At 43.0% G+C, this 71,691-nt stretch overlaps 2 protein-coding genes across 4 annotated transcripts in view; both read left to right on the top strand.

Annotated features, from left to right (window-relative positions):
- The first annotated feature begins 11,152 nt into the window (after positions 1-11,152).
- LOC106896760 (myosin-3) lies at positions 11,153-40,061 on the top strand. 3 transcript variants are annotated; one of them, XM_014956979.1, is made up of 39 exons: positions 11,153-11,923; positions 14,320-14,555; positions 14,646-14,789; positions 14,885-15,041; positions 15,224-15,251; positions 15,350-15,467; positions 15,544-15,636; positions 15,750-15,813; positions 15,896-15,994; positions 16,114-16,217; positions 16,299-16,437; positions 17,422-17,540; positions 17,639-17,788; positions 18,383-18,553; positions 19,219-19,528; positions 20,060-20,133; positions 20,436-20,523; positions 20,610-20,727; positions 21,549-21,672; positions 21,758-21,894; positions 22,610-22,865; positions 23,242-23,484; positions 23,580-23,756; positions 23,842-23,987; positions 24,075-24,165; positions 24,254-24,643; positions 25,274-25,400; positions 26,313-26,431; positions 26,872-27,068; positions 27,366-27,549; positions 27,636-27,801; positions 27,964-28,088; positions 28,279-28,587; positions 28,680-28,883; positions 29,804-29,929; positions 30,025-30,195; positions 30,282-30,386; positions 30,665-30,760; positions 31,418-32,314. In XM_014956979.1, exons 2-39 carry the CDS (start codon positions 14,352-14,354, stop codon positions 31,568-31,570), a joined length of 5,826 nt encoding a protein of 1,941 aa, XP_014812465.1. In that variant the 5' UTR covers positions 11,153-11,923; positions 14,320-14,351; the 3' UTR covers positions 31,571-32,314. The 3 variants fall into 3 exon arrangements, with proteins under 3 accessions (XP_014812465.1, XP_014812464.1, XP_014812466.1); XM_014956978.1 differs by lacking the exon at positions 11,153-11,923 and adding an exon at positions 39,735-40,061 and having other exon boundaries at positions 14,352-14,555; positions 31,418-32,101; XM_014956980.1 differs by lacking the exons at positions 11,153-11,923; positions 30,665-30,760; positions 31,418-32,314 and adding exons at positions 32,577-32,672; positions 33,330-33,628 and having other exon boundaries at positions 14,352-14,555.
- A 22,304-nt stretch (positions 40,062-62,365) lies between these two features.
- The window catches only part of LOC106896754 (myosin-3-like), a 37,045-nt gene continuing 27,719 nt past the window's right edge, over positions 62,366-71,691 (top strand). The window contains exons 1-14 of the mRNA XM_014956970.1: positions 62,366-62,569; positions 62,664-62,807; positions 62,903-63,059; positions 63,632-63,659; positions 63,750-63,858; positions 66,660-66,752; positions 66,849-66,912; positions 67,002-67,100; positions 67,197-67,300; positions 67,518-67,656; positions 68,079-68,197; positions 68,292-68,441; positions 68,521-68,691; positions 70,599-70,908. Coding sequence (XP_014812456.1) covers positions 62,366-62,569; positions 62,664-62,807; positions 62,903-63,059; positions 63,632-63,659; positions 63,750-63,858; positions 66,660-66,752; positions 66,849-66,912; positions 67,002-67,100; positions 67,197-67,300; positions 67,518-67,656; positions 68,079-68,197; positions 68,292-68,441; positions 68,521-68,691; positions 70,599-70,908 — 1,891 coding nt within the window. The remainder of the gene's footprint in view (positions 62,570-62,663; positions 62,808-62,902; positions 63,060-63,631; positions 63,660-63,749; positions 63,859-66,659; positions 66,753-66,848; positions 66,913-67,001; positions 67,101-67,196; positions 67,301-67,517; positions 67,657-68,078; positions 68,198-68,291; positions 68,442-68,520; positions 68,692-70,598; positions 70,909-71,691) is intronic.

Here is a 71,691-nt window from a genome sequence, read left to right as displayed (position 1 = left end):
AAAGGAAAGGAAAGGAAAGGAAAGGAAAGGAAAGGAAAGGAAAGGAAAGGAAAGGAAAGGAAAGGAAAGGAAAGGAAAGGAAAGGAAAGGAAAGGAAAGGAAAGGAAAGGAAAGGAAAGGAAAGGAAAGGAAAGGAAAGGAAAGGAAAGGAAAGGAAAGGAAAGGAAAGGAAAGGAAAGGAAAGGAAAGGAAAGGAAAGGAAAGGAAAGGAAAGGAAAGGAAAGGAAAGGAAAGGAAAGGAAAGGAAAGGAAAGGAAAGGAAAGGAAAGGAAAGGAAAGGAAAGGAAAGGAAAGGAAAGGAAAGGAAAGGAAAGGAAATTCCTGCAGCATTTAAAAAATATATATATTTACTCTTTTTATTAATTGAAAAATGTTGCTTATTTTATTAGGCCTACAGGTGTGAAAAACTCAAATTTCTGCTTTGATTCAGGAGACTGAAGTTCACTCCAAGTGTTGACAAGCAGTCAAACCAATGTGGTGAGATAGTGACATGAAGACTTATCCTCACTCTCTTTCTCTGAAGTTATTTTGTTTTATACATAGCACAAAATGGTAGCAAGTTCACAGATGGGGTCAGTGACAAGTATCCACAGTTAAAGAATCCACAATTAAAATACTACTGAAGATAGAATAGCTAAGGCTGCAGACATCTGAGTATAGGTAAACCCAAATATTTTATGGAGAACTGAAAGATAATTGAACATATATTATTATTAAGACACATAATTACAATATAGCTTAAAGAAGTAATATCATGGATAAAAAAAAAAAGTTTAAGTGAAAATCACTTTCAAGAATAACAGTTTCTACTTGAGGTATTAGTATGCCAGGTAACAGGAAAGTGTGATCCACTTACCAGAGATTGGAGTTGAATATGGATTAGTATTTCTATAGCGTAAAAAAAGATAAATAATTCTGAAAATTCTGTTCCCATGTTGACTTCCCTCATACAGAGTGAAGATCAAACATGACTGTGGGGTTTTGTATTTCTCCAGGAAGCTGTTCGTGAAACAAGAAGTAACAATCTAGCATTGATTTTGCCAACAGTAACAGTAATAACAGTAATAACAGTATTCAAAGCAAATATTTAAGTGCAAGATAATCATCTCATATTGATAATGGGTTGATTCAGTTTAAAAGAAAGTCTGCTTAAATTATCATTTTAGACAGTAAGGAAAATTTTTTACATAAAATTGATGAACATAAACATTTAGAATGGAAGAGATGCAGCAACTATCAACAGAGGATAGAGATCTTTCACTTCTGTTATGTACTTATATTTAAAAACTGCCTTCTATAGAAATCAAAAATTGTTTCATAATGCAATACATGTTCTGGGTGAGATTCGCTTGTCATATTCTGAAAGAAAGTAGAGACGTATCAAGGAGCTTATCTCATCTCACAGCTTCATTTCACTCTTCCTGGCACTCATGCTTGCTGTAGGGAGACCTGCAAAAGAGTCTCTGTGAAAAGCAAACACAATCTTCAGGGTTTTTTATATTCTCTGCATTCTGACATGCAGAGACAATTTGTCTGCACTTGGACATCAAGAGGGATGAAAGACTCTCTGCCTCTCCTGGAGGAGAAAGACTAAGAGAAGAAGTCCTGTGTTAGGAGTCCCTGAAGAAATATGCCTTATGGAAATGAGAGGAAGATAGCACAGGTCTTCCCTGGCAGGTCAATCCCAGTCAGCTAGTGTTGCATGCAACATGCTTGGGAGAAGATAGACTCTTAGGTACAGAATACCACTTTCCTGATCTGGCAGTAAAGGAGAGAAATCAGTCACATACCCACACTAATCTTTACAGGTCTAAACCTTGGAAATAGCCCTATGGTCAAGAACACTGCAACGTCCTCAATTACATTGACAATCCACAAATACACAACACAAGGGAGTGGAATGAAGTTGCATAGGGGAAGTTCAGATTGGACACAGGAAAAGGTTCTTCACTGAGAGGGTGGTCGGTCTCAATACAGGCTCCCCACGGTCATGGCACCAAGCCTGCCAGAGTTCAAAGAGGGTCTCCTAGTCATATGATTAATTTTAGGTAGTCCTGCAAGGATCAGGGATTTGGACTCAGTGATCCTAATGGGTCCCTTCCAACTTGGGATATTCTATGACTGACGATGTTGTGCACCCTTGTGGTTGAGGAATTGCACTGACCATTTTCAGAAACCTCACTGACCCAAAACCTGATGGTAATGACAGGGCAAAGACAGCCCAGTTGAGGTACTGAAGGATATGATAAGGGAGAAGTAAGCTGGAAGATGACCAGAGGTAGTACTGGCAGATTTCTGCAGAAAACATTATAAGGTGGCAAAAAAAAATCACTCCTCCTAGCTAAGAATCATAGAATCATAGAATCGTCTAGGTTGGAAAGGATCTTAAGATCATCTAGTCCAACCATCAACCTAACTCTGACAAAAAAATAAATAAGAAATAAGCAATAAAAAAATCATTAAACCATATTCTTGAGGACCATGTCAACCCATCTTTTGAACACCTCCAGGGATGGTGCCTCAACCACCTCCCTGGGCAGCCTATTCCAATGCTGGATAACCCTTTCCGTGAAGAAATTTTTCCTAATATCCAATCTAAACCTCCCCATTTGCAACTTGAGGCCATTTCCCCTTGTCCTATCTCCTGTGACTTGGGAGATGAGACCAACCCCCACCTCTCTACACCCCCCCTTCAGGTAGTTGTAGAGAGCGAGAAGGTCTCCCCTCAGCCTCCTCTTCTTCAGGCTGAACAACCCCAGCTCCCTCAGCCGCTCCTCATAAGACTTACTCTCCAGACCCCTCACCAGCTTTGTTGCCCTTCTCTGGACCCGCTCCAGCACCTCAATGTCTTTTTTGTGGTGAGGGGCCCAAAACTGGACACAGTACTCGAGGCGAGGCCTCACCAGTGCCAAGTACAGGGGGATGATCACCTCTCAGGTCCCACTCACCACACTGCTCCTGATACAGACCCGGATTCCATTGGCCTTCTTGGCCACCTGGGCACACTGCTGGCTCCTGTTCAGCCGACAGTTGACCAACACCCCCAGGTCCTTTTCTGCCAGGCAGCTCTCCAGCCATTCTTCCTCAAGCCTGTAGTGCTGCATGGGGGTGTTGTGACGCAAGTGTAGGACCCGGCACTTGTCCTTATTGAAACTCATCCTGTTGGTCTCAGCCCATCGATCCAGCCTGTCCAGATCCCTCTGCAAAGCCTCTCTACCCTCCAGCAGGTCAACACTGCCACCCAGCTTGGTGTCATCTGTGAACTTACTGAGGGTGCACTCGATCCCCTCGTCCAGATCATGGATAAAGATATTAAAGTCTGGAGAAGAGAAAGCTGAGGGGACACCTTATTAATGCCTACAAGTATCTCAAGGGCGGGCTGAGGGAGGAGGGAACCAGACTCTTTTCAGTAGTTGCCAGTGAGAGGACAAGGGGCAACGGGCACAAGTTGGAACATAAAGGGTTCCACTTGAATATGAGGAAGAACTTTTTCACAGTGAGGGTGACGGAGCCCTGGAACAGGCTGCCCAGGGAGGTTGTGGAGTCCCCTTCTTTGGAGATTTTCAAGACCCACCTGGATGCTCCTGAGTAACATGCTCTGACAAGCTCTGGGTGGTCCTGCTTTAGCAGGGGAGTTGGACTAGATGATCTCTATGGTCCCTTCCAACTCTGAAAATTCAGTGAAATTCAGTAAAGAGAACGGGTCCCAGTACCCAGCCCTGTGGGACACCACTCATGACCGGCCACCAACTGGATTTGACTCCATTCACCACCACTCTCTGGGCATGGCCCTCCAGCCAGTTTTTAACCCAGTGGTGAGTATACCCATCTAAGCCATGAGCAGCCAGTTTCTCCAGGAGGATGCTGTGGGACACTGTATCGAAGGCATTGCTAAAGTCCAGGTAAACAACATCCTCAGCCTTTCCTTCATCCAGCAAGTGGGTCACTTTGTCATAGAAGGAGATCAGGTTTGTCAAGCAGGACCTGCCCCTGGTGAACCCGTGCTGGCTGGGCCTGATCACCTGGGCGTCCTTCATGCACTGCATAATGGCACTCAGGATGATCTGTTCCATGGCCTTCCCAGGCACCGAGGTCAGACTGACAGGTCTGTAGTTCCCTGGATCATCCTTCCCACCCTTCTCAGGGATGGGCATCACATTTGCTAGACGCCAGTTGGCTGGGACCTCCCCCAGTTTGCCAGGACTGCTGGTAAATGATGGAGAGTGGCTCCGCAAGCACTTCCACCAGCTCCCTCAGTACCCTTGGGTGAACCCCATCTGGATCCATAGACTTGTTTGTGTCTAGGTGCTGGACCAGGTCCCTCACTGCTTCCCTTTGGATTACAGGGGCTTCATTCTGCTCCCTGCCCTTATCTGCTGGTTCAGGGATCTGGGTACTCACGGGACACCCTACTCCACTACTAAAGACTGAGGCAAAAAAGGCATTCAGTACCTCAGCCTTCTCCTCATCCTTTGTCACTACATTGCCTCCCATATCCAACTGTGGATGGAGGCTGTCCCGAGTCCTCCTCTTGCTACTAATATATTTATAGAATTTCTTTTTGTTGTTTTTAACATCCAAGGCCAGGTTCAGTTCAAGCTGGGCTTTGGCCTTTCTAATCTTTTCCTTGCATAACTTTGCTACACCTTTATAGCCTTCCTGAGTGGCCTGCTCTTTTTTCCAAAGGCCATAGAATAAGAACACATCCTTGCCTCTCTTTTCCTATATCCATGCCCTTCTGTTCCATCACCAATTCTCAACACAGGCCAAGTCACAGCCAACTTCATATATACTCCTTAACGATTCCAGCCAAAGTTCAAGAAATCTCTTGAAAGGCTTAAGAAAAACAATCTATTCTTCAGGCTGTTACATCAGAATAATGTTCTCTAATGTTGGGCAATAAACTTGGACAGAAGCACAGCTGGATAGTCAGCCTACTGGGACAACAGAGTGAGGGCTATTGAGTATACACAGTACATATCTCACATGTAGAAATGTACATGCATCACCAAAGCAGGGAAAAGGTGTTCAGTGGAGAACCGTCTTGTGCTGTTCAATTGTGCAATCACCATGGCTTGTCATCCAATAATCATAAAGCAAATCAGACAATCATCACACCGATATGTTCTGGCAGACAGCAATGCTGCCTTAGAAGGATGTGTCAGAGGAGAAAAATATCAAGGGGGATTCCTGGAAGCACATCTTTTCTCTGAATTGTCCCTACAAACAGAAAAGCCTCTTTAAAGGAACAGTCTCCTAAAAGTCTCCTGCTCTCACAGACCAGTGTCTTTGCTCTGAAATATCCTGTGTTCTCCAGAATGTAAGGGAATAGATGACACTGGATTCTCTGAAGGAGAATATGAGACACTGTGACCTTGACTGGAGTCTCCTTCTGCCAAGGACTCTCTGGGAACGCAGTAGAGCCAGGACAGATATAGGAGTGATACTTGCCACAGCCTCTGGTTTCAGATCCTGTTCACTACAGGAAAGATTCATTGGGTAAATAAGGGGCAGAAACCACAGAGTGATTTTTCTCAAGCCCTTCATTTGTTTTCCACACTGCATTCCCTTTTATTTCACAAGCTCCTTAGAGAACAGAAGGGTGTCCAAGAGTTGGTAGGCATTTGATTTAGCCATCACCGTATATTTAATCTATTTATAATTTGAGTGTAGTTCTCCCTTACCTTTTTAGGAGTCTTTAGTCTCTCTCTCTATCCGGGGAAAGTCTATTGCAGAGCCATCCAAGAACAGGCCTAGGAAACAGTGGTCATACCAGTGTCTAAACGCATAGCAAAGGCAGAGCTGCCTCCTCAAAGAAGTGTAGTTGCATGGCAGTGACTGTTGCTGTTGATCATTCGCTTCTAGATGAATATGCCAGCCAAGCAAGCTGGTCCTGTCTGTCATCTGCAGTGCCATTGCCTTATTACACATGTCCACCACTATCTTCCTGCTTACACAACAAGGTCCAGAGAAGAGAAACCTCTAATCTGGGCAGTTGCTTAAAAAAATTAATTATTTTCCCTGCATGATTAAGGCAAAGCCTTAACATCAGATGCAAGGAGTCTATGCTCTTTACAACTTGACAACTAAAGCCAGCACTGTGGCCAGACGTGCCACACTTTGACAAATGTTAGGCTTTCAGTCATCCACAAGAAATTAGGTGATGTGAAGGGGTTGATGCATTCATGTACCCTCATAGAAGGCAAAGGAAGCTGCTGCACTATGCCAAGATCCTCTATGAGCAAAATGACCTTTACTCAACCTACAGACCCACTTCAAGCCTTGAGACTAGTGGCTCTGTCTGTTCTACTCAGGTCCACTAACTTTCTTGTCTTCTCTCTCCTCTCCTCACCCCTTCTGCTTACCTTCCTCTGTCCACAAGCTAACTCTCTTGCCTATTTATTGTCACTTCAACATACTGGCCTGTTCGTTTTTCTAAGAACATATTATGATCCCACAACATAATATTTTGCATTAAGCTAAACTAGAAATTCAACATTTACATGTTGATTGCAAGTGTAACATAACATGAACTATGGCATTGATTGTGTAAGAGGTCTAACTATTGATCAAACTTTACAGGTAAGTAAGTAAATTCAATGGTTTGGGAGTACAGTTGATGTGTCTAAAGGCTACAGTAAGTTAGAAGTGAAGGTGTAAAGGGACTCCCAACTACTGCTAAATAAATTTGGTATTGCCAAACCACAGAGAAAGAATGTGAGATTGACTTGGTTGGTATTTTTGGCATATGTGACAAGCTTAACAGCTACCTCAAACTTGGTGTTTATTTAAAGCAAGTGCTAAACTTCTTTGGCCGTCCTGCCAGAATTCTCAATCCCTAGTTGACCTTCACGTGTCATTTTTGGATATCTTTTATAATCCTCCAGCCAGCCTTCAAGGGCTAAGGGTTCTTAATAAAACATTTGGGCAGCAGAAGACAGGTGGAGTTAGGAAGGGACACTAACGGGGCCATTTTAGAAATGGCACTTTAGGATTCACTGTAGCTGAGTATCTCTGGTGCTTTTAGTGCTTTAACCCTTTGGGTTATTTTGGTACCCTTTGTATGAGCAGCACTTGTTTTCAGTGTGACGCTGGTAACGCTAAATACAACCCTACTGCAGTGAGAAGACACATCACCTATTGCAGGATTTGTACTATGCCCTGCTATTCTAAGGATTCATCAGTGACCTCCAATAATACATCACAATTTTTAGTACCAGCCACATTTCAGAAAGGGTGGCAGAAGTTGAATGGGCTGTTCTGGTAATGCACTTACTTGTTTGGCTGTGCACCAGGAGAGGGATCGTTTTTACTTCTCCCTGTAGCTGCTCACCTATGTTCAACTCCCCTACCACAAAAGCAGGACACTGGGAGGAGAGCAGTGGGATGCAGGCAGCTGGTGGCCAAACACAGCAGGAGAAATGGGACGACTCCATCAGTCCCCCACATCGCCCTCTCTTGTGGGGCAATAGCCACCACCCTGGTTGGCTCTTGAGGACAAGAGCCCTGCCAGGGCAAGTGTGGAGGGAGGTAGGCCAGTGAATGCAGCTACAAGTTGGTTTTAAAACCTCCTTCTTTCAGTGGTTTATTCAGCTCTCTGGGTTTTTCAATAGTTCACTTTTTCTATTCACTATTTTTTCAGCCTTGGTCACCCTGAGCTCTGCCCCTGATGCCTCACACCCAGTACCTGCCCGAGCTCTGGCTTTGTCTCCTCAGCCATGGCACAGTCTCCTGCAGGCCTGGGTAGGCTGAAGGCCCCACTGGCCAGCTCAGGGCCTGCAGTGTCCTTGTGGCAGTGCTGCACGGCAGCATGGACACTGGTTGCACTGCTGGAGCCCCACATACTGTCCACAATTCAGCCACTGCCTCTGGGGTCTTCTGTTTAGACATGATGCCCCATCCAGGTTGGCTGCAAACTCTGCACCGGGGCAGCAGAATGAGGGAGGAGAGCATGGGATGAGCCTGTCAGAGGTAAAAGATGAAGAAAAATACTATGACAAAATGTTTATGTAGTCCTTTCTTCTGCCAGTCAGAAATGACATAGCCTATGTAGTTCTGGTGATGGTCAACAGAAAAGTATCAGTGACATCAATAGACATCCAGACAACTTCTGGAGTATGCTTAAAATGGAAACTAATTTATTTTTCTATATGCCTTTATCTTTTTTTCTGGAATGTATCATTTATAAGCTAGTCCTTATGCTCTTTCAATTTGCAGTAGTTTCATTAGTGAACATTCAACAGCTATCAGTTGCAATTGCTCTCTGGCTGACATAAGGGTTCAAATTTATCATTGTTGCCTTCTTGGAAAGTCACATTATTAGCCTAAACTGAACATGGTATAAAGGTAAAGTATGAACTAGTTGCAATACAAAGGAGGATTTATTATTAGATAGTTTTTGCCATTATACTCAATAAGCAAAACTTGTTCTTCATAAATGCCTCAAACATTTTCCTTTTGAGGAGACTACCACCTTTCAACAGGTCTGAGAGCTGGCTGAAGAGGCGGCTCAGGGTTCCCATTTCACTGCTGCCTCTCTAGAAGGATCTATAGGTTATTCTGTGCTCAGACAACTGCTGCATCCCCTTTCTCAAGCAACAGTGCAGCAATTTTAGCTTCAGTAACTGTTGCCAGTGTGGACACCATCAGAATGAAGAAAGGGGCAACATGTGCAGGAATTGGCCACAATGAGAAAGGAATTTCAGTGATGGAGAGATGTGAAGTACTATGTTTGAGTTTGTTACATGTGTGGGTGAGATTCAATTCCAAACTCAAATACCTACATTTAGTCATCTTCATGCCAAAATGAGTATGTAGGTGAGTGAGCAGAATGTCTAAACTCCTGTAGAAGACGCAACTTGTTTGAGTCAAGCAAATGCTTCAGTTCACTCTAAGGTAGACAACCACATTAGGACGACTGTATCATTTTCCAGACTCTGTTAGCTGAAGCTCCATCAATGATACCGGGAGCTCAGACACCTAGCTCACCAGTATGAGAGCATGTCTGCATACAGTTTGTTAAGGGTTGCTGTTGATGGAGATTTAAGAAAATGGGGAGTGTGTGTATACAGCAGGGGGCTATACCTCTGCAAGTATTAGGGAGGGGGTTGCAGTGGATTTGGTAGAGAAGGGGAGGCCCTGAGAGAATATTATAGCTGGCAAAAAAAAAAAAGCTAAAATGTCTTATGTGAAAGGCTTACTTCTTGTTGTTCTCATTCTGCTTGATTGAAACAAAACCATTGTATTAAAGCAAAATATTTCCTGACATTCTGGAGGATGAAAAAAAAATTGTATTTATTTATGAGCTGCCACAATATTTTTTTAAATTTTACTTTTTCCTTTTACTACCAAAACTAGCAAAATAAATTACATACAAGGCTTAATCCCCCATACACACATAAACATGCATTTTTTTTCTTGACCTCCAGCTTTTACTTATCTGTATTTTTTCCAAGTTTTCCCAAGAACGAAAGTGAGTTTCAGTTCTATTTGACACCTACAGTTTTTCAAAATTAAGAAACTTTGTTCTTAAAATGACAAAAAAAAGAAAAAGCAAAAGCAAGAATAGATACAGTTAGAAAACCAACAGTCACATTGCATTATGTTATATTTACTAGCAACATAAATGTAAACAAAAGCAAGGGAAAAAAATAAGTGAAACCAGACCAAGCAAACTATTACGTGTTGTAGAAATTTTCAATTTCAATGTAATTTTGAAAAATACTTTGAAAAATTACTTCTCATAAGTCCTTTTGAGTCTTCAAAAACTTATGGATTGTTCTTTTTCTATTTGAAAGAATCTTGCAAATAAAGGCTTTTAGACAGCTGTCAGCTTTATGCCAATATTTCATATGACTGGGAAAACCATGAGTTTTTCTTTTTTTTTGTAGCCAGTCTTAATCCAGGTCAAGACTGCACGCACCAGCAAAATGAGACAACATACAGAGTCACTGAAATACCTGGAACTCACAGTGAATTCCAGTTCTCAGACAATGTAATTGCATTAGAGACATGAAAGAAGTGCTGTTTTATACTCAGGTGAGGATCTAGCTTTTAGAGCTAAACCATAGGCTTCAGTCTTATTCCTCAGTATGATTTTGCTCCAAATGTGAAGCTGACTTCTGCCAATTTCCTCCCCTCCCCCCTCCCTGCCCCCAAGGATTACAGTGCTATCACAGAGACACAGTCAGCTGAGAGAAGAGGAGGAGGGAATTTTCTCACTTTCTTATCCAGAACTCTGAGTAGGTGATGCTAAGAGGGACTGGAGCACAACAGGTGCTGTAAGTGGGGAGACAGCAGACTCTGGCATCAGGAGAAGCTGCTGAGATGTGATTTGGTTCAGATTGCCTTGTTTGTCATAGGAACTGTAATTTGGAAAGTTTAAGACCAACACATAGGAAAAAACCCCATCAACAAATCAAGATTTGTTGCATAAAATGGTTTCTCAATAAAGTGAAGGACTTCACCTTCCTCTTCACCAGTCTCCTCCTTGTGTTGTTGCAGAACATGTGTAGCCCCCACCTTAATCTGGGTGGGGAACATCCCAGGGATCAGCACAGTAGATTGGTTTTTTTCATGTACTGGCATGGGGTTCAGATCCTGCTAACAATAACTGCCTCTCTTCCAAACTACACAGGACATGACTGTTTCTCTTCTAGAGAATGTAAATTTATTAATCCTTCCTTCCATCTAGCACACTTATCCTGCAACAGTACTGCTGAATCACTCCCCTGTGTTGAGACAGCCCCCATTTCTCCTGCTTCCAGTGGAATACATGTCTTAAGTTCAGTACAGTAGTTCCATAGTCCTGATCATGTGATCTTTGAAGCCCTTCAGACCCAGAAACAAGATTCAGATTTCTATGCTTTTCCTCTGGGATCTAACTTAGTCACTTCAGTCTTAGAGGCTTCTGTCTTCAACTCTAGACTTATCTTGTTTTCCCTTTATGGGTCCTTCTGTCCATGGCGACTTGATGTTATCCCCTTGGAATCACACCCCTGTTGACTTCCTCTTCCTTAATCCCATATCCTTCGTTATCATTGCCTTCAGACTCATCCTTCCCCCCTTCTCTTGCCTTCGCTTTCGTCCATTTTACTACTTGGTCATTCATATCATTCCTTGATTCTCTTTCCTGCAACTTCTGTTCCTATTCAGATTTTTCCTCTTGCATTGGGATTTTCTTCCTCTAACAATGACCCTGCATGCCAGTAGGACTCCTCCTGTTTTTCCACACTGCAGACTCAGAACATCTGCAGCAGGCAGGAGCCTGCACCTTCACCTCTCCATCCCTTTATGTTTCCTATTATGATACACTGGCTCTTACTTTTCACTTTCTCTGCTTTGGTCAGCATCCAATGGATTACAGTACCAATGTAACCCCTTGCATCTCCTTTAGCACACCCTCCTGCTTTCTCTACTTCTCGGGCTCTCTTGTCAAATTATTTATAGGAGTTGGATTCATAGACCTGTTATGTCTAATTATATCTGTTCACTTCTAATATGAATGGCAATTCTGCTAGGAGTTAAGATTGCCAAAAATGTTCTGACCTAAGAAAGAGGAGGTGGTGGCTACATATGCAGATCAGAACCTATAAAAGTTCTCTGTGATCAGTGTGTCTTGTCCTTCCTCAGATATCTCCAAGGTAAGAGCGTCAGGGACTTTGGACTGGGGAGGTGGGGGATGAAGGGAAACTGGCCCCTCATTCCACAAGCACCAGTGCATTCCTACAGACACTCACATTCATTCAATGGGGGACTGTCAGTGTCAGCTGGGATTTTCAGTCTGTTTTCAAGGCTCCCATATGTTTTCTGTCTATAAATTTTCTCTGGAATTCTGTGCAGCAGTAAGAAGGAAGTTGCTAATTCTGTTTTACAGTACTGACCAGCTTCTAGTCTGCAAGCAATTAATCTTGTCTCACAAAAGGTAAGATCTTGATTTGTCCACTCTTTAGGGACATAAACAGATGCTCTAAGGTAGAACTTCTATGCATGTATGCGGGCAATCCCTGTGTTCCTTATATTTACGTCCATTGTATAAATACAGTATGAGAATTGGAATGGATTGCTGATATCTTTGTCACAAGAGTCTTAAAGACAGTGGTCTTGAAAGTACTGATCACTGCTCCGTTGCCTATATTCTCCACAGGATTATTCTATAGAGAGTGGTTTACATTAGATTACATTACATTAGATTACATTACACTACATTTACATTCACATTAGATCCTAGGCTCAGGAGAAACTGTCTTAAGAAAAAAAACAAACAAGCAAACATCAGGAAGTAGTTTCCTATTACTTGTCCATAAATTAAATATGTTCTTGAAGTAAACAATTATCTTCTTTTGGTTTTGTTTTTTTTTTTCTTTTTCATTTACCTCAGCCCTTAAGAGTCACTGACACTAGCTGGGAAGAAATCAGAAAAGACATACTCATTTAAATAATGTTAATATTTTCTTTTTTCACAGGGAGGCTTGAGCAACTGGGTTAGAATGTTGTGTATCAAAATATCAAAGTTCTAAAAGAAAACCCTTCAGTCTGAGCTGTCTTTTAAGCTTTCTTGTGCCTATGAAAGTATTGCACAATTGTGATATAATTATATAAGCAAATATTAATAATCACAGGAAAATTAAGACTGAATGACACCTATTTAGATAAGTAGAAAAAGAAACATGGAACAGCAACTAAATTCAAAGTTTTAAATATTTGCATCAGGAAAATTAACTCTTCATATTCACTTTTTACAATAATTTATATTAATTTTGTCAAATATTGTCACTGGAATATATTCCTCAAAATTATAGAATGTCAACAAGATATCATGTGTGAAAAATATAACTAGCATGCTTTGAATAAGTATATTATATGTAGTATATAATAATATATACTATATATATAGTATATTAGTATATACTAACATGATACATGGTTATATATATAATATGCTAGTATTATTCCTGTTAGGAATATTGTAAGAAAATGTGAGATGTTATAGGAAATAATAAAACTGCTGGTGAAAGACTGGGTCCATTTTACAATCTCATGTAATTATTTTGTGAAATGGTCTCTTGTTATTAATAACACTATAATGAAGTGAAAAATCACATAGTTAGAAACAAAACTATCAGTCAGGAGATTGTACTCATGCATTTGAGTTGACAACACTAAGTTGTGTCCAAAAGTATGCCTTTGCTGGCTAAGAAGGCAAAGCAATTTTTTTTCAAATGTACGCAGCGGAATACTGAGTGGAATAAGTTTTATAATGTACAAAAATACTGTGACAATTATTAAAATATTACTTCTATTACACTGGCAATACTGCAATAATGAGGTTGCTAAATAGTAAAGGGTTCAGAAAAGAGTTTGAAAAATGTTCTATGTTCAGAATATCTTTCCTGTAATTGAAATGAAACTGTTTCTCAAGGAAAAGTTAACTGATCAGTTAACTCAAGTTAACTGATTATTTGATTTTCACCTAGAGGTCTGCCATGGCTGAAAGTAATGATAGACATAAAAACTGCTGAATTTATTCAGAAAAGCTACTAAAAATCCAAATTGTAGGTGATCAACCTAGATAAAATTAGGCTAAAAAAAAAAAAAGGACACATCTGCAACAGTATAAATTTTGGAACAATATATGTGAATTCCAGCTTCACAATTGCATAACACTTTTCAGTCAATTGTTTGGCAATAATAAACAGGGTTAATGATACATTTTGTTAAAATAGTAGCACATGAATGCATGATTACTCAGTTTCTGTTATGAAAAGGATCGAAGTGGAGAATGTCGGCTTTATTAACAGGTCTGGATAATAATAGAAATATTTGACAACTTGGGCTATTTTATCCCAAGGGAATGTCTTTAATGAGAAGTACTAATAATATTAGCTCTCTACATATCCAGAGTGCCTCTTCCAGTCTTTTATTGTAGACAGATCTCATAGTCTGAAAGGTACTAAACAAAAGCGACACGAGGGATTTCACAATTCCAAAACTGGGAATATCTAGTGAGTGCAGTCTTTGGAACCTCGGAAAGGATCTGTGATACTGCTAATTCAACAAAGAAGGAAAAAAAAAATAACACCCCTCCAAAAAAAAAAACCATTCCTGTGTAACTGTGGTCATCCAGTAAGCCTAAAGACCTGACTACATAAAACAGAAATTAAGGAAAGAAAATTATAGAACAGAGTTCTGAATTAACAGAATGAAAGAAAGAGTCAGTTTAACCAGTCGATACATACAGCAGAGCACCATCTAATCCACTGTGCTGTAGGAGTGTTTCTTCTATCATACGCTGTTCTATTGTATTTTATACCCTCACAGGTACTTAGCATTACTGCTAAAAAACTGCAGCCATGTCAACAGACTCCGAGATGGCCATCTTTGGGGAGGCTGCTCCTTACCTCCGAAAGTCAGAAAAGGAGAGAATCGAGGCCCAGAACAAGCCTTTTGATGCCAAGTCATCCGTCTTTGTGGCACATCCTAAGGAATCCTATGTGAAAAGCACAATCCAGAGCAAGGAATCGGGGAAGGTCACTGTCAAGACAGAAGGTGGAGAAGTGAGTGAAAAAAAATTCAAGGCTTGAGAATAAAATTTAATCCTGCTGTAGAATTATAGATGGCAAATACGTAATTATTATCTTTGGCAGACTCTTACTGTGAAGGATGATCAAATCTTCTCCATGAACCCTCCCAAGTATGATAAAATCGAGGACATGGCCATGATGACACATCTCCATGAACCCGCTGTGCTGTACAACCTCAAAGAGCGTTATGCAGCCTGGATGATCTACGTAAGTACCAGCAGCACTCTTCCCTTGGCTACCTGGGAGGAACTGCTCTGGAAGTGGCTAAGTGGAAGCCAACGTGCTGTCTGCCTTCCTCACAGACCTACTCGGGTCTCTTCTGCGTCACTGTCAACCCCTACAAGTGGCTGCCGGTGTACAACCCGGAGGTGGTGTTGGCCTACCGAGGCAAGAAGCGCCAGGAGGCCCCTCCACACATCTTCTCCATCTCTGACAACGCCTATCAGTTCATGCTGACTGGTGAGTCCTTGACCTCCCTCACAGAAATCTAAACCAAAAAGCCCAATGGATCTCACTGGAGCATGGGACAAGCCAACTAAAAACTCCAGAGAGCTGAGAATTTGATGAATTTCACGTGAAACTTAGGGGAAACTACTCAGGGAAACTACTAACACTATCTTTCATTCTGCCTCTTCTCACAGATCGCGAGAACCAGTCGATCCTGATCACGTATGTACACCCCCTGCTCGGGTCTCTGTGGGGCTGCCCGGTGCCAGGGGACCTCCTGCCTGACCACACGCTCTCTGCTTCTCTCTTTGGTTGGACAGCGGAGAATCCGGTGCCGGGAAGACTGTGAACACAAAGCGTGTCATCCAGTACTTTGCAACAATTGCAGCCAGTGGGGATAAGAAGAAGGAAGAGCAGCAGCCAACAGGCAAAATGCAGGTGAGGTCCCAGGGGTAGGAACCTGCAATTGACAGGTTTATTGAGCTATATCATGACAATAAGATTTCTGTTTTAGGGGACACTTGAGGATCAAATCATCAGCGCCAACCCACTGCTGGAGGCCTTTGGGAATGCCAAGACCGTGAGGAACGACAACTCCTCACGCTTTGTAAGTTGCTGCCTAGGGCAAAATTACTTTTTTCTGATCAACACACTGCCTCGAATATTCTTGCTGTCAGAATTGGTAAACTAGATCTATGCTGACTTTTCTGCTTCTTCCAGGGCAAATTCATCAGAATCCATTTCGGTGCCACAGGCAAACTGGCTTCTGCTGACATTGAAACATGTAAGTGACTCTTCTGGCCTGACCCCTTTCCTTCCAGCCTGCCCCAGCTCTTGCACTAACTCTGTCTTACTGCCCTTGGCAGATCTGTTGGAGAAGTCCAGAGTCACTTTCCAGCTCAAGGCAGAAAGAAGCTACCACATATTTTATCAGATCATGTCCAACAAGAAGCCAGAGCTAATTGGTAGGAAAGATCACTAACTTCTCCAGACAAAGGTCAAAGAGTTTGAATTAAACAAAGCGTTTAATTCCTTGATGTGCCATTTGCATTTGATCTGTGTGTTGTTTTGTCCTTCTTTTCAGAGATGTTGCTGATCACCACCAACCCGTATGACTATCTGTACGTGAGTCAAGGTGAGATCACAGTTCCCAGCATTAATGACCAGGAAGAGCTGATGGCCACCGACGTAAGTAATGCACAGAAGTTTTCTTAGGCGGACTCTCACCTTTAGCAGGCACGGTACTCATTCTAATGATTCTTTTGTTAGAGTGCCATTGACATCCTGGGCTTCACTCCTGATGAGAAAACAGCCATTTACAAGCTGACGGGGGCTGTCATGCACTATGGCAACCTGAAGTTTAAGCAGAAGCAACGTGAGGAGCAGGCAGAGCCAGACGGCACAGAAGGTACTGGCATGACATACACCAGAGCACAGTATACACCAGAACACTCACTAATACAGGCAGTAACTCGGGGCCACAATCATTGACTTGGCCTGTGCGTTTCCCCAGATGCTAGTGTTGTAGAACATAAGCATGTCCTAAGCAGAGGACTTTGCTGGAAGAACACAGCTCGGTGGAAGATGCAGATTAGTTTGAACTAATAAGTATAGGGCAGCTATAATTTCGTTCTTGCTTCTTCCCTTACTCTTTCAAGTGATAAATGTACATTAATTATATAGTTGTAAATAATATAAAATAGAAATGCTCAAAATTAGTGTCTGTATATACATATATTCTATAATGAGGTTTGGCCTTCTCACATTAAAGGACACTGTAAATAATACTGGTTCTTGATATTATCTTTGCTGTGAGAAAAGACAGGCAGCAAAATGGAAAGTGATGACAGAGTATATCCAGTGCTCAAGTTCCTGTATTTAATAGTCTAGATTCAGAGAAAATGAGAATTTAAAAGACCTATGTGTGTGATATTTATCCTTAGGGAGAATGTGTTCCCATTATGAAAGTTAGGTATCCTATTCATACTTTTGGCACAATACTTTACTAATTTATTTCTCTCTCTAATGACAGTAGAGTTTCATTGACTAAAATTTTCAGTACAGTGCATTTCATTATCAACCAGTTTCCTTTTCCAGTTTATTCAGAAACTGTGACTTGTTTGACCTGCTATTTTCATGGCCCTTTGCCCTTTTGTCTGTCTAGTCAATTGTTTCAAAATTCTCATGTTCACTGTAAATATATTTGGAAGAATATTTGCATCTACAAATCATCTAAATTAAATGGGGAAATCAGTATATCAAGAAAAATTACAATATTTTAAAGTATGTGACTTAAAGCATACATGGTTTCTGCAGAAATTATTTTGAATTACTGCAAGATATACTTACTGGAGAGCTAATACTCAATCCTGCTGTACACCTGTTTCCTTAGTTGCTGATAAGGCTGCCTACTTGATGGGTCTGAACTCAGCAGATCTGCTTAAGGCCCTCTGCTACCCACGTGTCAAGGTTGGGAATGAATATGTGACCAAGGGTCAAACTGTGCAGCAGGTAAGAAACAAGTGATGACAGAAAACAAATGACATTAATTTAAAAGTTTGAACTTCCTCTTTTGCCCTGGATGGCAACTTTTCTTTTACTTTCTTTAGGTATACAATTCAGTGGGTGCTCTGGCAAAATCTGTCTTTGAGAAGATGTTCTTGTGGATGGTTGTTCGTATCAACCAACAACTGGATACAAAGCAGCCCAGACAGTACTTCATTGGTGTCCTGGACATTGCTGGCTTTGAGATCTTTGACGTAAGAGGAGGATCTTCATACAAGTTTCCTGGAAGAGGCATTAAGAAACTGGAATAATTTTGGGTTTTTTTTTTTTGTTTTGAATTATGGATTTTTTTAATTTATTGTATAGTCCTGACAATCCTGTAGGAATAGTACTCTTTTGGTGCTCATAGTATGTATTATGCCATAAGGTTTGAAGGTTTTTATAGATGTCTCTTGTCTCATGCAGAAATGAAAATTGAAAATTTATATGAAAATTTTGAACAACTGATAGATAATAGCAGAGAGAGATTTTGAGGAAGTTAAATTATGCTGTCATGAAGGAAAATTTTGTTACTGCTGAAGCCAAAATCCCTCTGAATGCTTGGGAATAGACTGGCAGTGTAGAAAAATTCAAGCTGAGGAAAAGCTGGACTTGGACTAAGCTCTGCAATTTTTTTGAGAGCTCAGAAATATGTTGAGACAGTGCCAGGGCCTGACCAGTCCCATGACTAGAAACTCAGGATACCAACCATGGAGAGCTTAATGGATTGAAAATAAAACCTATTGGAAGATGGAAAGTGTTCCTGGAACTGAGCTTTACAAGTAAGTAAATCTCTTTGCATTCTGCAGTTCAACAGCCTGGAGCAGCTGTGCATCAACTTCACCAATGAGAAACTGCAACAGTTCTTCAACCACCACATGTTCGTGCTGGAGCAGGAGGAGTACAAGAAGGAAGGAATTGAATGGGAGTTCATTGACTTTGGAATGGACCTGGCTGCCTGCATTGAGCTCATTGAGAAGGTTCTTGGGCCCTATACACTAAATAGTTTTCCAAATGTAAAACAGAAAATGAATCTTTTATGCTCAAATTAGACCACTCATGCTTAATGCAGCAAATAGCATATTTTTTTCTGGGTTCCAAACATTTCATGTACACTTTTGTTTGTTGGTTACGTCAATGACTATGGAAGTCTGTTGCATAGTGTATATGATTCATATGGGGGGAAAATTTTAGTCCCAATCAGTGTTCTGGAGTTCGTACCAAATGCGTGTATTTTTTTAATGCGTGCTGAGTGAGTAAATACACTGAGCAATTACGATTTTAATATGTTTAAAGAAATTTTCTTGTACCTAAGAAAAAACATTTAGGAAGTGTAAACTCTTCCTTACATCTGAATGCTACTAGTTTAATTCATTTTGGTTCTATCTTTAACTAACACTCACATAGTGAATTTCTATGTGCTAGATCTTTATTACATCCCAACTCTGAAACTTAAGGGTGAGCTTGTTATCATGTAAATGATGGCATACCCACTAACAAAATGCCTTCTCTGGGAAAACATAAGATTACACATTCTGAAGAGGGTTGTTTTGTATAGTTTTTATCATCCAGTCCTCTCTCATATACATTCTCTTTGCTTCTTGCTTCTACACTTTCTTTCTTCACAAGCTGCTATTTCTTGCAGCCCATGGGTATCTTCTCCATCCTGGAAGAGGAGTGCATGTTCCCCAAGGCAACTGACACCTCTTTCAAGAACAAGCTCTATGATCAGCATCTGGGCAAGTCCAACAACTTCCAGAAGCCCAAACCTGGCAAAGGCAAGGTTGAGGCCCACTTCTCCCTGGTGCACTATGCTGGCACGGTGGACTACAACATCACCGGCTGGCTGGAGAAGAACAAGGACCCCCTGAACGAAACTGTTGTGGGGCTGTACCAGAAATCATCACTGAAGACACTGGCCTTACTCTTTGCCTCTGTTGGTGGGGCAGAAGCAGGTGATTTCTTTGAAATCAGTTCTACTATAATTTACAGGGGAAAAAAAATCTTGCAATAATATTTTACAATTATATTTACATTTCAGAAACTGAAAACCCAAAACCCCATCTACTTTTTGGAACTGAGTCATTGAAAATAGTAAAGGATATTACATTTCCCTGAAGACCTTAATATGTCTGCAGGTTTTAAGACCAGACAGCAGTACTACAACATTAATGCAGGCTAGCTGACAAAAGAGTTTTCTGCAATATGGGGCAGTTTATTTAATTCCTTGAATATCTTACTATGCAAAATGTTACGTTTTATTTGCTGCTTCATTTTCTTAATTTCAGCTTGAAGTCATTGGATTTCATTCAGCTATCACCTGAAAAACTCAACTCTTACCATTGTAACTTTAAACACTATACTTTTACAAATTTTGATCATATTATTACATTTGCTATTTTCTTAAGATGAACCCACAAAGTTCTTCAGATTCTAATGGTCTGCTTTTGTTGTTCATTTCTTTTTTAAAAAATATTGTTGTTTAGAGAGTGGTGGCGGTGGCAAGAAGGGCGCGAAGAAGAAGGGTTCTTCTTTCCAGACTGTCTCGGCTCTCTTCCGGGTACTGTAGAATAATAATTATAAATATTACTGAATTATGAAAAAAGTACATAAAATTCACTTCAGAAAAGTTTGAGTTTGGTCTACTATACAAAATCATTATGTTCAGAAAGGCCAAAAGCACGTGCTTCCTAATAAAGAAGGATTCTAATTGAATCCTTGGAAGGAATCTTTCAGAACTGCCTGAAAGTTCTGTTAAAAAAAACAACTGATCAGGGTTTTATTACAGTGGTTTTACTCCGTCTAATACTGAGATTGTATAAATGATGTTTTTAAACCCAAGTCTTTGTTCTTGCTCTTAAGGAAAATTTAAACAAACTGATGAGCAATCTGAGAAGCACACATCCCCATTTTGTGCGATGCTTAATTCCAAATGAAACAAAAACACCTGGTAAGTTGTTAAAGTTCAAAGATGTGATGAATGTCTCTTGCTCTGTGCAGTACAATGAAGTACCAATTCATTATTTTATTTATTAGGTGCCATGGAACATGAGCTGGTGTTGCATCAGCTGCGGTGTAATGGCGTGCTGGAAGGGATTAGGATTTGCAGGAAAGGATTTCCCAGCAGAATACTCTATGCAGACTTTAAACAGAGGTCAGATACCATGTCATCCAGCCTCTACCGTATCCACCAATGTTGAATAATTTGTATTTCCTAATTGCTTTATCTACTGTGGAAGTTATGGGAGCGGTTCATTGTACCTACCTTTAGGCATAGAAAAGTCAATTGTCCAAGTCAGTCATCCCGTTTCTTTCTACAGCTGACTAGAAGAACAGGCATTTTCAAAGGGTAATTATTTATTCCAGGCCTTGATTCACATTCTGCTATGGGATAAAGCATTTTTTCACTTATCTAGAAATGTTGACTGGCTTAGACTTAGTTAACTAGTTAACTTAGTTAACTTCAGGATAGCAAAGTAAGATGACTTGCAGCCATCAACATAGAAATGTGAATAAAGAAACTGAAAGATATTCTAGACTAACTTGTTGGAAAATCAAATAAAATTAAAAGATCTTACTGCTTGTTCTATACCAGATGGAAAAACCTCAGATAGTATGTGCTGCCACTATTGTAGTTGAAGAATTGCTTCTCATCTCCACTTTGCTCTTACACATAAAATTCTCATTTGGAGATAAGGGCATGTGAAATACAACAGCTGACTTTCATACCCATGGAAGTCAGTACCCATTACCCATTATGTATAAAGAAGGACTAAGGAAAGTCCAAGGTTTTTCCTAAAAACATATTTATCCATGAAAATGTGATTTCTAAACAATGGAAAAGAGTTCAGACATGCTCACCTCTCTCCCACTCTTGATTCCCCTTTAAAAAGTCTTAACAATGGTGTCAGTTGGTAAAGGTTTGATTGAGCTTTCATGAATCTGACCTTCTTTGTATTCTACTTGCTCCCACAGGTACAAGGTGCTTAATGCCAGTGCCATCCCAGAAGGACAGTTCATTGACAGCAAGAAGGCTTCTGAGAAGCTCCTTGGATCCATCGATGTGGACCACACCCAGTACAAATTTGGTCACACCAAGGTAAAAACCTTCCATGACTCACTCACTCAGTGCCTGTGCTTTGCTCTACCTGACAGTGATGTGCTGCAACATTCCCTTTCTCAAGGTGTTCTTCAAAGCTGGGCTGCTGGGACTCCTGGAGGAGATGAGAGATGAGAAGCTGGCACAGCTCATCACCCGCACACAGGCCATGTGCAGGGGCTTCCTGATGAGAGTGGAGTTCAAGAAAATGATGGAGAGGAGGTAGATGCTTATTTTGCTTTATGGACCAATCCTCATCAGATATCAATGACAAGAGGAATGCTGAAAATAAGCTGCTTCTAGCCAAAGCTCATTTATTTCTCTTTATTTCAGTTCACCAATATGAATGTATTTGCAAGTATATCCTGGCAGTAGATGAAGCAGAATAATAACCTGATTTAGGAAAAAGATTATAATTTTTAACTTATATCACCCTTTGTACTAATTTTTGTTAAATTCTCTAAATGGCTACATTATATGTACGTCCAGAAACCAGATATCTAGTCTAAGCTAATTTTAAGTCACCATTACAACCATAAGGTGAGAAACACATACTTCTAGCACAAAAGAAATATCCTCTTCCCTTGGATAAGTTTCATTAAAGGGACCAAGTCAGTTTCTGGAGGCATATTTTTCTTTGGCCATGAAGGAAGTCCAAACATCTGGACCTTAGACACAGGTTGACAGTCATCTTCAAACTAGGGAGTTTTCTTCAGAGATACAGATATATTTCTAAATATATTCAATATACTGAAGATTATTAATAAAAATAAATTATTAAATACATAATAAATATGTAATATACACAAAGACATATAGAACTAAAACCATCAAGAATTATATTTAGAACTACATATTACACATATCAATATATACAATTAAATATGCATTATAAATCTAAAAATAATTAATATAATATGTTTTTATTACCTTTCAGGGAGTCCATCTTCTGTATCCAGTACAATGTTCGGTCCTTCATGAATGTCAAGCACTGGCCTTGGATGAAGCTGTTCTTCAAGATCAAGCCCTTGCTGAAGAGCGCCGAATCTGAGAAGGAGATGGCCAACATGAAGGGGGAGTTTGAGAAAACCAAGGAAGAGCTTGCAAAGTCTGAGGCAAAGAGGAGGGAGCTGTGTGAGAAAACCGTTTCTTTACTGCAGGAGAAAAATGATTTGCAGCTCCAAGTGCAGGCTGTGAGTATTGCTAATATTTTTGGCTTATAATGTCCTGTGTAAAATGAACCCAAATGTATCAGAACCAGACACAATATCCCAAAACCAGTATTTATTTTAAAAATATACACATTATTTATAAAATAGGAAGGAAAACCACATAGAAAAGCCAAGCTAAAATCTAAAAATACTAATACATTTGCAATTAATTATTGCAGCTGGTTCCTTATACTGTCAAATCAAGAGAGAAACAAACACTTTCCAATCAGTAAATAATACAATTTACAGTAAGACATTTTAAATCATACATAACAACATACATCAGTAATTACCATGTCTTTATACAACTTTGTATACTATATAATTATGGTATGTTATCATCATGAATAATGTGTAGGAAGCTGATGGTCTGGCTGACGCTGAAGAAAGGTGTGACCAGCTCATTAAAGCCAAAATCCAGCTGGAAGCTAAAATTAAGGAGCTAACAGAGAGAGCAGAAGAGGAAGAAGAGATGAATGCTGAGCTGACAGCCAAGAAGAGGAAACTGGAGGATGAATGTTCAGAGCTGAAGAAGGACATTGACGATCTTGAGTTAACACTGGCCAAGGTAGAGAAGGAAAAACATGCCACAGAAAACAAGGTATGAGACAGAACCTGTTAATTGTGGTCTGGAAAATGGAACTGTGCTGTTACAGAATGTCTGTATTATTTACAATTTCTCCCTTCTTCTCAAAGGTGAAAAACCTCACAGAGGAGATGGCAGCCCTGGATGAGACCATCGCTAAGCTGACAAAAGAGAAGAAAGCCCTCCAAGAGGCCCATCAGCAGACACTGGATGACCTGCAGGCAGAAGAGGACAAAGTCAATACGCTGACCAAAGCTAAGACCAAGCTGGAGCAGCAAGTGGACGATGTAAGCACACAGCCATACAGCAAGAACAGGACCGGTACGGACTTAGACCTGGCTGGTAGAGCACTGATGGCCTTGTTCTCTTTAGCTGGAAGGGTCCCTGGAGCAGGAGAAGAAGCTGCGCATGGACCTTGAGAGAGCTAAGAGGAAACTCGAAGGAGACCTGAAGATGCACCAGGATTGCATAATGGATTTGGAAAATGATAAGCAGCAGCTGGATGAGAAACTGAAGAAGTGAGTGTGGCTGTGGGGCACCTGAGTGCTGGGCTGGTGGACTTGTCTGTGTTCTTTGAGCTCTAACATGGTTTGCTTTGCCCAAAGGAAAGACTTTGAAATCAGCCAGATCCAGAGCAAGATCGAGGATGAGCAAGCCCTGGGCATGCAGCTACAGAAGAAGATCAAGGAGCTGCAGGCAAGTCTCTGTTCCTTCCCCTCTTTCATCCAGTCTTGGGTCAGGAAGGAGAAGGGCATGGGTGTGAGGGGTGCCTAATGTTCCCCAGGCGCGTATTGAGGAACTGGAGGAGGAAATTGAGGCAGAGCGAACCTCTCGGGCAAAAGCAGAGAAGCATCGTGCCGACCTCTCGAGGGAGCTGGAGGAGATCAGCGAGCGCCTGGAAGAAGCAGGAGGAGCTACTGCAGCTCAGATGGAGATGAACAAGAAGCGTGAGGCAGAATTTCAGAAGATGCGTCGCGACCTCGAAGAGGCCACGCTGCAGCACGAAGCCACGGCTGCCGCCCTGCGGAAGAAGCACGCGGACAGCACGGCCGAGCTCGGGGAGCAGATCGACAACCTGCAGCGAGTGAAGCAGAAGCTGGAGAAGGAGAAGAGTGAGCTGAAGATGGAGATCGATGACTTGGCCAGTAACATGGAGTCTGTCTCCAAAGCCAAGGTACTGAAATGTTTCTTTGTAATAATTCAAACATAATGAAGTGTTTATGTTTTCACATAGAAATATAAGTTGGTGATACTTCAAGATAAATATTTGCACTTTACAACTTGTACTTTAATTTATATATTTCAGTATCAGTATATTAATATATTATGTCATTTGGGTACTTCACCTGAAGCACGTACCCTAAAGAAGTAGGATCTTACTGCTTGGTTCAGAATACTATGACAGTGAAACGAAAGACCCTGAACTTATCTATTTTTTAGTCCTTCTGAAATAGAAATTACTCCTACCCTGCCCTTTCCTGTTTATTCCTATTTTTCTTTACCTTCCTTAAATAATTCCATGACATAATCACTAAGACTCAAACAGGAATTTAAAATAATTCGTCATGTTATGGTGTTCCATCATCCTTTTTATCTACTGAAAAATTGAGTGAACATTAATAAATTATACAAGTGTTTGAATTAAGGATGAAAGTTTCATAGGACTATATATCAGTTAACTGAGACATTTCGACTTTCCTTCTAAATCATTGGCTTTTATTTCTGTCCTTCATAAGACTTCAGATTCTCAGTAACTATATGTTGAACAACCAATCATCTTTCATTCTGTTCTTCATGCAAATAGGCAAATCTGGAGAAGATGTGTCGCTCCCTAGAAGATCAGCTCAGTGAGATTAAGACTAAGGAGGAGGAACAACAGCGCGTAATCAATGACATTAGTGCTCAGAGAGCTCGGCTACAGACAGAATCTGGTAAGACATTTGTGTTTTTTAGGAGAACACTGTATGTAACCTGGGGCCTAAAAAAGGGGACAAAAAGACCTCGAAGTCTTGGTGGAAACATGAGCCAGAAATGTGCTCTTGTGGCAAAGCCAGCCACATCTTTGGATTGCAGGATTCAGTAATCCTGACCTGCTGTAGGTGAAGTGTTGCCAGCAGGCTAGCGGAGGGTGATCCTTCCCCCTGCTCAGCATAGGTGAGGCCACACATGGAGTGCTGTGCCAACTGCTAGGCTCCCCAGTACCATAGAGATTCATCCTGGAGCAGGACCAATCACATGATTAAGGGACTGTAACAATCTGTCACTGGAACAAACTTCCCAGAAGTGTGATAGAGTCCCCATCATTGAAGGTTTTTAAGACATGTCTGGACAGGCTGCTAGATGATCTCATCTAGGGTCCCTTTCCCAGGAAATGTTGGACCAGATAACCTTTCAAGGACCCTTCCAACCTGGACTTTTCTATGGTTTTCTGACTGGAATTTCAAAGAAGAATTCATCTATCCCATAGCCTAGACTTCATTCTTCCTGGATATGTTCCTGCTTCCCAGGACATATCCAGGAAAGGGCAGTAGTATACCTGAGCACATACACCATATAGTGCTCTTTCTGTAAGCTCAAGCCTTGAAGTGACCACTGGAGTTAGTGCAAATATACAGGAAGACTAGTCAGATATGGGACAAAGAAGCATGACGTATCTCATTTTTTGCCTCTAAGAGAAAGACTTTGGAATACTCACAGATATGGAGAGATGTCAGTGATTAGGATTCCACGAAAGAAATAAAATCTTTCTAAATTCAAAATACTAATATATGCATTTAATTATAAATTTTTAACCTTTTAAAGTAGTCATAAAAATGTTCTTTTACTGATCTGAAATTTCCCAGGTGAATATTCGCGCCAGGTGGAGGAGAAAGATGTCCTAATTTCTCAGCTGTCAAGAGGCAAGCAGGCATTTACACAGCAGATAGAGGAACTCAAGAGGCACTTAGAGGAAGAGATAAAGGTGAGCAGACTTTCAAATTTTGCCTTATCCATTAGATTTAGATTCCTCCTCTCTAAGAGCTGCTTAAGACAGGTAACTCAAATCATGATGCCACAGGAAACCAAACTGCTTAGGTCATCCAGTCCAAGTCTTCTCATCTTAGCTATTCCAGAGCTAAAGAGCTAAAGGTGATGAATTTTCCTAGAGCTGGCCACTGAAAGCACTCTTAACTCCCCACCGCCTTGTGGGGGCAGGGTCTGTTTAGCACAGGCCATACTGGGAGAAGAGTTTCATTTCTGTGGGGAGTGCAATTAGTGGATTGTTTCCTCCAGGCTTGCCCCTGTCCTTCATTGCAAACACCCACACCCTCCCAGAAGCTATGCTTCCCGTGTTAAATTAATTAGTTGGAAGAGGTTTCCCAGGATATTACCATTGGTGTCCCAATCCCACTTTCTACCCAGGCCAAGAACGCCCTGGCCCACGCCTTGCAATCTGCTCGCCACGACTGTGACTTGCTCCGGGAACAATATGAGGAGGAGCAGGAGGCCAAGGGGGAGCTGCAGCGTGCCCTGTCCAAGGCCAACAGCGAAGTGGCCCAGTGGAGAACCAAATACGAGACGGACGCTATTCAGCGCACGGAGGAGCTGGAGGAGGCCAAGTACGTGGGAAGTGGGAAGTCAAATGGCTGTAGAAGACTGAGACTGTCAAGGGAAACTGGAGCCTCTGAGAGTGGGCTAGGACAGGGGTGGGATGAAGGCAGGGACATACAGTCTTTGTGGTAAAGGGGAGAGAGAGGGAGAAGAAAAGAATGTTCTGGGAAAAGTGAAGATTGGAAGGACAAACGTAGCCTTTAGGGCTAGAAAGCGTAAGACAGGCCAAATGCTCAGTAGGCGCTGAGACACAAATGCCATTGACCGTTTAGCTCTAACCTGGAGCTGTGCTTATCTCCTCCCAGGAAGAAGCTGGCACAGCGCCTGCAGGATGCAGAGGAACACGTTGAAGCTGTCAATGCCAAATGTGCCTCCCTGGAAAAGACAAAGCAGAGGCTGCAGAATGAAGTGGAGGACCTGATGATTGACGTGGAGCGATCAAATGCTGCCTGCGCAGCTCTGGATAAGAAGCAGAAGAACTTTGACAAGGTGCTTTGGGCTCCAGGCCTGGGGCTCCTGGGCAGAGCTTCCCCTCCTCATTGCCACATGCATACTCACACCCCGTTTCTCTTCAGATCCTGGCAGAGTGGAAGCAGAAGTATGAGGAAACGCAGGCTGAGCTGGAAGCCTCCCAGAAGGAGTCTCGCTCTCTCAGCACGGAGCTCTTTAAGATGAAGAATGCCTATGAGGAGTCCTTGGACCACCTGGAAACGCTGAAGCGTGAGAACAAGAACTTGCAGCGTAAGTCCCTGGCCCTCTGCTCCTGGCAGGGCTTTCTCCAGGTCCACCATTCCCTATGGGTCTGTGCCCGCAGGTCACCCAAGAGGCTTGTCACCTTGGTGTGACGGGGCCCTTCCCATTCTGCTCTGTGCCTGACCATGCCATTGGTCTTTGTTCCCACAGAGGAGATTTCCGACCTCACGGAGCAGATTGCCGAGGGAGGAAAGGCGATTCATGAGCTGGAGAAAGTCAAGAAGCAGATTGAGCAGGAGAAATCTGAACTCCAAGCCTCCCTAGAGGAAGCTGAGGTACACAGCATTATTTATTGCTTTTACACACCTTGGTTCTTTATCTCATTGTAAGTGCTGTGAAGTCATTCCCAGGCACAAGAGAAAAAGAGGGTTTGCAGAAAAGTGTAGTGATATTAAAACATGGCAGTCCAGAGGTTTAGGTTCAAGATTTGTCACATATGAAGTATTCTGATTTGTTCCTTTCTAGGCCTCCCTAGAACATGAAGAGGGGAAGATCCTGCGCCTCCAGCTTGAGCTCAACCAGGTGAAGTCTGAGATTGACAGGAAGGTAGCAGAAAAAGATGAGGAGATCGACCAGCTGAAGAGAAACCACCTCCGAGTTGTGGAGTCCATGCAGAGCACCCTGGACGCTGAGATCAGGAGCAGGAATGAAGCCCTGCGGCTGAAGAAGAAGATGGAGGGAGACCTGAATGAAATAGAGATCCAGCTGAGCCACGCCAACCGCCAGGCTGCAGAGGCACAAAAGAACCTGAGGAACACACAGGGAGTGCTCAAGGTCAGAAGTCACCTACAGATAAATGCCTTAGCTGATATTTTCCGTGCCAAACAGCTCACAATCTGCTTATAATTCGTTCAATGGCTCTACAGGATACCCAGATACATTTGGACGACGCTCTCAGGACACAGGAGGACCTGAAGGAGCAGGTGGCCATGGTGGAGCGCAGAGCAAACCTGCTGCAGGCTGAAATTGAGGAGCTACGGGCAGCACTGGAACAGACAGAGAGATGTAGAAAGGTGGCTGAGCAGGAACTGATGGATGCAAGTGAGCGTGTACAGCTCCTCCATACCCAGGTGAGGCCACTTGGTGACAAATGGCACTCTTCGTAAGTAGGAGAACACGGGTATGCTTTATTCCCGTCAACATTCGATGCGCAACTTCAAAGACAAGACTTATCTTTTCTGAAGTAATCATCATGATACTAAAAGAAACTTTTGCAGAAAGTGTACACTGCTGTGTTCACAGGCTGCATTCGATGAAACCTATGCTTCTTCCTTCTTTGCATCCTATTATAATCTCCAAAGGAAAGACACTGAGAGGGACCAATTTTTTTGGTCAGCCTTGCCAAATAACTTGCCATCTGAGCAGTCAGGGACTGAAACTCTGAGACTCCAGCAATATTCATTCCTTGCTTGGTTGAAAGGTACCACTAGGGAATCCTCATATTCCTTCAAAAATGTGCTTGTTCACTCTAGCAAGGCAGTGAGTGTGAACTCCTGGCCCTGATGTGGCCCATGTTAAGCAGACTTTGACATGAGCTATGTGTCATAGCAGTCATCCAGCAGTCAGTCAAGTGCTTAAGTCTATGGAAAGTATCTGGTTTCTAATGCTGAAAAGACGCTGGAAGGCATCCATCCTATCTACATTACAAATTTTTCTCTTTTCAGTTGATGAGAGTGAATTAATCTTTCCTAATTACATTGAAGAGAAGATATTTTACTGACTTCCCTCGCTCTATTTTTATTACTTTTCAGTGCCTGCCTTGGTGCCATGACATGTGGCACAGATTATATTTCTAAGTACACTTTTTCAAAATTATAAATTAGGTGTTGGAGGGGAAAAAAAAAGCATAATTCCCCAGTGATAAGAAATTTTTCAGAAAGATCTATGATATCGATTTTTCACATAATGCCTGAAATAGTTCAAAATCCTTTAATGTTCTTGATTTGAAATAATGAGCTAACAAAAACAAATCTCTGGTGCTGCTCAACAGAACACCAGCTTGATCAACACCAAGAAGAAGCTGGAAACAGACATTTCCCAAATTCAGAGTGAAATGGAGGATACGATCCAGGAAGCTCGTAATGCTGAAGAGAAGGCCAAGAAGGCCATCACAGATGTGAGCTGGGGTCTTCCTTCTGTACCGATGGTAAATGTATTCTCTCAAAAAATGCCTGCAGCCCCAAAATTGCTTTGCCTGTTTGCTCTCATCAGGCAGCCATGATGGCCGAAGAGCTGAAGAAGGAGCAGGACACCAGTGCTCACCTGGAGAGGATGAAGAAGAACCTGGACCAGACGGTGAAGGACCTGCAGCACCGTCTGGATGAGGCGGAGCAGCTGGCTCTGAAAGGAGGCAAGAAGCAAATCCAGAAGCTGGAGGCCAGAGTGCGTAGGGCTGGTATTTGTGCATGAGGGAACACGTGCCCTGGGGAGATACCAGGGGAGCTCCAAAGCTGGGCTTCTCGTTGCAGGTGCGGGAGCTGGAAGGGGAGGTGGATGCTGAGCAGAAGCGCAGCGCTGAAGCCGTGAAGGGTGTGCGCAAGTACGAGAGGAGGGTGAAGGAGCTGACCTACCAGGTATGGCAGGAGACCTCCTTGGGTTCACGCACTGTTTCTTGCAGTAAACACAAATGTAGCCCAGAGGGATTTCTTTCTGCCTGAATCCCACAGTTAAAAAGGAGAAGACTGATAATCAGAAGAAATTATCTTTCTGGTCATGTTAGGAAGATCCAGCTTATAACCTTTGTTTTACTGGACACCAATAGTCAATAAGGAATATTACTCTGTGTTTCCTCTAGAGGGCATTTAAATAGGGGGAGCAAAGAGGTGATTCTCTTTCTTGTCCTTCTCTTTAGTCTGAAGAAGACAGGAAGAATGTTCTCAGGCTCCAGGATCTGGTGGACAAACTTCAAACGAAAGTGAAGTCCTACAAGAGACAAGCTGAGGAGGCTGTAAGTATTCCTGTGTGCAGAGTCAGTCTCCATCCAGGTGGAGGTGGAATTCTGTGTTGGTGTTTTCCCCTGCATAGCTCTTTTCAAACCCTTAACTTTTTCGTCTTTTTCTCACTGTACACTCAGGACAGTTGAACAGCTGTGGGTCTAGTGGGGTGTAGAATGCTTTTCTGTGAGCATTATTGAATCACTGGGAAGACCAGCAAAGGCTCAGGTCAACATTTTGGGGGGAGATGTCTGCTTCCTTTCACTTTCTTTATTTCACATTTCTGTCTAGCAGAAAAAAAAACAACACAAAAACACCTTCAAAAATTGTGATACATCATTATATAGCAGTAAATAAATGGAAAATTATTTATTGAAAATAACTGTAATTATATATAATTATTCAAAAATTCCAAAATGCATCAGCACTTCCTATCCAGACAGGGATTCCTCCTATATCTTATTAACCATCTAAACATTTAGCATTTAAGCTATTTCTTTGGATCTCCCCTAGAATTATTAAAGAGAATTACACGCTAGCAGTCTTTTGGTTTATTTAATTTTTTTTATTATTATGTAAAGGCAAAATACCAGAGCACTTCCAGTGCAGTGTTACAGTCGGAACATTATTAAACATTTTAAAACCTATTTTATCTCTCTTTCTATCCCCAGGAGGAGCTCTCCAATGTCAATCTCACAAAATTCCGCAAGATCCAGCATGAGCTGGAGGAAGCCGAGGAGCGGGCTGACATTGCAGAGTCGCAGGTCAACAAGCTCCGAGCAAAGAGCCGTGAAATTGGCAAGAAAGCAGAAAGTGAAGAGTAAATGCTTCCAGTGATGCAAAGTGAAAGAGAACTGGACAAAGTGTGAAATTCTGCCACTTTGGTTTCATAATCACTTCTTAGTCCTTCATCATTGTCTAGATAATGAATGCCTAGATAATAAAAATTGTAGAGATTTTCCCATGGAAATAATGAGAATTTCACTGTTGTGTTTCAATCATTTTCCTGATTTCTTATAAGGTTTACATTTTTTCTTACCTTACCTATTTAAATTCATTCAATTAAAAAGCTTGCTTAAGGTATTTTAAAAGTGTATTGGCCACTGCTGACATGGTCTAATCAGATATCCTCCTTCATTCTCACCATGGAATTTCATCTAGGACTCCCATAAGGGAGAAAAATAATTTCTTTACAACAGAATGTAATTCTCTCTTATAACTTCTGCTGTAGGAATATAATAGATTTTAACTCAAAGTTTCTGTGCAAAGAATAAGAGTTTAATCTTCCTTTAATCCAGCCTAATCATCAATTATTCCATTAAATCATGTGTCTTACTTGCAAGATCTTTTTTCAGGTTAAACCTCTTCAGTCCTTCAAGACACTTAGAAACATAGTATAGAGGACATTTAAACCTGACATGAGATCCACTTTCATTCATGAAAGTGATGTGCAAGCCAACATTTCAAGGGCAGCAATGCCAGCTAGCTCATATAGTCATTCATTGTCTATATTCTGTTCCCATTATTCCCCTGAATCTAAGCTGCTCAGGCAGTCACTTACCTCCTGTGTAGCCTCCAGGGTAATGTTTCTTGCAGTAAACACAAATGTAGCCCAGAGGGATTTCTTTCTGCCTGAATCCCACAGTTAAAAAGGAGAAGACTGATAATCAGAAGAAATTATCTTTCTGGTCATGTTAGGAAGATCCAGCTTATAACCTTTGTTTTACTGGACACCAATAGTCAATAAGGAATATTACTCTGTGTTTCCTCTAGAGGGCATTTAAATAGGGGGAGCAAAGAGGTGATTCTCTTTCTTGTCCTTCTCTTTAGTCTGAAGAAGACAGGAAGAATGTTCTCAGGCTCCAGGATCTGGTGGACAAACTTCAAATGAAGGTGAAATCCTACAAGAGACAAGCTGAGGAGGCTGTAAGTATTCCTGTGTGCAGAGTCAGTCTCCATCCAGGTGGAGGTGGAATTCTGTGTTGGTGTTTTCCCCTGCATAGCTCTTTTCAAACCCTTAACTTTTTCGTCTTTTTCTCACTGTACACTCAGGACAGTTGAACAGCTGTGGGTCTAGTGGGGTGTAGAATGCTTTTCTGTGAGCATTATTGAATCACTGGGAAGACCAGCAAAGGCTCAGGTCAACATTTTGGGGGGAGATGTCTGCTTCCTTTCACTTTCTTTATTTCACATTTCTGTCTAGCAGAAAAAAAAACAACACAAAAACACCTTCAAAAATTGTGATACATCATTATATAGCAGTAAATAAATGGAAAATTATTTATTGAAAATAACTGTAATTATATATAATTATTCAAAAATTCCAAAATGCATCAGCACTTCCTATCCAGACAGGGATTCCTCCTATATCTTATTAACCATCTAAACATTTAGCATTTAAGCTATTTCTTTGGATCTCCCCTAGAATTATTAAAGAGAATTACACGCTAGCAGTCTTTTGGTTTATTTAATTTTTTTTATTATTATGTAAAGGCAAAATACCAGAGCACTTCCAGTGCAGTGTTACAGTCGGAACATTATTAAACATTTTAAAACCTATTTTATCTCTCTTTCTATCCCCAGGAGGAGCTCTCCAATGTCAATCTCACAAAATTCCGCAAGATCCAGCATGAGCTGGAGGAAGCCGAGGAGCGGGCTGACATTGCAGAGTCGCAGGTCAACAAGCTCCGAGCAAAGAGCCGTGAAATTGGCAAGAAAGCAGAAAGTGAAGAGTAAATGCTTCCAGTGATGCAAAGTGAAAGAGAACTGGACAAAGTGTGAAATTCTGCCACTTTGGTTTCATAATCACTTCTTAGTCCTTCATCATTGTCTAGATAATGAATGCCTAGATAATAAAAATTGTAGAGATTTTCCCATGGAAATAATGAGAATTTCACTGTTGTGTTTCAATCATTTTCCTGATTTCTTATAAGGTTTACATTTTTTCTTACCTTACCTATTTAAATTCATTCAATTAAAAAGCTTGCTTAAGGTATTTTAAAAGTGTATTGGCCACTGCTGACATGGTCTAATCAGATATCCTCCTTCATTCTCACCATGGAATTTCATCTAGGACTCCCATAAGGGAGAAAAATAATTTCTTTACAACAGAATGTAATTCTCTCTTATAACTTCTGCTGTAGGAATATAATAGATTTTAACTCAAAGTTTCTGTGCAAAGAATAAGAGTTTAATCTTCCTTTAATCCAGCCTAATCATCAATTATTCCATTAAATCATGTGTCTTACTTGCAAGATCTTTTTTCAGGTTAAACCTCTTCAGTCCTTCAAGACACTTAGAAACATAGTATAGAGGACATTTAAACCTGACATGAGATCCACTTTCATTCATGAAAGTGATGTGCAAGCCAACATTTCAAGGGCAGCAATGCCAGCTAGCTCATATAGTCATTCATTGTCTATATTCTGTTCCCATTATTCCCCTGAATCTAAGCTGCTCAGGCAGTCACTTACCTCCTGTGTAGCCTCCAGGGTAATTGTCCTGGGTCTGTCAGGGATGGGGTTAATTCTCCCCAGGACCTAGCAGGGACACAAGTATTCCATCCCATGTGAGCCATGCCCAAGGGGTAGCGAGCTAGCCGGGAAGGGGGGGGACAGGAAGTTGGGAGGGGGAGGAGGCGGTGACCCCCGGGGGAGGAGAGCGGTTGGGGGCGTCCAGGGGGCGGTCGTTGAGTGGTGGTCGGTGAGTGGCGGTATCGAGTGGCGGTATCGGTATCGTGATCATGGTTGTATATTCCTCTGTTATTGTTGTTGTTATTTCTTGCTCTTTTTTTTTTCCTGTTTGGTTAAAAATTGCCTTTGTCTCAACCCACGAGTTTTGCCTTTTTATTTCAATTTTCCCCTCCCTGCCACGTGGCCGTCGGGGCTCTGTTCTGTGCGAGTGGCTGCACGTGGTCCTTTGTTGCCGTCTGAGGCCAAACCACGACAGTCCTTTTTGGCGCCCAATTTGGGGCACTCGGAGGGTTGAGATAATGACAGATCTAACCAGAGCATGTTAAAAGGAATTTTATATCTGTATTTATTGTATTAGTTGCTGGGCACAGTGTTGCTTCGTTTGTTTTCATGGCTGTGTTATGTGAACTCTTACATGCTCTATGTACTGCCCATTATGATGTTTATCACTTCTGGGAGAGGGATCAGGATTATAATATTGCTGTCCTGTGTGATATCAACTTATGATATGATAGCATCACTGTTCAGATGGTTTTGTTGGGGCATTTATTCAGCATTGCTTTCCTGCCCACATCTTGGGGAATTTATTGATAAACACACTGAATCTATGAGGGAAGCAGGAGGGGATATTTTCCCCAGCTCTTTCACCTCCTTTTTCATGCTGGATACGCCAGTTTTTGAGAATTTTGAATACCCTTGGGACGTGCAAACCAGTTTGGTCTTACTGCTAGGTCTTCTGAATGTGTTTCAGTTTTTGTTTAGGGTTAAGCAACTATTTAAAGCTACCACCAAGAGATCTGCCCCGAGGCTGGAGGGTCATGGGTGGCATGGCATGTGGGAGAACATGGGCAGGTATCTAGAGACTTTTTCACCTCCAATGGTCTGGGATTTTACCATCGAACAATTACAGGACCCTGATAAAGTGACAGAATATTTGAAAGGAAAATGCTGTGGCTATTCCAGAGAGGCACAGCTCACTGCATTGTGCTGGGCCTTGGCCAGTATCTACCGAGCATTGCTCGGTGTTGTGCAGCATCCTCAGGGGGAAGACATGGAAACCAGGCCGACAGACGCTGTGGCTGCTCCAACCCCTGCAGTAGACACTGTGGCTGCTCCAACCCCTGCAGCAGGTGTTGTGGCTACTCCAACACCTGCAGCAGGCACTGCAACTGAACCAGAAAATCAACCTGTGCCCATATCAGTCGCCCCTATCCAGAAGAAGAAATGCAACAAGAAATCAGTTCGCTTAGTGAGGGATGACAATGAACCAGGGTCATCACGAGAACAAGAAGAAGAGGCAGAACCAGAGATAATCACTCAATCCCTGTCCCTGAGCAAGCTGCGGGACATGCGGAAAGATTTCAGCCAACTTTCAGAGATAATCACTCAATCCCTGTCCCTGAGCAAGCTGCGGGACATGCGGAAAGATTTCAGCCAACTTTCAGGTGAGCACATTGTCACCTGGCTGCTCTGGTGCTGGGATAACGGAGCCAGTAGCTTGGAATTGGAGGGTAGGGAAGCCAGGCAGCTGGGATCTCTGTCTAGAGAGGGGGGCATTGACAAGGCAATTGGGAAGAAGACACAGGTCCTCAGCCTCTGGAGGCAACTCCTATCAGGTGTGAGGGAAAGGTACCCCTTCAGTGAAGATGTTGTATGCCATCCGAGCAAGTGGACCACCATGGAGAGAGGTATCCAGTACCTGAGAGAACTAGCCATGCAGGAGATGATTTATTGTGACCTGGATAATGCACAGTCACCCACAGATCCTGAGGAGGTCCAGTGCACAAGGTCCATGTGGCGGAAGTTTGTACGGAGCGCCCCATCATCATATGCCAACTCATTGGCAGTGATGGAATGGAGAGGTGAAGAGGGACCAACGGTGGATGAGGTGGCTGCCTGACTTCGGCAATATGAAGAAAGTCTCTCTTCTCCCCTTGTCTCAGCTGTGGAGAAACTGTCCCAGAAGGTCCAGCAACTGGAAGAGAATATGTCCTCCCCACCTGTACGAGCCAGTATCTCAGCTGTTAGAAACAGACACTTCTCCACTCAAGATAGAGAATACAGAGGGTACACACCACGAAGCACCCTGTGGTTCTGCCTGCATGACCACGGAGAGGACATGAGGAAGTGGGATGGACAACCTACTTCAGTCCTACGGGCACGGGTACAGGAACTGCAAGGAAGAACAACAGGTTCCAACTGCTACCACAACAGTTCATCGGCAGCAATATCGAACTAACCGAGACTCTCTGATCCCCATCCATGAAGTGATTCATCAACTAGAGATTCAAGGAGTGATCAGCAAGACTCACTCACCCTTTAACAGTCCCATATGGCCAGTGTGGAAATCTAATGGAGAGTGGAGGCTAACTGTGGACTATCGTGGCCTCAACGAAGCCACACCACTGCTGAGTGCTGCCGTACTGGACATGTTAGAACTTCAATACAAACTGGAGTCCAAGGCAGCCAAGTGGTACGCCACAATTGATATCGCCAATGCATTCTTCTCAATCCCTCTGGCAGCAGAGTGCAGATTGCAGTTTGCTTTCACTTGGAGAGGTGTCCAGTACACCTGGAATCGATTGCCCCAGGGGTGGAAACACAGCCCCACCATTTGCCATGGACTGATCCAGACTGCACTGGAAAAGGGTGAAGCTCCGGAACATCTGCAGTATATTGACGATATTATCATATGGGGCAACACAGCAGAAGAAGTTTTTGAGAAGGGGCATAAAATAATTCAAATCCTTCTGAAAGCTGGTTTTGCCATAAGACAGGGTAAGGTCAAGGGACCTGCACAGGAGATCCAGTTTTTAGGAGTAAAATGGCAAGATAGACACCGTCAGATCCCAACGGATGTGATCAATAAAATAGCAGCTATGTCTCCACCAACTAGTAAAAAGGAAGCACAAGCTTTCCTAGGCATTGTGGGTTTTTGGAGGATGCATATCCCAGATTACAGTCTGATTGTGAGCCCTCTGTATCAAGTTACCCAGAAGAAGAACAATTTTAAATGGGGTCCTGAGCAACGACAAGCTTTTGAACAAATTAAACAGGAAATAGTCCATGCAGTGGCTCTGGGGCGAGTCTGGGCAGGACAAGATGTTAAAAAATCTGCTTCAGAAGTGGTTGGTACAGAAGCACAGCTCCTCTTGGCACCCCGGCTGCCAGTGCTGGGTTGGATGTTCAAAGAAAAGGTCCCTACCACACATCATGCAACAGATGCTACAATGAGTAAGTGGATTGCAGTGATCACTCAGCGAACTCGAATGGGAAACCCCAGTCGCCCAGGAATTCTAGAGGTGATTATGGACTGGCCAGAAGGCAAGGATTTTGGAATGTCACCAGAGGAGGAGGTGATGCGTGCAGAAGAGGCTCCACCATATAATGAACTACCAGAAAATGAGAAGAGATATGCCCTGTTCACTGATGGGTCCTGCCGGATTGTGAGAAAGCATAGAAGGTGGAAGGCTGCCGTGTGGAGTCCTAATGGAGTAAGTGGATTGCACTGATCACTCAGCGAACTCGAATGGGAAACCCCAGTCGCCCAGGAATTCTAGAGGTGATTATGGACTGGCCAGAAGGCAAGGATTTTGGAATGTCACCAGAGGAGGAGGTGATGCGTGCAGAAGAGGCTCCACCATATAATGAACTACCAGAAAATGAGAAGAGATATGCCCTGTTCACTGATGGGTCCTGCCGGATTGTGAGAAAGCATAGAAGGTGGAAGGCTGCCGTGTGGAGTCCTACAAGACAAGTTGCAGAAGCCACTGAAGGACAAGGTGAATCAAGCCAATTTGCAGAGGTGAAAGCAATTCAGCTGGCTTTGGACATTGCTGAGCGGGAAAAATGGCCGGTACTTTATCTCTACACAGATTCATGGATGGTGGCAAATAACTTGTGGGGGTGGTTGCAGCAGTGGAAGCAGCACAACTGGCAGCGCAGAAGCAAACCTGTCTGGGCTACTGAATTGTGGCAAGACATTGCTGTCCGGGTAGAGAATCTGGTTGTGAAAGTACGTCATGTAGATGCCCATGTACCCAAGAGCCGGGCCACTGAGGAACATCAAAATAACTAGCAAGTGAATTGGGCTGCTAAGATTGAAGTGGCTGAGGTGGATCTGGACTGGCAACATAAGGGTGAATTATTCCTAGCTCGATGGGCCCATGACTCTTCAGGCCATCAAGGGAGAGATGCTACATATAGATGGGCTTGGGACCGAGGGGTGGATTTGACCATGGACACTATTGCACAGGTCATTCATGAATGTGAGACATGCGCTGCAATCAAGCAAGCCAAGAGATTAAAGCCTCTTTGATATGGAGGACGATGGCTGAAATACAAATATGGGGAGGCCTGGCAGATTGATTATATTACACTCCCACAAACCCGTCAAGGCAAGCGCTATGTGCTCACAATGGTGGAAGCAACCACTGGATGGCTGGAAACATGCCCTGTGCCCCACGCCACCGCTCAGAACACCATCCTGGGCCTTGAAAAGCAAGTTCTGTGGCGACATGGCACCCCAGAGAGAATTGAGTCGGACAACGGGACTCATTTCCGAAACAGTCTCATTGACACCTGAGCCAAAGAGCATGGTATTGAGTGGGTTTACCACATTCCCTATCGTGCACCAGCCTCTGGGAAGATAGAAGGGTACAATGGACTGTTAAAAACTGCACTGAGAGCAATGGGTGGTGGGACTTTTAAAAATTGGGATACACATTTAGCAAAGGCTACCTGGCTAGTTAACACCAGGGGATCTACCAACCAAGCTGGCCCTGCCCAGTCTAAACCCCCACGTACTGTGGAGGGAGACAGAGTCCCCGTAGTGCGCATGAGGAATATGTTGGGGAAGACAGTCTGGGTCAGTCCTGCCTCAGGCAAAGGCAAACCTGTCGGTGGGATTGCCTTTGCTCAAGGGCCTGGATGCACTTGGTGGGTGATGCGGAAGGATGGGATAGTGCAGTGTGTACCACATGGGAACCTGATTTTGGGCGAGAATAGCCAATGAACGAAACTGTATGATGTTAATTGCTAAATGACCCTGCTATTGTACATCCCACTTTGGTGACTGCTATTGGTTGTACTGTAGTAAGAATCACCCAACTAATGACTGATGGACTCTGATGAAAAATCGAGTACAGTGCAGCCTTGAAGAGACCAGAACTGACCTCAGCAGCCGGCACCCAGCAATTTCAATGAAACCAACATCTTCAACCCATGGACCATGAACATGAGCTACACCGGATACATCAGCCACAAGGCCCAAAGAAAAGGCAAGATCTTTTTTCAGGTTAAACCTCTTCAGTCCTTCAAGACACTTAGAAACATAGTATAGAGGACATTTAAACCTGACATGAGATCCACTTTCATTCATGAAAGTGATGTGCAAGCCAACATTTCAAGGGCAGCAATGCCAGCTAGCTCATATAGTCATTCATTGTCTATATTCTGTTCCCATTATTCCCCTGAATCTAAGCTGCTCAGGCAGTCACTTACCTCCTGTGTAGCCTCCAGGGTAATTGTCCTGGGTCTGTCAGGGATGGGGTTAATTCTCCCCAGGACCTAGCAGGGACACAAGTATTCCATCCCATGTGAGCCATGCCCAAGGGGTAGCGAGCTAGCCGGGAAGGGGGGGGACAGGAAGTTGGGAGGGGGAGGAGGCGGTGACCCCCGGGGGAGGAGAGCGGTTGGGGGCGTCCAGGGGGCGGTCGTTGAGTGGTGGTCGGTGAGTGGCGGTATCGAGTGGCGGTATCGGTATCGTGATCATGGTTGTATATTCCTCTGTTATTGTTGTTGTTATTTCTTGCTCTTTTTTTTTCCTGTTTGGTTAAAAATTGCCTTTGTCTCAACCCACGAGTTTTGCCTTTTTATTTCAATTTTCCCCTCCCTGCCACGTGGCCGTGGGGGCTCTTCTGCGTGAGCAGCTGCACGTGGTCCTTTGTTGCCGTCTGAGGCCAAACCACGACAGTAATCCAGATAACTTTGCCTAGATTGGCCCACTCAAAATATGTGTCTTCATTCTTTGTAGATATCAGCATACCTCAGAGAATCAATGGTCACCTCTTTGAAAACAAGGAGAAATAGGTTTGACTTTCTCTGTCATAATCTAAAAGAATCACAGAATGGTTTGGGTTGGAAGAGACCTTGAAGATCACTGAGTTCCAACTCCCTGCCATGGGCAGGGACACCTCCCACCAGGTTGCTCAAAGCCCCGTCCAACATGGCCTTGAACCCCTCCAGGGACGGGGCAGCCACAGCTTCTCTGGGCAACCTGGGCCAAGGTCTCACCACCCTCACAGCAAATAAGTTCTTCCTAATATCTAGTCTAAATCTCCCCTCTTTCAGTTTAAAACCACCCCCCCTCATCCTATCGCTGCACTCCCTGATAGCAAGTCCCTCCCCAGCTTTCCTGGAGCCCCTTTAGAGACTGGAAGGGGCTCTAAGGTCTCCCTGGAGCCTTCTCTTCTCCAGGCTGAACGCACCCAACTCTCTCAGCCTGTCCTCACAGTAGAGGGGCTCCAGCACTCAGACCATCTTTGTGGCCTTCTCTGGACTTGCTCCAACAGGTCCATGTCCTTCTGATGTTTGTGGTCCCAGAGCTGGAGGCAGCACTGCAGGGGGGTCTCACCAAAGCAGAGGGGCAGAATCACTCTCCCTGACCCTTTCCCTGCTGGCCACGCTGCTGGGGATGCAGCCCAGGATGCAGGGGACGTTCTGGACTGCCAGTGCACATTGCTGGGGCACACTGAGCTTCTCATCAGCAACACCAAGTCCTGGGGAGGACTTGCTGTTCAGACTTATGGCTGGTGTTCAGTCTATCATAGTCACTTCTAATTATGTATTAGGTTATATAACCTTCAGTAATTTTCCACAGGTCTGACTGTTAATTTAAGACACATGAAAGACAGCATTCAGTGGCTGAGAGTTTTCAGTATATTTTCCCCTTTGCTTTTTGTTTAATAAGTATTATTCAAATCAAGCTTGAAGATGGAAATACTAAATTCTTCTTAGGCTTTCCAAGGTTATAAGATACTTGTGTGAAACATTTCATATTAATGTATTTACTGAATGCAATTTATGCATATATATATGTCTATGTGTGCATAAACACACACATATATATACACATGTATATGTGTATACATACACACACACATATACATAAAATTTCCAAAGCTGTATTTTTCAGCAACAATCCAGTAATATGAAGATGTATGTTACTGTTTTATCATTGGTCAAGGTCAAAAGTAATCCCTATATTTAGCATTCAAGGTCAAGGCTTTGATAAGCATTTTACAGCTTTACAGGACAGCTTCCACTGACTGCAGTCCTAGTTGAGTGTCACCAGATCTCCAAACCCATTACCAGAGTCACATGTCAGACACCTGAGAAATTAAGTCTGTGGGATTGGTTGCCACCTGTGAACAGTATTACAAAATGTGGGCTGCAAAATCCCTCCAAATTCTGGGATCTGTATCAGTTCATTAAAGAAACTGTTTCTGACAGTTTTTTATCAACCTGTCGTGGTTTTGACCGAATTGACCAACCAGAATGACAGATGGCCCCTCCCCCCCCCCAAGGAAAAGAGAGGAGAGGAAGAGGGGGATAAAAATACTATGAGATAATGAAAAAGGAAAAAAAAAAGGAAGGAAAAAAAAAAGTAAAATAAAATACAAATGTATACAGTATATACAAAACCGTATCAAGCTCCCAGGATGACGATCACGTCAACAGCCGGCGCACAGGGGAAAGTCCCAGACCGGACTCAGGGATGGACAGGAGCCAGATTCCAGATCTGGAGTCAGGAGCGCTCGGATCGGGATCAAAGGCAGACGAACAGACAGGGTCCTCCTCGGACGTCGGCCATTGAAGGAAGAGAGCTGACCCTTTGATCCCTCAGCTTTTATACTGAGCATGATGCGGATGGGATGGAATACCCTGTTGGTCAGGTTTGGGTCACCTGTCCTGTCCGTTCCTCCCTACAGGTGGGACCCCTCTACGCTTTTCTGCTTCCGACCCTCCAACGGGGCAAATAACAAGTTTACCTGACCTTGGTTGTTATAGCAATAAGTATAAGCAGGGGTCTCTCTGCACACCATTCCTTGGTATGATCAGGTCTTATCACTGTGAGAGTGAACAGTTTCTGAACAATATGCTGTTAATTTCAGAGTTTAGTTAGAGTTAGAAGAGGCCTAGCTGAAAAAGTAAAATTACTGAACAGAAAATTAGTTCTCTTTTACCTCAAACCAGGACACAACCTAATAGGGTAGCTCAGCCATGAGGAGGAGTTTGTAGGCCTCCCCGGAGCAGCAGATAACATTATTCCTGTGGAACAGACAACACCTCATCACCTATAGACATCAGCTGGTGTGGTCACAGGACTGTGCAATGTTGTGGCAAGTACAGCACTGTACTTTCTGTGGAGTGCCACAGGTCATACATACACTTCAGCTCTGTCTAACAGGCTGACTGAGTAGTCAAACTCTAAAGATGTTGGGCAGCAGCTTCTCCTTCTCCTTGTTAGCCTGTCACACCTTGCAAGCACTGTACAATGACACTAGTGAGCTATGCCAACCAGAATGGTTGCAACAAATCTGTTTTTTCAGGTTCTCTACAGTATTGGGCGATTCAAGTGATACCACTGTCCCCTAGCCTATCTGGCATCACAATATTCACAAATGGCAATGTTGCTTTAACATGCTGATGAGGCCTCAGACATAATGGTAACACCAGTTTAAACACCAAGTTTGACTCTTTCTGCTTCTTCTCCAAATGCATCTGTGACTTACTGCATCCCTGTCTCCCCAAATCCTTGTGATCACACTATAGCTGTTTGTCACAAGCCCTGGCCCTATCCCTTTTTCCATGCTTGCTCACACTCTGTGTTCACTGATAAGCCTCTACACCCCATCAGCCTGCTTTGTCCTTCTGTGCATCAGAGGAAGTCTGATGGGGGATACTGCATAATATCCCCGGAAGAGACTATTGCGATTTCATACTATGCCCATTACAAAGTAGTGCCTTGCTGCAGCTAAGTCTTAAAACACAACAGCAACAAGGAAAAATATCTCTGGCTTCGGCATTTCTGACATTTTCAACATTTCCAGCAACAAACACTAAATAGCTAAAACCATTCACTCACAGCCATCATGCCTCAGCTAAGTCTGAAGGAAAGAAAAAGCAATAAGTGAAACAGGCTCAGTCTTATGCACATTTTTACAGAAAGAAGAAAATAAGGCTTTGGTCTTAATCATCGGTTCAGCCATGACATTTTCTCTCCCTGGCTGACTTTTGCTGAACTAGCTGACTTTTTCAGACACAAGGGTGAAGCTGGGTTTCTTCCCCACCAGTATGACAGGCTGCAGAGACAGGGACTTAACGAGGAGCTGATCCCACCCCTGGAATAGCTGACACCAGCAACTTCTGGGACAAGGACAGTCACAGGAATAAATCCCAAAACATCATGAAAGATCTGTGTTTGCCTTTTAAGGTGTCTCTTCCACCTCCTATTGCAGGTGCCACATTGTTCCCACAGCTGGCATGCAGACAATGTCCGAGTGCCCTGTGTTAGGCTATACGATAAAAACTTGTCTTCACACCCACAATAGGACACAGAGAGAAGATTCCAGGAAGGGGACCCCAAATCACACCCTGCCCAGCTACTCCCAGGCCCATCACAGGAGCCATCAGACTGCCAAAAGCACTCCTCCTTGAGCACAAGGTGCAGTGGGGACCCTGGAGGAGCAGGCCCCTTTGCCAAGCACCTCCTGGGGCTCTTCTGATGCAGCACAAGGCTCAGGATCCAGGTTTGAAACCCACCACCATGAGCCACAGGAAGCAGCTCTCCTTTCAGATTGAGGATTGCTACTGCTGGGGCCGTGGGGCATGTTGTGGGATGCAGGGGAAGAGCAGTTGGGATCACACAGGGGTAGTGACGGGATGTTTAAGGGGGGAACCAAAGGTGTGGAAGAAGAGGGCATTAGGTGATGTGGGCAGAAACAAAGTGTCTGAGACCAGCTGCTGGAGGGATCCACCTTGTACATATGTATTTATATCCTCTCTAGCAGACCCCCATCCTGCTCAGCCAGAGGTGGAGGCAGGATGAGGTGTCGGTGCTTGCGTAAGTATTCTGAGTGTCTGTGATCTCTAGGGCCAGTCACATAGATATAGAATCATAGAATCATAGAATCATAGAATCATAGAATGGTTTGGGTTGGAAGGGACCTCAAAGATCATCGAGTTCCAACCCCCCCTGCCACGGGCACGGACACCTCCCACTACAGCAGGTTGCTCAAGGCCCCATCCAGCCTGGCCTTGAACCCCTCCAGGGATGGGGCATCCACAACTTCCCTGGGCAACCTGGGCCAGTGTCTCACCACCCTCACAGAAAAAAATTTCTTCCTGAGATCTAATCTGAATCTTTTTTCTTCCAATTTAAAACCGTTTCCCCTTGTCCTATCATTACACCTCCTGGCAAAGAGTCCCTCCCCAGCTCTTCTATAGGCACCCTTCAGGTATTGAAAGGCCACTATAAGGTCTCCTCGGAGTCTTCTCTTCTCTCTCTTCTTAGATATGTATGTAAGTGCGCATGTATATCTAGATTTATATATGTATAGATGTAAGTATGTAAACAGATATGTGGGGCATATATTTTTGCTCTGTGTGTGTTTATGACTCCTGGGAATACATCTTCAACCTTGCTACAGGGGGCATGGACCAGGGGGCATGGATCTGGAGGCATGGAGCTGCAGCAGCCTTGCCTCACTCAGGCTGTCGGATCCAGTATGGTGTATTCTCCGTTAACATCTGGCATAGTCAGCAGGAGCCAGCTGGGCTGTATTCCCAAAATAGCAGATTCAATATTTCCAAGATGAGAAAGGAACTGATCCTTTTTCAAATGTGTTCTATCTGTTAGAATTATTTATCAAACTTTTGGAATATTGTGAGGGAAACTCCAGGATGAACCATGGTGATAGACTGAGAAATACATGCACAATATTGTATATGTGAAGACTGGTGTGTAAATTGGTTTTGCAAGTAGAGTTGGTTTATTTTGAAAAACTGTTAACCATTGTAAACTGAGTCCTAACTATATTGACCACGAAGCAGGTAGAGACCAGAAAGCGAAGGTACTCTGCAAACCACTTATTGGAAGTTGAGTTACAAAGAGATATTGAAAATTGCAGCTAAGTGTCCTCAACTTACAAAACAGTTTCTAATTTTACAAAGTCTGGTTATAGGGCTCCAGTTCATACAGGAACGTTATGGGCCTTTGGGAGGAATGAAAGGTGAAAATTTCAGCCTCACCTTCCTACTACAGATTTTGTGATTTGTGCTCTTTCCCAACCTCCTTTGTCTCTACACGGTGCCTTTTTACTTGCTTCCTTGAAGTGAAACTTGTAGCTCTAAGTAGCACAAATATGGGGATAGTGCATAAACGAACACTGACAATAAAGTGCAGCGTGTAGATGTGTGATCTCCCGCAGGGTGCATACATGCTCTGTGTGCGTGTGCCTGCTGGCAATACATCTGCAGCCTCAGCACTGGTTGGACCTGAGGGCATCAAGCTGTGGCAATTTTCCTTCATTTTCCTCTAAAATCATGGGCTTGCTGAATTGCTGTCACAAGAGTATCCAGGAGTTCTTTCAAATGGCTTCAGCTGGGAAGAAGGGGAAGGGAGCTAAAGAGAGTTGGTGCAAGGTCTTCCCTGTTAGATATGGAAGAAAAGGACAATACAGAGTTTTGTTTGTCTGTTTTAAAAACTAGAGAATTGCAGTACATTTCATAAATGCCACTACTTCTTATATCCATCCTTTTATCAGGGAGGATGGATATAAGAAATAGCAAGGATAGTAGCAGGGCTTGAGGGAGCTGGATTCAGCTTGGATCCGCAAGGATGCCTTGGAGACCAGCTTTGGGCTGGATGACTGGCCAGGCAGTGCTGGGTGGCCAGCAGAAGAGCGGAGCCCTGGGGTCAGCCCAGTGACCTGTGCAGCTCTGCAGCTGACTGCTGCCAAGGCTGCAGGAGAAAGGGCAGAGAAAAGCAAACCTGACTGTGTCAGAAGGTCACTTCTCCATTGTCTTTGCTGCCTTCTTTGAATAGGGAAAAGCTCAAGCAAATCACAGTGTTGATGTTCCCAATGCAGAAGCTAGTTTATGAAAAGCATTGGACCCCTTAGCAATAGGCAAGATCTTTCTGACATCCTGGTAATCATTACTCAGTCCACTAATGACTTAAAATAATGACACCCATTTCATAACCTGCTAGCAGGCTCTATGGAGAAGGGTACATGGGACATTACTTAGGAGGGGTGTGAGATTACGTGAGGAGTGTGAGGACATGAGGCCTGTTGAGGCCATACTGGATGGCTGTGCTGGGCTCTAATGAAATATATATATAAATAGAGCTGCTGGAGTGAGCTTTGCCCCAAGCTGCTCCTGGGATTTGCTTCAGATCATGCCACTTTGGACACTCAGAGACCATCCCTAGGGACACTCATATGTCTACAGCAACAATTATCAGCCTGTCCTTGTCCAGGATCACTTCTCAGATCTAGCTCATATAACAACACAGACACACACTTAGCTTCTTTAAGAAAGGTGATATACCTTCTCACGTGGCTTTTAGATATTCATTAAGGCAATATCAGCTGGTTCTCCCACTTATCCACCTATTTCTGATTCTCCACTAGGTTTGTGGATAATGGCATTCCTTTACAAATGCTATTTTCCTCAGTGTGTTCTCAGTATATTACCAGTGTGTCCTCAAATTCTACTCATTATTAGGTTCTGCTCTTTTCCCAGTACAGGCACCAGGTTTTCTGGGCCACAGTTCCCTGAAACACTTTTTAAAAATAAGCATTCTACTAGACTACTTCCAAATCTCCAAAAGGAAGGCAGTTCAGACACTACAGCCCATATTTCACCAATTTTATCCCCACACCTTTTAGGAAATCTTGTGTAAATCCTATCTGGTCTTGGCCACTTGTTACTGTTCATTTTGTTTATTTGGGAGCAGGCAGAATGTACAGTCATCTTTTTTCCAACACCATTTTTTTTGCCTTCACAATGCCAAGTTACAAATTATGGCCTGGTAACGAATTGCTTTCTAGTTTTTTTTTTTGCCTTTCTTCCTTGCTGAAGGAAGTATATCTGTCATTTAAAGTGAAAAATCCTCACAGTCAAAAGGGTAATAAATAGTTCTTATCAGTAACCTGTACAGAATACATATTGCTGCCAACTTTACAACTGTTGAGACAACTGGAAAAATAAAAGATGGAACAATAAATTTTTGATAGGCATCACCTTTCCCCCAAAATACAAAGTATATATTTCATTGACCATGTTGCAGTGCTCAGTAGTTAGCTGAAAGACATCTTCAGTATTACAACAGAAGCTCTTCTAGACTGGGGGGAGTTGACAGCTGCAAAAAAAAGCTTGCAAATATATTTTTAGAAAGTAATCCCTCAAAGATTATTGTTAATTTGGCCTTGGTGCAGTGTCAAACTCATGCTCAGTGATGTAGAAAATCAGCATGCAGTATCATGCCCTTTTGGCAAGTTTAGATTAACTTTCTTTTCCTTTTACATAAATTATCGCTCAACTTTCATTAGAAAAGAATGTTATTTAAAGTCAGGCTGAGAAGATAAACTTTTAGTACATATTTTCAAAGCTCAATACATTTGTGTCAATTAAATGCAGGAACCCTTACTGAGTTCAAAAACATATTTGAATATACATCTGTCCATGGATATGTATTTATTCTGCCATCACTGATCATTTGAGCCTAAAATTCATTCTGTCTAATGTGAGAGGAGCTACGGAGGAAACCTCACTCTTCTGGCCATGGAGTAGGAGACTGTATGCAAAAAGCTTTCAATAAAAATGACACTACTAAATGAAACTATGGGGTTAGAATCATAGAATTATAGAATGGTTGGAAGGGACCCTTAAAGGCCACCAAGTCCAACCCCCATGCCATGAGCAGGGACATCTTCAACTAGATCAGATTTCTCAGAGCCCTGTCTAACCTAGCCTGGAATATTTCCAGGGATGGGGCATCGACCACCTCTCTGGGTGACCTGAGCCAGTGTTTCACCACCCTCATTGTAAAACATTTCTTCCTTATGTCTGGTCTGAAACCATTAACCCTTGTCCTGTTGCAACAGACCATTCAAAAAGTTTGTTCCCATCATTATTATAAACCCTTTAAATACTGCAAGGCTGCAATAAGGTCACCCCAGAGCCTTCTCTTCTCCAGGCTGAACACCCCCAACTCTCTCAGCCTGTCCTTACAGCAGAGGGGCTCCAGTGCTTGGAGCATCTCCATGGCCTCCACTGGCCCCACTCCAACAGGTCCATGTCTCTCCTGTGCTGAGGCCCAAGAGCTGGAGGCAGCACTGGAGGGGGGGTGTCTCCCCGGAGCAGAGGGGCAGAATGCCCCCACTCACCCTGCTGGCCATGCTGCTGGGGATGCAGCCCAGGATATGGATGGCTTTCTGGGCTGCCAGCGCACATTGCTGGCTCTTGTCCAGCTTTTCATCCACCAGTACCCCCCTAGTCCTCGGTGGGGCTGCTTTCAATTCCTCCATCCCCCAGCCTGTGTTGATACTGGGGGTACTGGTTTCAATGGCATTAAATTGCAGTGAATGGCATCCCAGTTCTGTGCCTTGTAGATGGTATTTCTTTTTCTCCTTTTCTCCAGAACCATTCCACACAACTTTGCAAATAAATAATTTAAAGGACAGGGAACAGGCTTTATCCCATAATGAACACTAATAATGTATATGATAGACTATCTTTGTGGCTTTCAGAGACCTGCATGAACAGTTAAGGATACAGTCCAAATGTATAGAATTTCTAGTACAGATTAATGATCTTAAAGGCCGCGCAACTTTGCATCACTGATGATGTAATGGAAGAATCCTAGATGAAGGCTAAAGCCACAAAATATTATATTTTCAGAAACTGTTGAAAGTGATGGGTGACAATAAGAAGTTAGCTGTGTCTCTCCCCCGTTCATTCTTTCTGGTGTTGGGAATAACATTGACATCCACATATATCCCAGAACTTAGGAGCCCTCTCAAAGGACAGTTATATGCTCTGGAAAACAAAAAGAAGCAGCAATTCTGAACCTGTCTGTCTTATCTAGAAGATTATGTTCCTCCTCGGACTGCTCCTGATTTTTTTATTGCTTTGTACCTGTGTACCATGGGCACCCCCAAAACATACATTCCCTTCCCACATACCTTCAGATTAGAGTTCCTGCAGGACCTGAACAACTCCAACCTTGGGTCAGAAGAGATATTGAGAAATGCTGGGAAACCCTGCTTATGCTCTGAAAACTAGTCCCATCATACATTTCCTCACAAGAAGAGTCGCAAGAACACTGGGGCTTCCAGCCATTTTCTGGGACTGCAACAGAGTGTACATGCCATGCTATTCCATCATTGAGCTTCACAGTGCTACTCTCCAGGCACTGAAACTTACAATGCCTCCAGATTGCAATTTACCCTCCTGTGGCCATTTTGGACAAATGTTTCTGCACTCTGACTTCTTTTCTCTCTCCTTGAGGGACTTCTTTGGTTTCCCTGCTCTTCCTCCAAGTTTTCAAAGAAGACTGTACCTGAGACAAAGCTAGAGAAGATACAATGTGCCTTGAAGATGGTATGGACCTCTCTCCACCATTCAGGTTTTGTGGAAGCAATGATGCTTTATTTTCAGTATTCCAGATGCATGAAAGATGGTGTGTAGAGGTATAGGGCTGTTTTACAGATATTTGGGATTTCCCAAGGGCAGTAGTGTCAGACATCCTTACCCTTGAAGAAAAAAGAAAGAATTTTTGTCAAAATAAAGGAGAGGTTCTGGTAAAAAGTTCTTTGTATCTGCTGGCAACAATCTCAAATCTAGGAATGTCATCAGCTATAAGGGTAGTTCCTTTTGGATGGGGGAAATACACAGAGTCTGGAGGCGGTTTGCTAGTATTCCTGAAACTCATCATCTCCACCACCTTGGTTCTCATGAGCCCATGTCCTCCCCTAATAACTTGTGAATTCCCAGCCATGTTGGAAGATATCCTTGTTGCTTCTCCTTCATTCTAGAGGTCATCTTTTGGGATAGTCATTCTCACTGACCCTTGCAGACAGATGCCCTGCATAGCTGTTATCCATTATGCCTTCTGGTAATGAGTTACATCTCCTTTCATCTGTTTTGAACCATTATTCTACTATTTTAAATATTTTAGATTTTTTAGATAAGATAGATATATTATCATCTCCACTGAATCTTTTTCAAGCTGGAGAATCACAGAATCTTCATGGTTGGAAGGGACCTCTGAGATCATCAAGTCCAACCAAAAACCACAAAAAAGTCCAACCCAAAACCACACCCGCAAACCAACAATCTCAGGCACTAGAGCATGCCCTGAAGAGCCATGTCTACACATTTCTTAAATACCTTCAGGTATGGAGACTCCACCACCTCCCTGGGCAGGCTGTTCCACTGCCTGACCACCCTCTCAGTAAAGTAATTCTTCCTAATATCTAATCTAAATTTCCCTTGCCGCAACTTTAGACCATTTCCTCTTCTCCTGTCATTATTCCCTTGGGAGAAGAGGCCAACACCCACCTCTCTACAACCTCCCTTCAGGTAGTTGTAGAGGGCAATGAGGTCTCCCCTCAGCCTCCTCTTCTCCAAACTAAACATGCCCAATTCCCTCAGCCTCTCCTCATAGGACTTGTTCTCTAGACCCATCCACCAGTTTGGTGGCTCTCCTCTGGACACCCTCCAGCACTTCAATGTCCTTCCTATAGTGAGGGGCCCAGAAATGAACACAGTACTCAAGGTGAGGCCTCACCAGTGCCCAGTCCAGAGGCACCATCACTGCCCTGCTCCTGCTGGCCACACTATTCCGGGTTCAGGCAAGGGTGCCATTAGCCTTCTCGGTCACCTGGGCACACTGCTGGCTCATGTTAAGCCAGCTGTCTACCAACACACCCAGGTCTTTTTCTGCTGGGTAGCTTTCCAACCACTCTTCCCCAAGGTTGTAGCGTTGCCTTGGATTGTTGTGACTGAAATGCAGGACCTGGCACTTGGCCTTATTAAACCTCATCCCATTGGCTTGCCCCAGTGATTCAACCTGTCCAGACCCCTCTGCAGAGCCTTCCGACCCTCAAGCAGATCAACAGTCCCACCTAGTTTGGTGTCATCTGCAAACTTACTGAGGGTGCACTTAATCCCCTCATCCAGATCATCAATAATGATATTAAACAAGACTGATCCCAAAACTGACCCCTGGGGGACACCACTGGTGACCGGCTGCAATGAGATTTCACTCCACCTCTCTACAACCTCCCTTCAGGTAGTTGTAGAGGGCAATGAGGTCTCCCCTCAGCCTCCTCTTCTCCAAACTAAACATGCCCAATTCCCTCAGCCTCTCCTCATAGGACTTGTTCTCTAGACCCATCCACCAGTTTGGTGGCTCTCCTCTGGACACCCTCCAGCACTTCAATGTCCTTCCTATAGTGAGGGGCCCAGAAATGAACACAGTACTCAAGGTGAGGCCTCACCAGTGCCCAGTCCAGAGGCACCATCACTGCCCTGCTCCTGCTGGCCACACTATTCCGGGTTCAGGCAAGGGTGCCATTAGCCTTCTCGGTCACCTGGGCACACTGCTGGCTCATGTTAAGCCAGCTGTCTACCAACACACCCAGGTCTTTTTCTGCTGGGTAGCTTTCCAACCACTCTTCCCCAAGGTTGTAGCGTTGCCTTGGATTGTTGTGACTGAAATGCAGGACCTGGCACTTGGCCTTATTAAACCTCATCCCATTGGCTTGCCCCAGTGATTCAACCTGTCCAGACCCCTCTGCAGAGCCTTCCGACCCTCAAGCAGATCAACAGTCCCACCTAGTTTGGTGTCATCTGCAAACTTACTGAGGGTGCACTTAATCCCCTCATCCAGATCATCAATAATGATATTAAACAAGACTGATCCCAAAACTGACCCCTGGGGGACACCACTGGTGACCGGCTGCAATGAGATTTCACTCCATTAATCACAACTCTCTGGGCATGGTCATCCAGCAAGTTTTTTACCCAGTGAAGAGTACACTTGTCTATGCCATGATTTGCCAGCTTCTCCAGTAGAACACTGTAGATAGATCAAATAGATCAAAGTCTATTTAGTCATTCCTCAGGTGGAGGTTATTCCATACCAGTCATTATCTTCTTTCCTTCTGCATGCCTCTTCTGTTGTTCTGTAGATCTGGCAAGCAGACACTATATTTCAAAAGCATCATTAATACTGATTTTCAATAGTTCTTGAAATGTTGGGGAACCCCCAGAGAGCAAGTAGTAATTTAAAATTCTAGAAGTTCTATAAATGTTTGTAACTCAATAATGTTCTAAATAGTAAACTAATGGTATTGATATTGACTTGAGGCAAACACTGGAATACTTGATATGCCAAACTAAATGCAGTAATTTGTACTGTCTATTTAAGGTAGCTTAAACTGTGTTGATATTTATGAATTTATATACTTTCTTGTTAAAAGTAATAATACCAATAGCACATAGATCTGTTACTGGGTTTCATTTGTATGTATTTTGGTAAGCTAGAAAACCAGTGCAGTACACACTACACAGATTAAAAATTGTGTAACTGTCAAAATGATTCTGTATTTGTAGGGTCCCCAATGGATGAGTTTGCCTTTGAAAAGGATTGGTTCTTCACCATATACTTTTTTAATAAAAATATGACCAAGGAGAAAATGCAAAATCATTCCTATTACAAAAGAATTAGATGAGTCATATATAAAAGACAAGATAGTGTCTGACAAAAGGTAATCTTGGTTCCGTTATCCCTATGGTTAAGCTAAGGATGTGCATAATTCAAATGCAAATATAAGTGCATATAGCAAATAATGGAGACTGCAGCCTGTAAGACAGATGGGAAAAGGTGGTTGTACCAAAACCAGGTCCTGAGACTGCTAAAATGTAAAAAGTGCATGCAGACTTGGTGCTGTAACTGTCATAGCTAATTTGAATCTTTGATACACAGCAGTTAGTCAAAGAAAAATACAGTAATATATTATCTCCACAGCTGAGTAGTTATCACTGTCGTTTCATGCAGTTGTCTCACTTCAGGCCAGACTGTGACAGGCTGGGAACAACTCTGATTTTAATAATAATAATAATAATAATAATAATAATAATAATCAAACAAACAAAACCCCAAACCAAACAAAAACTCAAAACAAAACAAAAAACAGCCAAACAAACAAACAAACAAAATCAACAATGCAACAAAACCACTGAAAAATATACTGGAAAATACTCAAGAAGCAAGAGAAGAAGCCCAAATAAGACACATCTCAACACTGCATGTTGCAATATCAGACTTGAAAGGGTCCATTTTTTGTAACAGAATCCAGTATACTCTCTTAGATGCCTTTACTTCCTATACAGTGTATAAATAGTAGGCATTATGAACATAATCCAAAACAAACAGCCAATGAGAACTGTGTAAATGCACCAAGGACATTCCCTAGATTGAGCCAACATGAAGTGATGACAACAATGCATATGAAAATCCATCTCTTCCCGGATAGGGACCTGGGTCAATTCTATAAAGAGGTGTTAAGATTTCATGGCCTCTAAAGTTTAAATAATTTTCTGACAAATGTTTCTTCTGCCTTTAGAATAAAGAAAAGATGAGGTAATGATGACAAATCTACTTTGCCACCTCATCTCCTGTACGAAGTAATGTAATGGTAAGAATATTTACCCAAATTGTGAGAGACCTGAAATCCACTGTCACTTGAGGAAGTCAAATCCCAAGCTCACACTCCTGTAGCTGTATGGCTCTCAGCATGTGGATAGGCCCATGTGTGGATGGATTAACATTCTCAACATTCCTTCTGAAGTTCTACCTTCCAAGACAGGGAAAAAAAAAAAAAATCTACAGGAGTGCTTGGGACACGGGCAGAAAAGCACAGATGACTTACTTGTAACTGAGTGGTAAAGTTGCATACTAAATTAATAATAATAAATGTGAAATGGTGCCCATGAGAAGTGTGGAACATTTTTACACACAGAAATGGGTTCTAAGAACATTACTTAGAAGACACCACACAGATACAACAGTTATTCCTCTGAAAACATGAGCTTCTATGCTTGGTAATGGTTAAAAAAGGGAAACCAATTGTTTCACATTATTAGGAAAGGAACGGAGCACAAAGAGAAACTATTACATGAGTGTATAAATACATGATGTAGTCACAGCTTGAATACTGCAAGCAGTTCTAGATACACGTACCCCAAAATGAAATGAATGGGGCAGGCTTAAGGAAGAACAACAAGAGTGAACAAAGCAATGTGATCACTTGTGAATTAGGAAATGTTGAGGAGTATAAAACCATGGATGGAAAAAGTAGACAGGAAACACCGTTTCACTGTAGATGACACAAATTATTTTTTTAGACAGATGGCTCACAACAAATAGAAGTGATTGCTCTTCATACATATAATTAATCTACTGACACAGAATGTTGTAAATGCTAAATGTTTACAGGAGTACAAAAATGAGTGAATAGTTTCATAGAAGAATTCCATTAAGAACTACTTAATCTAAAGGCATAGCATCAGGATCACAGATTCCTTGAACCACTAGCTTTTGCAGGCTGGAAGAGCACGTTGGGTAAGCACCACTAAATGTGTACCCTCTTCTTATATTCTTTCCTGTATCTTTGTCTTGGCCATGGATTGGAACAGAAAAATGGGTTTGACGTACAAAATACATCTGTTCTTGTGTTTTTGTCTAAAGGTTGTATGGATTGAAGTGGCCCATGGCAGAGGAAGGAGTTATATCTAGGTCTCTCACTGAGGAGAGGAAAGTAAGAGGAAGAAAGCAGCTAATTTTAGGAGTTGTCAGTCCCACATACTTAGGTTTGAAAAGCAATTTTGTGCTTTCTCTGATTAATCGTTCATATACTGTGTGACAAAGGAATAGTGAACAGAAATGAACATACAACTCACATGACTAAAAGTAGCCAACTGACAACATTTTAGACAGCCCTCTATTTGACAACAATTACTCTGAACTACATCCTATCCCCCAGTCAAAGCTCTTAGAAAACGCTGATCTTTATCTCCATGTATCAACATTTATGTGCCCAACATATCACCACTTGGGCATCAACACTTCCACTCACCACTACCTTCATAACTAATATTCAGTAACTGCCACCATCACTAGTCCTGCCAGGTTAAAGATGAGTCCAATGAGCACCTCCAGCAAGAGATCTTGACAGAGTGATTAGGCTGTTGCACAGATGGCAAGTGCACACAGACGTGGGAATTGATAGTTTAAATGGACAGAATAGGAGATAAAAAGCAAGCAAACTTTATGACTGATTCCTAGGCTAATCTACAGCAATAAACAGACTAGATTTAGTAGGGACTCCAGAATGGAAATTACATAGTGCCCAGCACTAAGACCCTGAGGGACATCAGGGGCAGCTCATAAACATGGATAGTTTGGATTAGAAATAGGTTAGGGTCAAGGACCCAAAGACCGTTAGGGATAGACTTGGACTAGGAAGCATGGAAGGACTGCAGGTGAACATGGGGAGGGATGTGAACTAGGACTGAGGCTGGAGATAGTTATGTGTGGCAAAATCCCAACATGATTGGAGAAGTGCACATCCATGACTAGAGAGTATGAAAAGAGGCATGGAGAAGAACAACATTCTACCATAATTTTCTATCCCCACACAGTTTCTTCAAACAAATCAGTGTTGTATTTATGATCAGCTACTGCCATGTAATACCTCTGCATCTGTGACAGCCTCAGTTCATAGTACAGTGTCACCATTTCCCTTAAATATGAGTTGGCTCTGCTGCCATCACACTGGTAACCACTTGTTTACCACATGGCTTATTAATAACTGTCATCAAACAGGGAGTTCAATGGTGGACTGGCTTTGGAAGATGTGATACAGATAGGTAGTCTGTGCAAAAGATGAAACAGGGCTTTTATTCAATATAGGAACCAATCATCAGAGACAATACATAAAACCATGCATTCACACAGTCTTCTACAGTGAGACATCCTCAATGAGTGAGATGGCAGTGGTGGTAGCACTGTGTGAAAAACAGTTATAGTGGTTCAAGAGGTCAAGGATGCATTGGAAGGATGATGGTGAGCTCCAACTGATGTTACCTTACAGGTACCGGTGGTGAAATGGGAAGTTGCCCCAGCAGTGACATTGTCAGTTGTGGACAGGCACCTGTGAGGGGCACACAGTGCTTATCTGGGGACATTCCTCCATTCCTGAGAGTGAAATTTCCTCCTCTACACTCATGACATAGCAGGTAGCACATCTTTAACTCAAAAGCTGTCACCACATCCAACTAGAGCTTTTTTGTGAATTAGGTCTCCACCTACACACTCCTAACGCAAAGAGCTCATATCCAGCAGGTCTCCAGTAAGTAATTGTGAAAAAACTTGTCTCCCACACCTGCAAAACTATTGCACTTCTGTGATGGAGCATGTTAAGTTCTGTTAGAATGCATGGCCACCTCCTCCAGCCACTCTAGCCCATTAATCCTGCCTGGCCACTAGAGTCCAGCCTGGTGCCCAAGGACCTGGGGTCTCTGCCCAGAGGGACGAAGCTGTTGCTTTCCTGTTTGTGAGTTCAACCAATAGCAAAGTTGAGCATATGTCTCAGAGACACACGCACAGACACAGATACACAGACACAGAGAATACTGTCACCGGTGGTCACAGAGACTGCCATAGCTAAGGTGCTGCCATCAACAGCACCAACACAGGGTGCCATCAACAGGACCTACACAAGCACAGATAGACACGTTTCCTCCTCCTCTGGCGCAGAAGGTCACTAGTACAAGCACACACACACACATCAGTTTCACAAGCACATACACATTTGCAGCTCCCTTGAGTCCAGCACAGCCCATATGCCTCGCCTGCTTGGACCCCAGTCCTCTGACCTACTCCACAGTTACCTATTTGCCAGCTGGTGAGCTTCAGGCTCACAAACTTGCAGCACTTGCTCATATCCCACGGGCAATCCACATTGAGAAGTCCCCATGGACTTACCAGCACAGACCCCCTGCCTACCTGATACCCCAGCCTGGACCTGAAGTCCCCTTACTGACCAGCCAGTCCAGCTTCAAGTTTGCTGGTGAATGCACACTCCATGCACACTGGGACAGGTGGAGACACAGATGTTCAGCTCCCCCCAGCAGCTGGCACCAGGCACACAGGTTGTTAATTCTGCTCTCACTCCAGCTGCTGACACTGAGCCACTCACCTCACTCACCCTGGTGTCTCCCAGTAGTTGGTTTTGGGAATACACACCATTCCCACCCAAGTGGATGGAAGCCACTCACTCCAGTAGCTGATACTGACACCCAACTGGTTCCAGCAGTTGACACCAGAGGCTGGGGGTGCCCCCAGCTGGACCCCAGTAGCCAGCACCAATTTTTACTCACACACACACAGAGGCTTCACCAGTAGCTGGCACTTAGTCCACCCATGCACACACATACACAGGACAGAGAGTGAGATTTAATAAGACGATGTAAGAAGAGAGGAGACACCGAGGTGAATAGATGCAGGGCTTAGCCAGACAAGCACATTGACTGGCCCTGTTTTACATATGACCAGCCCCTTAAACCCTTTTCTGTTTACTCCACTATGTTCCTCCCTCCTCCCACTTCCCCTGCATCTCCCCTCGTGGGTCTCTACAGCTCTGTCAGTTCCTGCACCCACACCAACCCTGCCTGGGACCTCCCGTGGCTCACAATCTTATCAGCCTTGAAGTCCAGGTTGATCTTCCTGGAAGTGGCTTGTATTTTCTTGATAGCCCATCAACTAGTGTGACTTGATAGGTTTGTTTCTTCTCATTGTCTCCATGTTTGTCCAGCCAGGTCTATGTCTCTGTATGTATTGCTTCTGGTTCCTGCTTTTACCTTAGTTTCCCAACTGATAAGGTTCCCAAACCGGAAACCTTGCTGGAATACACATTTTCACACTCTCACATGCCTTCATTGAGCAGTGTGACTGACCTGACTGACCGGGTTTTGTTCCCATCACCTCCTCCCTTAACATTTGTCAGTCAGATGTGTGTCCTGGTGTGTTCTTGTTGATGGCTTCCTCCCTTTCTTGCTGTCCTTTGTGGTGTAAATAAAGGTTCTTAACGAGATACTTTTAAATGAGCAGACACTCTCCTTCCACACACCCTTAGAGAACAAATCAAAGTTATTCTGGTTTGACCATCAGCCTGCTCCATAAACTCCTCTGCAGGATAATAGAGTGGCACAGAAGCCAGGCTCCTTGCTGCAGGCTGAGACCTTGAAGATGCCTGCAGGTCTCAGGTATTGTAAACCTACAGGCCAGGACTGCAAATCTGTCTTGCAGTCCAACTGGCAGTTGTCTTACACTGTCCCATGTTTGAGGCTAGCTCCAGACTTGCCAGCACTCCATAAAGTGGTATAGAGAAATTTAATGAGAGAAAAATTCTGCCTCACTAAGTCTTCTTCCTTCTCTATCAGTATGTGTAGATAGAGAAGATAGGATGGGACCCATTAAAATCATAGTCAGCAAAGAAATAATTGTACACAGTTAGAAAGAAAAAAACGCATCCTGTTGGTTAAAGCCAGGATCCAAGTGTTGCCTTATTTGGCATTATCAGACCTGTCTTTGGGTACCTCCATCCCCCATCCTGGCACAGAGCAATGTGTAAAGAACAGGTCAGTGCAGCTGACTCCATACAACCTTAAACCAATCCTGTCTCTGAGTAATTAGCAGAGAGATCAGAGCTTCAACACATTTACAACTAAAGAGTAAATTATTATTGACCAAAAATAGAGCGCTTGAATGCTGTGTGGGCAGGAGGTTACATATAAAGAGTCACAGCTGAAGGCAACCTTATTCTTTGTTACCTCAGCATCTCACGGTAAGTCCCATTTGCTTCCTTCATACTCTGACCATGGCATCTCCACAGCTCTGCAAAGAGGTGAAATACGTATGGGCATTTTCCTCTCTTTCCTCACTTACTAACATTCCAGGTCATGCCTTACATGTAATGTCAAGTTGAAACAACCCAAACCATAGCAGTGTGGTGGCACAAGCAAAAGCAGAAGAGCCATTTTGTGCCCCTCCTTGGAGTGACCTTCAAGCCCTGTGAAAGACATAGGTAAACTGATTGTGAAGGCAGTTGAAACTAACTGGAAAAATATATGGAATGTAGCTGATCTTTTCCTAGACATTAGATTTATTTTCTGCAGATCATGATAACATGGGAGGAACACAAGATTTTCTGTGGGTTTGGCGCTAGCTCAAGAGTTGTAAGGTTCTGTGTACAATTCAGTTGTTGAAGAGACTACACAAGGTGTATAAATGTTTGAAAGAGCATATGCTCAAGACAAAGGAGTGGTTCTGATTTAACTCTGTCTTTTCTTTAACCATTCCACACAGATACTGAAAGCACATTTCCTCCTGGACTCTCTGAAGGTAAGGGTTTTACAAATAACATGTGGTTTTGCTAATTGATCCTGAGCAATGTGAAGTTCACCCAGACAATGGCAAGGCCAACTGGCAAAAGACCATGTTGTAGAATCAGGTTCACTGAAAAGGATATATGCTATTTTAATCAATTTGAGCATATTCACGGTTATTGGTAGGAAATGCTCCATTTATTGGGAAAAAAAAGCGGCAGATACTCAAGCTTGGGCAAGAGGACATGAGAGACAATGTTGGTAATGTTTTTTAGTGCTATAACCTGGGATTCTGGGTTTTATAGATGTTTAAAATTCACCCCCTGCCATCTGCACAACTTCTGGAAGCCTGAAACTGAGGTTGTGTTCAGAGAGGAGGGTCAAAGTACAATTTAAGAAGGGTTTAAGCTTATCCTACCTTAAGTTTGTTTCCTTTGGAATAAAGTCCAGAACATTATATGCTGACTTTGGCTTATCACACAGGTTCTGAAACCAGAACAAAGTTCAGGGTGATCTTGTCTCCTGTCTGATAGATCTGTTTATGTTCAGAGTCACCTTCACACAGAACTTAATATGCACCGTTCCCTTGTAGGCTTTCTGGGGGAGGTTAGTGATTGAGTTCACCAGAGCAATGGAAGGAACCCTCCACACATGTCCCTTCCATCCTAATACTAAAAAATGCTCACTGAATTTGGAGATGAAAGAGATGGAAGTATAGGTTATTCCCCAAGAAAATGCCACCTTCTCTGCTCATGAATGCACAAAGATCTAAATTTTACATTCAGTAGTTTAACAGACTCTGCCTCTTGAGAAATTTTCTGATAACCTATTGGCATTTTCTGATGCTCTGCTTAATCTTTTCATGGACATTGTGAAATAATTTCTCTCTTTCATGATGCTTCCCTTGAGCTGCTCAGAGGCAGGATTACATAGGCAAAAATGCTGGGCTCTATATATATCTGGAATAGTACTTTCAAAGTAAGTTAAAGGTTCTGGATTGTGTGCTTTGAAATTCTTGGGTGTTAAAGGCTCTTGAGACATGCAGTACCTCAAAGTCCTGCAAGGTGCATACCCCATAGCAGAAAGGTTTTTCTGAGAGAGATCAGCACTTCCACAGCAATGTGTTCAAAAACAGCATTACAAATGCCTTCAGACTCCTTTCATCATTTTCTTGCACATAAAATTACTTTATGTTGACTGTTTCAGTATTGTGATGCCTGAAAGCATACATCTGAGTTGCTCAATTCTGTCCCTTTATCTTTTTTAGTACCTCAGTGCATCAGATAGCCCATTAAGTAGCAGGAATTTAGAATGGTGGGGTTTTTTTGGATAGCCTGTATACTAGCTTCCCTGGGGAAGGATATTCTGTTTATGCTAGTTCCTGCCCACATTATTTCTGCCTCTATTATTTCCAGATGCTCTTGAATTATTCACACCAGTCCTTCTGACTATAGCAACCAATAGTATCTATTTGTGTTGAAGAATTTTTACTAGGTATTACTAAAAATGTAAAATAAAACTGAGCATAAAGCAGTTTTCTGAAATATTTCTACTAGAGAAATCCCTTACTGAATGACTGGTACATATTGGTACACATTAATTGTCTTCTAATGATTCATAACCACCATTTATCTATATAATACATAAAAGCTAAAAGGTACTTTGTAATTGAAATTCTTTGAAATGTTATATCAAATACTCATTTGCCTAGATAATACTATGCTATTAATTATTACCTTCAATATACATTATATTCCCTTATTAGCAAATTTTGCCAGAGATCTAAAAATGTTTTATATTTGGTTTATATGATAAACAGGTTAGCCTTTAGATACATGATGATTGACCCTATTTGTTCCAGTGCTTGGTACAGACAGAAACTAGTTGCAATTTTCCTGATTAGTATTAAAACATCGAAAATAGAAGTGTACCAAGAATACTTTCAATCAGAAGTTATGTGTGCAAGCCAGTCTGCTTAACTTATGGATCTTACTTGTGTCTAAATTTTTAGATGTCTAATGGCACAATATATCTAAGTGGCTAGGTGTGTTTGGCTTTGAGAAGTATGTGGCTGTGCAGCTGTGTGAATAGCAGGTGAAGAAACAGCAGAAGAGACTTGTGAAGACTTCTAGCTTGATACTCTGCCCTCACTTGGGCACACAGACATCCCGTTTAAGGGGGATGTCTTCAAAGACAATACCTCTCTGTGTAGAAGAGGAACTTTCCTTATTAGGACTTCTTCAGTGGATACTTAAAATTGAGGCAGAAGTTAAGTGTCTGATGTTGGTTAGTCCTCTTTTTCCTTTTAGTCACCGAGCGTGACCATTGTCTGTATAAATATAAATTACAAATGCACAGGCTTTCTGAAACTTTTCTGAATTCTCCAGAGCAACTCCAGCCATGAGTTCAGATGCAGAGATGGCAATCTTTGGAGAAGCTGCTCCCTACTTACGGAAGTCGGAGAAGGAGAGAATTGAAGCCCAGAATCGCCCATTTGATGCAAAGGCAGCCTGCTTTGTAGTGGATGAAAAGCAAATGTATGTGAAAGGTAGCATACAGAGTAGAGAAGGTGGCAAAGTCACAGTTAAAACATATGATGATACAGTAAGTGATACCAAATGTTACTCATAAATGATGACCCATTTCAGGCAGTTCCTTGGCTTAGATTCCTTCTCCTGTTCCCTTCTGGTTTTGTCAGACTGTAACTGTAAAGGATGATGAGGTCTTTCCCATGAACCCTCCCAAATTTGATAAAATCGAGGACATGGCCATGATGACCCACCTCCATGAACCCGCTGTGCTGTACAACCTCAAAGAGCGTTATGCAGCCTGGATGATCTACGTAAGTACCAGCAGCACTCTTCCCTTGGCTAGCTGGGAGGAACTGCTCTGGAAGTGGCTAAGTGGAAGCCAACGTGCTGTCTGCCTTCCTCACAGACCTACTCGGGTCTCTTCTGCGTCACTGTCAACCCCTACAAGTGGCTGCCGGTGTACAACCCGGAGGTGGTGGCTGGCTACCGAGGCAAGAAGCGCCAGGAGGCCCCTCCACACATCTTCTCCATCTCTGACAACGCCTATCAGTCCATGCTGACTGGTGAGTCATTTGGCAAGAATGGGAAACCCTGATATATCCAGGTCTGGCTGCTTGGTCAAGAACACTTGGCAGTTCAGGCATCTCAGGTGCTCTCTACTCAGTGCCTGAGAGCAATAGGTCCCATAGTCCTATGGCAGAACTCAAGATCAGACTGCCTGTGGCAGCTTAGTTACCTCCTTACTGACATACAATGAAGGAAAGTCAGCAGCTAGCTGTAAGGCTTTTGCCCACTCTCCTAGTAGTGAATTTAAAGATACAGTAAGCAAGGAACAGCAGAGAATCTGATTCTGATTAAACAATATTTAAGCCAAGATTCATACATAAAAGAAAACAAATAGTAAGTGGGAAGCCTGATAAAGAACCATTGCTTAGATTTAGATTTTGGGCTGCTCCATCCCTCTGTGCACAAAAAAACCCAAAAGCAGACTAATGCAGAGTTTACCTTATCTGGTTACAAAGGGATAAATAAAGTTACAATATAGTTCTTTCCCTTGAAATCAGTTAGTTATATCTGAGGAACAGAAGCCCTTCATGTCTCATTTGAACAGCTCTTTCTGTGATCTTGTTTTCAGATCGTAACAATCAGTCAATCCTTATCACGTGAGTATATTTTGTTATGTGTGACAAAGCTGACAGAGAAGTAAACGTGTATTCTTTTTCCCGTAAGAATTAATATTTTCATTTAAACAGTGGAGAATCTGGTGCAGGGAAGACTGTCAATACAAAGCGTGTCATCCAGTACTTTGCAACAATTGCAGTTACTGGTGAGAAGAAAGACCAACAGCCTGGCAAAATGCAGGTATGACATTTTGTGTTTGCCCAAGACTGTGGCTGCAGAGCAGAAACTGTCAATGCATATTTTTGAGTTGCAGGAATATCAAAAGGCAGAAAGTGTAGTGCAACTGAGGAAACAGTTGCACCTGTACTTGTTTACCCCTGCTACCCAGCCTCCATCCCTCTGAATGCTAGCGGAACTATACTTAAAGAAGCGTTTTCTTGACATAGGAAAGGCGCAAGAGTCAGTTTGTCTCCAGTCTCCATTTATACAGGGGAAGTCTTCACTAGGGAGAAGAAGGTAACATAAGACAGCAGTTTTTTCTGTGCTGTCTGTTCATGTATCTATCCATTAGTATTCTGTGAGATCGGCCCCATCCACAGCACCTGAGTGGCTGCAAGTGCAAAGAGAGCAGTTGGTTCCCACTGGCACATGATTGTGCCGTTCACATAATCATAACATGGTTTGGGTTGGAAGGGACCTTGAAGACCCCCCCTGCTGTGGGCCGGGACACCTGCCACTTGACCAGGTTGCTCAAAGCCCCTGTTGACCTTCTCATTCCTATTCCTTGTTTCACTCCTATTGATGAGGGAAGTGCAGGAACTCAGAACTCCAGAACGGTTGTGCTGAAGTTAAAAGTAATTTCAATTGCATCAGGTAGTAGTTTCCATGGGCTTGTTGTCCTGCCTGTGGTAAGGTAACAGCCCTGAGTGGCAGCATAAGAAATGTGATAAATTTGGGACAGCCAGGACCACTTACCCCATGGTTAGAAAGTAACCCCTGAAAGAATGCTTCCAGGGAAGAAAGCACATGCTCCGATGCCCCTTTCTGCTGAGCAGCCCAGCTGCTGCAATCTGAGCCCACTGTGCATTTGCAAGGCATGGGTTCCATTCCCTAGTACAGAGCAAGCAACAAACATCCTTGTGGCACAAGTGTGTTGTCATCAGCCTGTGAGATAGTACGTGCATCAAAGCGGGTGACACATGTCAGCATGTTATTTGAGTACCCAAGTGCACAGCACAGCAGAACCTAAGGAGATTCCAAAGTTGAATATACTTTTCACACTCAGAGGCAGGTGTCTGTGATTGATAGGTTGTTATGGCCATGGCAAGTTCATGGCAAGCACTCTTTCCATCAGCACCATTTCAGAATCCGCTGGGCTCAGCTTTCACCTGCTGCTCACTATGCCAGGACTGATCTCAGAAAAACTTTGAGACAGCTGGGAGATGTATTGACCATGCCTGATGTAAGGAAAATCACCTAGCTCTCAGATGGGCAACCACCTGTTCTGCCCTCTTCTGAGTTTATTAACAGAATACTCTGGTTTTTTTAGAGTTCACAATCTCTGTAACAGTAGTATGTGCTTCTTCATAAGAACATCAAATAAAACACTCAGGTATTACTTGTGTCTAACCCAACATCCTAGCTCAGATTCAGGCTGAAATCAGATGACAGGCAAGAGTATATGAATAAGGGAAGCATATAACGGGATTTCCCAAGAACGCTGTCTCAGCCTGCAGCATTTTGTCACCAAGTAGACAGGACTTCAGAATGAACTTGTGTAAAGAATTGCCATGTCTTCTTCCATGTTGTTTTTCAAGCACGGTGCTCTCTTGTGAGTTCCCTGGTCACAACTGCGTGCTAAAAAGAGATTTGGCGTTAGTGTAGTCATCTGCACTGACACACACATCTCTTAAACGAGGAAGTTCATTTAGAAACCTGAAAGATACATGTGAGAGGGCATTACTTTAGGGATTTGAGATTTTTTTACTTTTTTTCAAAAGAAAAAATATATAGAGCTTCACATGCTACTTAATTTTACTTCATATGTTGCCTTAATTTTACAGGGTCCGCCTTCACTGTAGCCTGATAAAAACTAATTTAAACCCATTGCGCCATCTGCAGACAGTGTTGGGAATTGCGCTCCCTCTCCATTGCAAGATGTTAAAGGCTACACTGACACCACGTACAAAAATGCAGTAACTTGAGCTGTGCCACTAATCTTCCAACTAGATAAAAACGATTTTTTTTTTTCTCATTCTTCATTTTCCATCTCTGTCTTGGAAATCATCCCTGGCAATCATGGCATCAATACGTAGGGATCAATCATAATTTTGCTAGAAGCCTCATGAAAACTTTGCACACAGTGACTCTGCTTCCTGGACCATGTTGCACAGAAAATGAGAGACATGATGTCACAGAAGCTTCTTTCCTCCCTTTGCATTTAACAGTAGTGATACAATACAATATCAAAACATTACATGTTGATTGTTCTTGTCATGCAGCAAAAAAAGAGTTCCTGTTCTCTGCTTTTCTAAGTTTGGTAGTTGAGATGTATTTCTGTGTTCTAAAAGGCTGCTGATTGGTTGAATGCCATTGCAAAATTTCATATTCTCCCTGGCTTCCTCCTAAAGGCTGTACCATTCTCTGTGTGTCCTAGACTTGAGTAACCTCCTGAAAAAATCCCAGAATTTTCACACTTTCTTTAGCTGTCATGGCCTTTGTGAATGAGAATGTGGAAGTGCTTCTCCCATACAGATTTCAAAGTCCTTGAGCTCCACTGTAGTGACTCTGCATAAGATACCAAATATAGGATAGCAGGTACAAGAACGAAAAAAAATACAGATCTGCCTTTCAGCACTCTCCCCTTTGAAACCAATGGCAATATTCACAACTGATGGCTAATGAGTGCTTGAAACCTCTCCTAAATTTTAGGTTAAAAACACATATGAAGTGTAAAACTATCTGTTTGTAACATGTCTTTGGCAACATTTGTTATTAACCAGTAGTGAATTTTGATAAGATGCTTTTACTCCTGTTACTAGGGAACGCTGGAGGATCAGATCATCCAGGCCAACCCACTGCTGGAGGCCTTTGGCAATGCCAAGACTGTGAGGAATGACAACTCCTCACGCTTTGTGAGTTCATTTCAGATTTGTCAGAATGCAGACATCTAATAGAAGTCTCATTCATTGATCACTATAACCAATATGTTGATCTTTACTGCTTGATAGGGAAAATTCATCCGGATTCACTTTGGAACAACTGGCAAGCTGGCCTCTGCGGATATCGAAACCTGTGAGTTGGAGCAAGTCAGTGCACATAGACTTTGTGCATTAATGATTTCAAGTTTGCCAGGAGATTAATGGCATCTTTCTTTTGGTTAGATCTTCTGGAGAAATCCAGAGTGACTTTCCAGCTGGCCAGTGAAAGGAGCTATCATATTTTTTACCAGATAATGTCCAACAAGAAGCCAGAGCTCATTGGTGAGTGCCAGCAGTGCTGGGCTTGGCTCTGCAAGTGCTCTCTCTTTCTGCTGTCACCTGCTGCAGTGCCACCAAAGATGCCTTGTATACCTGCAGATCTCCTCCTTATCTCCACCAACCCCTACGACTTCCTTTATGTGAGCCAAGGAGAAATCACTGTTGCCAGTATCGATGACAGCGAGGAGCTGCTGGCGACCGATGTGAGTGCAGCCAAGTGGCCACGGGCATCCCACCGTCAGGCTGGGGGCAGCTGGGGAGCCCTGCCAAGCACAGGGCTGGCCAGAGCTCCACATGCTAGGTGCTGGCAGGGAGGCAGGCGGAGACAGCCCACCATCCTGTTGCAGCACACCTGCCTGTCAATAGCACTTGTGCTTCAGCTCTTGTGCTTCTCTGACCTTCCCTGGCCTGCCTCTGCAGAGTGCTGCGGACATCCTGGGCTTCAGCCCTGATGAGAAGGTGGGGATGTACAAGCTGACAGGGGCTGTCATGCACTACGGGAACATGAAGTTCAAGCAGAAGCAGCGGGAGGATCAGGCGGAGCCAGATGGCACAGAAGGTACCGTTTGCTGCAGAGTTTGCTTGTGAACTGCACCAGGAGATAAGCTAGCAACCCTGTCCCATAAAGTGCCAAACAGTTTGACAATGATTTTCCCTTCCAGAAAATAAATGTTTTAAGTTTGTTGCAAGTTCCACAAAGTCAATCATGTAATTTACGCTCCTCAAGGAGACCGAGAGACACAAAGATGAAGCATTGCTGCAGCTCTCCAGGCATGCAACATCAGTGTGCCGCAGCTGAGACACTGCCTGTGCTGGGGGGAAAACAGTCTCCATGTCTCCAAAACAGCTCCAAGGAGCTACCCTTGATGATAGGTGCATTTGAGTAGCACCAAAAGTAGACTCTTTGTAACACAAACATCCTAGTGCACCAGGAAACTTTTCTTTATCTCTTTTGAACTCATTTGCTGTCTCTGATCCTAGTGGCTGACAAAGCTGGCTACCTGATGGGTCTGAATTCTGCTGATTTGCTCAAGGCTTTATGCTATCCCAGGGTGAAAGTTGGGAATGAATATGTAACTAAAGGACAAAATGTCCAACAGGTACCTAGAGAGCTGATCAGCCTTTCATTTTGTTCAGACATTTCTTTCAACTTTGAAGCTAACTCCAGTTTCATTACTACCGTGTTTTTTACAGGTATACAATTCAGTGGGTGCATTGGCTAAATCAGTCTATGAGAAGATGTTCCTGTGGATGGTTACTCGAATCAACCAACAGCTGGATACAAAGCAACCCAGACAGCATTTCATTGGTGTCTTGGACATTGCTGGCTTTGAAATTTTTGATGTGAGTTACAGTAGGTATGCTTGCCCACTGATGACTTTTCCAAACTAACTGGCATTTTTTTATACTTTGCATTCTGCAGTTCAACAGCTTGGAGCAGCTGTGCATCAACTTCACCAATGAGAAACTGCAACAGTTCTTCAACCACCACATGTTCGTGCTGGAGCAGGAGGAGTACAAGAAGGAAGGAATTGAATGGGAGTTCATTGACTTTGGGATGGACCTGGCTGCCTGCATTGAGCTCATTGAGAAGGTAGAGTAAATCCTTTCATTTTAGGAAAGCCCATTTCTTTCATGGTCATTTATTTTAGGCCAGTCACTCTTAATAAATTGGCACATAACTGCTGAACAACCCTCTCACAGAAGAAGAGACAGTTTATAAAACTGACACTTTTGGAATGACATGCTGCCTCTGCACAAACAATGATTTCCTGAACAACATGGCTGGGGTACACGATGTTCATTTTGTGCCTTTAACAAGACTGCCTTTAACAGTAAGGTGAACCTCAAGTCTTTACTCCTTGCAATAATGGAGAGAATGAAGTTCTTAGTTCTAGCAACAGAACTCCTTCTGGTCCCTCTGTCGCTGCGCGCTGCTACTTCAGTGGGGATCTCAAGGGGAATTAACCCCTCACCACCACATTACAAACCAGTGTCCGCTGGTTGTGCTTACATATAATGTGCAAATCCAGTACATACATACCCAAACAGCTTCCTCCTCAGCAGCACATAGTTATCTGCTCCCAGTACTATCATTCATGCCCAGTGCCTCATTCAGCCATCCCACACACGTGTTCACTGCTTGATAGTCATGCCCATGGGTTATGCCTTTGCTGGCACACACAGGCCTCACCTTTCTTGCTAACCTCCCACACTTCCCACCGCATAGCAGCCTCTGCAGCCAGCGCTAACATTCACAGCTAGTGAATGCCTGTGGCATATTACTATATTTAACAACCAAAATCCACACTTACTGTTCATTGTCCACACATTTGTGTCCCACATCTTTGCAGTACAGAGTATTAGAGCCAGAGGAATCAGAATACCTATGCTGATCTAATGCTGCAGTCTCTTTTGTAATTACAGGAAAGTAGACACTTATAGGACGCAAATCACCTACTTCCAAAGAATGTTCTTTTAGTGATTCTGTGAAATGTCTTTATAATGATTCCATTATAGAAGAGGAATATGGGCAGCTAACTCAGATCTAGAATTTGTTTTATAGACACCTACAGTTAGGCAAGATGAATGCTAACCCCCACACAGCAGCCACACAGGGCAAAATTTTCACTCAAAACACGGCATTCCTGCCCAACATCCACCTCCTGTGGCTGCTGCTGCTCTGGAGGATCTAGCTCTGGCAGCTACCTAGCTGAAAACAGTTGTAAGCATCTAATGGCGTCTTATTAAATTAAATTTTTAAAAACCCCATTCATATATAGAAGGAACTCCTAGAATTCTCTGTAGGCCAATGAAGTGCAGGTCACATAAGTGTCTCCAAGAAAATCAGAGGACATGTGCTTAACTGCACTATCAGAAGATACCTAACGTAGCTCACATTACAGATCTGATGTCCTTGAGAATGTGCCTACATCCATGTATTGAAATACTTACAATTTTGAATACAATTCAGAGACAAATTAAAAGTCTATGGATATTCTAACCTGCCAGATTATTGCCATTTGCACTCCATGTAAGGCAAGGAAAATCTGATCCATCGTGCATGTTCACTTGAGGCAGGAGTTGTTAGATATTCATTATCTATACATATTCCTGAACATTAGTTCGTGTTGACAATTGCAACCTTGCTGATAATAGACACACACAACAGCATCAGTCCTGCAAACAGGATGCTAAAGCCTACTTCCTAATGATGTAGGGTAAAGATGATTGAAACGATTATAATATATACAGTTAGCCTTTCATTCAAAGATGCATGTAAACAGTACTGTTGAGTTGGGTACTTCCTGGGTAGTAGCTTGAACAACACAGACTAATTGTAGTTTGCCTGACGATTATAGTAACTCGCAATATATTAAGAATTTGTGCAGTACAAATTACAGTCACTGAAACAAGTCACAAATCATATGCAAGGTGACATTTTGTTTACTTTTCCTCTCCCTGCCACTTAATTTCTTCGTGTATTCACATTTCTCCCAGCCCATGGGCATCTTCTCCATCCTGGAAGAGGAGTGCATGTTCCCCAAGGCAACTGACACCTCTTTCAAGAACAAGCTCTATGATCAGCATCTGGGCAAGTCCAACAATTTCCAGAAGCCCAAGCCTGTCAAAGGCAAGGCTGAGGCTCACTTCTCCCTGGTGCATTACGCTGGCACAGTGGATTACAACATCACCGGGTGGCTTGACAAGAACAAGGATCCCTTGAATGAAACTGTTGTGGGACTGTACCAGAAATCATCCTTGAAGCTGCTGTCCTTCCTTTTCTCTAACTATGCTGGTGCAGAAACAAGTAAGTGCTTTTCCAGTGATGATCGATAAAGCAAGGAACAACTAAAGTCTACTTCTGCTTCTGCTCTCTGTTGTATGGTCTAGACTCTCTATCATCCCATAATGTGACCCTGTTCTTGTGTGCACTCATATATGCCACAACTAAGATACAAACATGCAGAACCGCTGAAAACACCACATTCATGTGGTGGAGAGAAGCAAAACTCAGCAAGTTCAAAACAAAGTGACAGGAGGTGTATGATTCCTGAATAACTGTGTTCTGAATTATGCACATGCTTGCTCATCTAGACAGGTACCAAGTATACGTTCAAAATGCAACACTTTATAGTATTTGGGAACAGAGTTTTATTTCTTGAGGTGAACTGGAAGAACTAAAAGGAGACCATGTAACTGCTTCATATTCAGCTGAGCAGTCCTGGTGTTGCAAGGGAAAATGAGAGAGAATATAATTTGAAAGTCCTCTAAGGGCATCAGAGAGCAGTCCAATCTCTTGTCCTGTTTGATGGCTGAAGACCATCAAGTTGGACCATCAATAGGTCTGCCTTACAAAAAATGGCCACACAGATTTCTACAAAAAAATTGCAATATTCTGGCAGCCTGGGCAAAAACAAGTGGCAGTATACAGTAGCAGTCACGTCAGCCACCAGGCATATGGACAGCAGGGTTTGAGGCTCAAGAGAGTACTGCATGGAGAGTTTCTTGCAGTTTGGTTTGGCTGATGTAACCATGTGCCTGAGCAAGTTCCTAGGAAATACTGAGGAAGAGTCAGCTGTGGTCCTTGCAG

The sequence above is a fragment of the Calidris pugnax genome, unplaced genomic scaffold (assembly GCF_001431845.1).
Source record: "Calidris pugnax isolate Ruff unplaced genomic scaffold, ASM143184v1 scaffold304, whole genome shotgun sequence".
NCBI lineage: Eukaryota > Metazoa > Chordata > Aves > Charadriiformes > Scolopacidae > Calidris > Calidris pugnax.
Note: the sequence above shows the minus strand (reverse complement) of the source record. Positions and strands in the feature narration are given on the sequence as shown.

Bases quoted from the DNA above. Each gene is read 5' to 3' on its own strand.
- LOC106896760 (XM_014956978.1), top strand. From the start codon at position 14,352: ATGTCAACAGACTCCGAGATGGCCATCTTTGGGGAGGCTGCTCCTTAC. The intron at 18,554-19,218 runs GTTCTTGGGCCC...TATTTCTTGCAG, and splicing joins GCATTGAGCTCATTGAGAAG to CCCATGGGTATCTTCTCCAT. The intron at 30,387-30,664 runs GTATGGCAGGAG...CCTTCTCTTTAG, and splicing joins TGAAGGAGCTGACCTACCAG to TCTGAAGAAGACAGGAAGAA.